This window comes from Paroedura picta, chromosome 1 (genome assembly GCF_049243985.1).
Source record: "Paroedura picta isolate Pp20150507F chromosome 1, Ppicta_v3.0, whole genome shotgun sequence".
In the NCBI taxonomy this organism is placed as follows: domain Eukaryota; kingdom Metazoa; phylum Chordata; class Lepidosauria; order Squamata; family Gekkonidae; genus Paroedura; species Paroedura picta.
The window spans coordinates 108,681,804-108,753,892 of NC_135369.1; the positions used below are offsets into that span (position 1 = coordinate 108,681,804).

Sequence of the window (72,089 nt, forward strand, 5' to 3'; positions counted from 1 at the left end):
GGCTAGCGTTCAAAAAGTGCTATGCATCTATGATTAGATGCATATGATTATCTATGATTAGATGCATAGGCATAGCAACGGAGAAGTATGCATTTAAAAAAAAATTAGCGTGTGTCATGGGACCTTTAAAGAATGAAGAAAGGAGATTGATTGCCTGGCTTGATTGACAGGTGGAAGAGAGTTGTGTATAAACTGCGTTGCTCTGTTCTGCCATTTCAAGCAGGCGATGTGGAGGGTAAGAAGCGAGAAAAGGCAGCAGAGAAGAGCGAGACAGTAAAAAGGTGAGGAGGGGCTGGGAGACACGATTATTTTTAGCATTAGGCAATTCAGCTGGCATAACACTATTTTTAAAGATGTGCGGAAATCCCCTTAGTGACAAAGCTAAGAAATAGCCACAAGATTGGTTTGGGAGCGAGGTCTTTTTCAAGATGCAAAAGAATTAAAAATTAATTAAAGGGTACAATGTCTCAAGGGAGGTTGTTCATACTGAGTATTCTGTATATTAAAGTGACAAACTTAGACAAATTTTGATGAACTTTTAAAAGATTTTGCTATGAGGAAGGCTAAAAAAGCTTTTAGTTTTAGTTTATTGGATTATTGTAGTTTATTTCTCCCCCTTCAAGGATCGCTGCCTTGTTGTGGCAAGGGGGCTTGCGTAGTTCAGTGAAGCTATGAGCTATGCCGTGCAGGGCCACCCAAGACGGACAGGTCATAGCTGAGAGCTCTGACAAAAGGTGATCCACTGGAGAAGGAAATGGCAAACCACTCCAGTATCTTTGCCATGAAAACTCTATGGACAGTTCCAATAGGCATAACGATATGACGCTGGAAGATGAGCCCCTCAGGTCGGAAGGTGTCCAATATGCTACTGGGGATGAGCAGACGGCTAGTACGAGTAGCGCCAGAATGAATGAAGCGACTGGGCCAAAGCCGAAAGGACGCTCAGTTGTGGAAGTAACTGGTGGCGAAAAGACAGTCCGATGCTGTAAAGATTTTTATTCCATAGGAACCTGGAACGTCAGATCCATGAATCAAGGCAAGCTGGACGTGGTCAAACAAGAAATGACAAGACTGAACATCGACATTTTAGGAATCAGTGAACTAAAATGGACAGGAATGGGTGAATTTAATTCAGATGACCATCGGGTATACTACTGTGGACAAGAATCTCGCAGAAGAAATGGAGTAGCCTTCATAATCAATAAGAGAGTAGGAAAAGCAGTCTTGGGATACAATCCCCAAAATGACAGAATGATCTCAGTTCGAATCCAAGGCAAACCATTCAACATCACAGTGATCCAGGTCTATGCCCCAACCACTGCTGCTGAAGAGGATAAAGTTGATCAGTTCTATGAAGCCCTACAACACCTTCTAGAAGCAACGCCAAAAAATGATGTGCTTATCATCATGGGGGATTGGAATGCTAAAGTAGGAAGCCAAAAGATAACTGGGATAACAGGCAAGTTTGGCCTTGGAGTACAAAATGAAGCAGGGCACAGGCTGGTAGAATTTTGTCAAGAGAATACAATGGTCATAGCAAACACTCTTTTCCAACAACCCAAGAGACGACTCTACACATGGACATCACCAGACGGTCAACACAGAAATCAGATTGACTATGTGCTCTGCAGCCAAAGATGGAAAAGTTCTATCCAGTCAATAAAAACAAGACCAGGAGCTGATTGTGGTTCAGATCATGAGCTTCTTGTTGCAAAATTTAGGCTTAAATTGAAGAAAGTAGGGAAAAGCACTAGGCCACTCAGGTATGAACTAAATCATATCCCCGACGAATACACAGTAGAGGTGACAAATAGATTTAAGGAATTAGATCTGATAGACAGAGTGCCTGAAGAACTATGGACGGAGGTTCGCAACATTGTACAAGAGGTAGCAACTAAAACCATCCCAAAGAAAAAGAAATGCAAGAAATCAAAATGGCTGTCTGAGGAAGCTTTACAAATAGCTAAGGAGAGAAGGGAAGTGAAAGGCAAGGGAGAAAGAGAAAGATACACCCAATTGAATGCAGAATTCCAGAGAAAAGCTAGAAGAGATAAGAATGCCTTCTTAAATGAACAGTGCAAACAAATAGAAGAAAACAATAGAATGGGGAGGACCAGAGATCTTTTCAAGAAAATTGGAGATATGAAGAGAACGTTTCATGCAAAGTTGGGTATGATAAGGGACCAAAATGGTAGGGACCTCACAGAAGCAGAAGAGATTAAACAAAGGTGGCAGAATTATACAGAACAACTATACAAGAGCGAGCTTAACATCCCTGATGACCACAGTGGGGTAGTTACTGACCTGGAGCCAGACATCCTGGAATGTGAAGTCAAATGGGCCTTAGGAAGTCTGAGCAACAATAAAGCTAGTGGTGGTGACAGCATTCCAGTTGAACTATTCAAAATCTTAAAGGACGATGCAGTAAAAGTGCTACACTCAATATGCCAGCAAATTTGGAAAACTCAACAATGGCCACAGGATTGGAAAAGGTCAGTTTACATTCCAATCCCAAAGAAGGGCAATGCCAAAGAATGTTCAAACTACCGCACCATTGCACTAATTTCTCATGCTAGCAAAGTTATGCTCAAAATCCTACAAGCTAGGCTCCAGCAATATGTGGACCGAGAACTTCCAGAAGTACAGGCAGGATTTCGAAGAAGCAGAGGAACTAGAGATCAAATTGCCAACATACGCTGGATCATGGAGAAAGCTAGGGAGTACCAGAAGAACGTCTACTTCTGCTTCATTGACTATGCTAAAGCCTTTGATTGTGTGGAGCACAACAAACTGTGGCAAGTTCTTAAAGAGATGGGAATACCAGAGCATCTTATTTGTCTTTTGAGAAATTTATATGCAGGTCAAGAAGCAACAGTGAGAACTGAACATGGAATCACTGATTGGTTCAAAATTGAGAAAGGAGTTCGGCAAGGCTGTATACTGTCGCCTTGCCTATTTAACTTGTATGCAGAGCACATCATGAGAAATGCGGGATTAGAGGAGTCACAAATTGGGATCAAGATTGCAGGGAGAAATATCAACAACCTCAGATATGCAGATGATACCACTCTAATGGCAGAAAGTGAAGAGGAACTAAAGAGCCTGTTGATGCGGGTGAAGGAGGAGAGTGCAAAGGTTGGCTTGAAACTCAACATCAAGAAAACAAAGATCATGGCATCCGGCCCTCTCAATTTCTGGCAAATAGATGGGGAAGAAATGGAGATAGTGACAGATTTTATTTTCCTGGGCTCCAAGATCACTGCAGATGGGGACTGCAGCAAAGAAATTAAAAGACGCTTGCTCTTGGGGAGGAAAGCTATGGCAAATCTAGACAGCATCCTAAAAAGCAGAGACATCACCCTGCCAACAAAAGTGCGTTTAGTCAAGGCTATGGTCTTCCCAGTTGCAATGTATGGCTGCGAAAGTTGGACCATAAGGAAGGCCGAGCGTCAAAGAATTGAGGCTTTTGAACTCTGGTGCTGGAGAAGACTCTTGCGAGTCCCTTGGACTGCAAGGCGAACAAACCGGTCAGTCCTAGAGGAGATCAACCCTGACTGCTCTTTAGAAGGCCAGATCCTGAAGATGAAACTCAAATACTTTGGCCACCTCATGAGAAGGAAGGACTCCCTGGAGAAGAGCCTAATGCTGGGAGCGATCGAGGGCAAAAGAAGAAGGGGACGACAGAGAATGAGGTGGCTGGATGGAGTCACTGAAGCAGTAGGTGCAAACTTAAAAGGACTCCAGGGAATGGTAGAGGACAGGAAGGCCTGGAGGATCATTGTCCATGGGGTCGCGATGGGTCGGACACGACTTCGCACATAACAACAACAAGTTTATTTCTTAATGTGTATTTTAAAACCAACTGTTTAATGACAACATAAAGTAGGATCTATGTCACACTGTTACTATCATGTTGTTACGGTCATCTTGCTAACACTTCACAGCTATACAATTTGTAAGTTAAAGATTTGTTTTTTTAAGAAAATAGCAGTAAACATACAATTTCATTCCCCCAAAAATTCCTGCTTATTCCACAAAATGTTCACAAAGTTTGGTTATTACAAAAGAGTTAAATTTTAACATTTATGCTCCCCCCCCAAGCTCAGTGTTTAATTACAAAATCTTATGTATTTTAGAGGAGGAATTGTGAACTTCAGAATTTTACAAACCTGTCATCATCCATCATGGTGTAGTGGTTAGGAGCGGTGACTTCTAAACTGGTGAGGAGGATTTGATTCCCCACTCCTCCCCCACATGCAGCCAGCTGGGTGACCTTGGGCTTGCCACAACACTGATAAATCTGTTCTGACTGAGCAGTAATATCAGGGCTCTCTCAGCCTCACCCACCTCACAGGGTGTCTGTTGTGGGGAGAGGAAAGGGAAGGCGACTTTAAGCCGCTTTGAGACTCCTGAGAGAGAAAAGCAATGTATAAAAACCAACTCTTCTTTTTTGCATCTTTACTCAGTTTTGTTTAACACACTCTGGACACTTCCATCTTCTTTTAGTTGTGTGGGCAGGCAGGAGATGGGGGCCCCTCACAAGTGAAATAGCCTAGGGCCTCTCTTCATCTGTATCCAGCAATGACCACTGGTCATTACTAAATTCCTGATGTGTTCCTTTAAAGGAGTTTTTAGGGCAGTGACAGTAATCTTCCTATCATTCAGTGCAGATGCAGGGGGAAAAAACGATAATGTAATAACACTACCTGACATTGCTGTCTACCAGCCACCATGTTCTGGATAAGAAGCTGAACTGCTGCAGTTTATAATAGATTAAGTTTTGTATTAGCTGAATTGTCTTCAAGGGCAGGTCCAAATTAAGAGTCTTACAGCAATCCAGAAAGGTTACTGGAATTTTAACCTGGTTTCTAACTAGATTTCAAAATAGCATGCAGAAAACAAAATGAGGATCTTATTTATTGACTTTTGTTTCTTAAAATATTTACAAGCTGCCTTTCTTCCTGTCCTCAGCAACTCAAGGCAGCTATCAAACTGAACTGGAGGGAGTGTATAATCACTAAAAATAATAAAGCTCAAGTTGACAACTCACTCCCTACCTGGTTGGCTTCTCTGGGGATGTGACACCAATAGGGAGAGAGCACTGCCCAATGAGGGCAAAGCAGTCCAAACTGCATGCATATGGGGAGAGAGCACTATCCCAAAGAAGGCCAGTTAGTTAAAAATGCATGCAGATCAGGAGAGGGCACTATCCCAGTGAAGGGCAATCAGTTCAAATTGCATGCAGATTAGGAGAGAGCAATTTGAACTGATTAGCCATCATTGCGACAGAGCAGTTTGGACTGATTGGCCCTCATTGGGACAGTGCTCTCTCCCTATTGGTGTTACACCCCAGGGAGGCCAATCAGGTAGGGAGTGAGTTGTCAACTTGAGCTTTATTATGTTTAGTGATAACAGAGGCACATAACAAGACCAATCTTAAGCAGGTCTACTCAGGTAGTTCAATTCTATCCAGTGGAGCTTGTTGTAAGCAAAGTGTTCTTAGGCCAGCGGCCAAAGAGTCATAGACATGGATAGAAGCAGTCATATACTCTGGATGCTCCAGATTTTATACTACACATGTACATGGCTTCGTGGTGGTGATAATAAGACAGCTCTGCCATTATTACCAGCTAGCAAAGCTCAGATCCATATAAAACATTCACAAAAGTATTACAGATGTATGTATTGCCAGTGCCCTCAAGCCGCTGCACTTATCCAGTACAAATCCCTCCACTAGCCACTCTGCACAGTTTTTATTTTCATGGGTAGATCACTCTGAGGGATACATTAATGCTCGGGCATTTCTATAGTAGCCCTGCATATCCTTTATTATCAAAAAGACACTGGAGTGTAGCTAGAAAGTAAAAAAAAAATCCCAGTATTAAAATACAAAATAAATGCATTTCAGACTTCCCTATTTCCGTCCCTTCCCCCGTTGAATAAATGAAAGTGCCTGAAGAGGGCTGAGGCTTTTTGGTTAGATGGAGTGTCAGAGAGGGATCAGACATTGCGTTAATCAGCAGGAAGATGTCACATTCTAGCTTAATTAGGAGAAGATGACTTCACAATCATCTGTTTAATCTAAGCAAAGAGAGATGTAAATCGCAATGGAACACTTGTAGATTTACAAAGAAAGATTGGGATAAAATTAAGCAAAGAATTAAATTAGCACCAGGCTGCCTTCTGGAAGCAAAGTATAGTAAGGGGAGCCCTCCTTGATACTGGAGGACTGACAGGAAGAAAATTAGCATTAGTCCAGGAAAAAAAGCCTTGATAGCCTTGGAGGGGACAAACCTTATATTGCAGAAGGTAGCAGTAAGATGGGAAGTTGGGAGGATAATCTATAATTTATATCAAATGCAGGAAGCCATAATTAGAGGAAATTATCTTGAGCAAAGAGCCAAAATTAGTAAAAAGCTCCATCAAAAGTACTCAACTGACCCCTGTGATATTTAACGTATTTTTGGAAGATGCAGTGACTGATATCAACTGAGTAGTAGATTGGGGCATTAAAGTGAACAGGAGGGAAAGAAATAGAGTGTGCTTTGCTGATGACACACCTGTGAAGAAAAGTAAGTAAAGAATCTACAAATTGCCTCAAACAGAATTAATTTTGGTTAATCAGAATTCTTTCTTCAAAATAAATGAGAACAGAGTCATGTCTATGGCAACTGGTGTGTGTGTTTTCTGTTTGAGCAAGGATCTTACTTGTCAAACTCAGCAACAATTAAGTGCATTTTTCCGGTTTAAATTCACCAGTCTATATCACTTGAGAAATAAGGTAATGGCGAAGTTTTAGAGAATAACTATTGAAAAAAATGACTTTTACAAGAAGAAATACTTATAGACAGGAAGAATCAAAGCATTCATCTCTATATGGCTGTGAGGCCTCTTTCATGCCAATGGAACATCTGCACAGAGATCACCCAGACAGACCGAGAGATGTCAGTCTGAATGGCAACCATATAATCAGCAGATCTCCCAATATCTTTGACTTCATGTTAAAGCAGTAACCCACCGATCTTTACAAGTTGTATTGCTCCAAGTGATTAGCCCTGCTAGGGAAAAAAGAAAAGGTGACTTTTCATTCACATGTTTTAGAACACTCACACAGAGGAGGAGACTATGCTTTTTAAACAATATGTATGGAGTGCACAGGTGAATTCTACACCGTTACTGTGGTGTGCGAAGCTTTTAGCTCCTTGCTGAGCTCATCTCTGTTACTGGAGCCTAGCTGGGCAGAGAGAATCCTTCAAGCACCAGTACGCAGTGGGGAAAAATTCAACAGAGATCACAGTATTCACCCATCTGTACTTGATGTGTTTGTTTCAATACTGCCCCTTCCCCAATTCTTTGATTGAAGATCCTTGGAAAGAAAGGGGTAAGTTTACCCACACACCAGTTCACTTCCAGAGCCTGCTGCACAAGTCAGATTTTTAGTAGCCTGTATAATGGGATGCTTGCATGGCCATGGTGCCTGAAATCTCACAGCAATTATGCCCGGATTAGGTCTGGTATCAGCATACCCTGAGGTGGGAACCACTGCCACTGACCCCTACCCATGCACCTCCCTTTCCACCTGTCTGTACCATTCTCTGAACTGTCCAATATCTCTGAAGAATGGCATTTATTTATTACTATTACTATTAGCCCAGGTCCCCCCATCCCAGGGACACACCTGGGACTAGCCATTCCTTGGATTATATGTGTATATCTTTAATATTTCATTCAAATTCAGTCAAAAGTAAAGTTATAGGCAGAAATATGTTTTCTCTTACAATGCAAAACAAGGGTATGAAGGTAAGTAATAATATGTGATGTAATATTAGGAAAAAAATTCTTCACCTGTCCAGAAGTGTCAGTAATATTTATCAACACATGATTCCAGCTGTCGGGAGAGGAAGGTACCAATAATATCTGGAATTTTATTTTCTAGAACAATGGCTTGTACTCCTCTAGCACTATTATCACAGTATTGACTAAAAATATTAGACACCCAAATTCCATACTTTTGTTGGCAGAGTAATTAATGCAGCAAAGATGTATAACCTGATTAAAGTGTAGATAAAGGTTTATTCAGGAAGTATTATGCTTGATGGTAAAGAGGAAACGGAAATAGCGTTAACTACATAACTAGCAGAGACAGAGAAAGACAGAGAGACTAAGTGGAACTTTTAAGAATAAACAGGATATTGTTCTAAGGTCCTTTCTACATGTGTACAGTTAATTTTTATTATCACTGAAATGAATCCAATATATCTTTATTTCACCTAGAGCTAACATCCTATTCTTGCACCCTGCACGTATCTTTTTTTCTTGGATTTTTCTCCTTCAAATCACAGGGCCTAACTCTGCAGACTGCAGGTCATGTAAGAAGATCATAGTCTGACAAAGAGTGCTTGCACTAGAAAGCTCAGACCCTGAACAAATCTTTGTTGGTCCTAAGGGTGCTACTGGACTCTGATTTTATTCTGCAGACTGAGAGAAACTGGATCACCAAGATTTTTTCTTCCTTTTTCTGTGTTGCTGGTTGGTCTCTGCTCATTGGTAAGTTTCAGGCAGGGGGTGCCTTTTGAAATTGTAGGGAAAGATTCTAAAGCTTCTTTCACTTCTGGGTTATCATTTTAGTGGAAGGTTTTTTTCACCTTCATTTTGTCTAAGCTTCTATACTGCATTAGCAGTTATATATCATATAAGCCCCCTTAAGTCTTGTAAAAAGGGTTTTGTCATTAGCATCAGAACTAAAGATGACGCAGCATGGCCGAGTTTTTGTCTAGGCGGCCTGCAGTTTCTGGCCCTTTGTTAATACATGGGGATGGGTCTTGCCTGTCTAGATACCAGTTTTCTACGATTCTTAGGATGTGCTTAACAAAAATTGGCGTTCAGGAGCATCTTTATAGCTCCCATTCCTTTCGTATCGGAGCAGCCACTCAAGCCTTTCAAAGTGATGCTTCCAACGAGCAGATTATGGCCCTCGGCCGTTGGAGAACGTCTGCTTTCAAGACATATATTCGCCCCGAGGCTGGTTACTAATTGCCTTTTTTCTTCAGTTTACTTTGTAAGGTCTCGGTCTGTGCTTATAGTTGGGCACAGCATCGTTTATTGGGCCGGTCGGTATGCCGCCAGATCAGGATGGGAAAAGGACCTCGGCCTCAGTGATCACATCGATATTACCTGGTCCGGGCATCGGGGGATGAAGTGGTCATCCTTAGTGCCTGTCGTCGTCGATGAAGTCTTCAAAGCCGGGCTCCCGTCAGCCGTCATCATACAACTGGGCAAAAATGACTTGGCAGAGACTTTTAGAATTAATTCGTAAAATTTACGATGATTTGAACCAGTTAAGTTTTAAAATCCCAGGGACCCAGATCATTTGGTCCGAGCTGTTAGAGCGTCGTGTTTGGAGGGGGGCTTTAGATCCATCTAAAGTAGATCTGGCCAGGCGCCGAGTTCAGAAGACTGTAGCCAAATTCCTGCAGGCTTGGGGCATGCTAGTCATTCCCCACCCTGACATTTCTCATCGGCTAGAAGCACTGTACCGCAGGGACGGCGTGCATTTGTCCGATTGGGGCTGCGATGTGTGGCTACATGGAATAAGAGCCGCCTTGTGCGATTGGCTGCAGCTGTAGGAGTGTTGGCGGGAACCAGGTTTAGCCTGGTTCTGTGGCGGGTGGCATGGGAGGATTCCTTTTGGGGGAGACAGGTCTGTGAACCAGTTCTCTCCCGTCATTGGGGTCTCCATAAGAGATGGCGCGTATGTGAGCGGGCGTGCCACCCGGCTGGGATGGCATGTTCACATTGCCGGATGGTTTGGGGACTCAGACAGAGGCTTACGCCCGATGGGCCCCACTAAAACCATCTTCCCACGGTGTTCCCAGCTGGCAAGGGGTATTCCTGCTTCAGGCTGATGCCATGGCAGGGACTCCAGGGCGCCATCTGGGATCGTTAAAAAAGCACGGTCTGCTGACCGTGTTTTGAGGTTTCCTCCTCATGCCAGGCCAACGCTCCTGCTGGAGTTGTGTTAATAAAAGCTGTGGCCTTTATTCATTCCAAAAGAGTTTGGTGTCGAGTCTTTCTTGCTGCCTATACTGCCATCCTGCCAGGCAACTGGATCGCCAAGATTTTTTCTTCCTTTTTCTGTGTTGCTGGTTGGTCTCTGCTCATTGGTACGTTTCAGGCAGGGGGTGCCTTTTGAAGTTGTAGGGAAAGATTCTAAAGCTTCTTTCACTTCTGGGTTATCATTTAGTGGAAGGTTCTTTTCACCTTCATTTTGTCTAAGCTTCTGTATTGCATTAGCAGTTATATATCATATAAGCCCCCTTAAGTCTTGTAAAAAGGGTTTCTCATTAGCATCAGAACTAAAGATGAGCTTTTGTAGCCATTCCCTTTCCCCTGGCGTAGTGGTTAGGAGTGCGGACTTCTAATCTGGTGAGCTGGGTTTGTTTCCATGCTCCCCCACATGCAGCCAGCTGGGTGACCTTGGGCTCGCCACAGCACTAAGAAAGCTGTTCTAACTGAGCAGTGATATCAGGGCTCTCTCAGCCTCCCCCACCTCACATGGTGTCTGTTGTGGGGAGGGGAAAGGGAAGGCGACTGTAAGCTGCTTTGAGCCTCCTTCTGGTAGTGAAAAGCAACATATAAGCACCAATTCTTCTTCTGTCCATTGTATGATGCACATGCTGGGAGGAAGAGGGAAGGGGGCAGCTGCTACAAAGACTCATGTTTAGTTCTGACATTAATGTTGAACGCTGATTCTCATTAGACTTTAGGGAGGCTTATACAAAATATAACTGCTCATTCATTTCAGAAGCTTAGAAAAAAGGAAGGTGGGAAAACTTTCTGCAAAAATGGAAGCTCAGAAGTGGAAAAAAACTTTAAGACTCTCTCCTTACAATTTCAAAAGTTGCTCCCTGCTTGAAACTGACCAATGAGCAGAGACTGCCATACAATGCTGGTGGGGGAGGTGTGGCCTGGGGGAGGGGGAGAAAATTTGATGGTTCTGCACATTTATTCCCTTCACCTTGGGAGCCAAGAAAGGGGAGAAAATGAGGGCCATTCCGCACAGTGCTAATGTTGCTGAAGTCTAACTGTTGTGTAACGCTATTTTTTTAAATATAGCATACAGCAATAGGAAACCAACAGAGCCCTGAATGGAGCTAAAGCCACGCAGAAACAAAACGAAAGCCCCACCCACTTGCAAAGTGAAAGTGAGTTGGAATGCAGAAAAGAAAAAGGCACTGAAGAGAATGCAGAGCAAAAGCGAAGGGAAAGACTAGTACATAAATGCCCTAAGAGTAGGAATTTGAAGATAAACAAGGGATGACACTTAACAGAAGAGAAGATGCTAACCTCACTATCCTTTCTAATCTTCTTGCTACCCCCCTCAGGGTCTTCTTCTCTTCTCTGGACACTAGAAATTGCCTATTCCGACAACTCTTGAACTCCTCTGCACATAAAGCTGCCTTCTACTGAATCAGACCCCTAGTCCATCAAGGTCAGTATTGTTTCCCCACACTGGCGGCAGCTCTCCAGGGGCTTCATGCGGGGGTCTTGCATAAGAACTGCTCCCTGATCCTCTCAACTGGAGATGCCAGGGGTTGGACTTGGCACCAAGCAGAGGTTCTCCCACTGAGCTACAGCTTCTCCACACAACACAGTTTTCCGTCACTCTTCCCAGTACAGTGCTTACAGGACCTTTTCCCTGTTGTTATCTGGCAAGTGTTCAAAAGAAATCATCCTTGATATCCCCTGATCTGCTGCTAGCAAAGAGTGGGCAATTTGTTCTTTGGTACCTTGGAGAGAGTTTAGTCTCCATCACCATAAAGTCGCCTTTTTCTACATTACTACAGTGTGAAGTTTGCAAAGTGAGAAAAACATACAATTATTTCACAGCAGTGGCTCTCATTATTTTCCACTAGCAGCTCTCATTGGTTGGCAAATAATTGGCTAGCCCCAGTTTTGATGCTGGGCCCGTATTAAGCTACAGAGCAGCTACACAATGCCGATCATGCTCTTAAGAGAGAGTAAGAGCTGCAGGAAATAAATCCATCCCCCCCCGAAAATACCAATCCAGATTTATGTGAGACCAGGAGCATGTCATGAAAGTAGAAAGCAACAGTATTTACATATTGTATAGGCTTGCCTACTAGTTCTGAAAGGGAAGATCACAAACTGTATGGGAACATTGTTTGGATTAATAAGAAACTACAGTGGAATGTCAAATATCACGTGAGGGTTGGTTTGGGTAGTTCTGGTTCCTTCTGGATAACTTCAGAGCTGCCAGGTTTCCTTATCTTCCTTGTTGATTAAGTAAAGTCTACACAGATACCAGGACTGCAGTTGCAGGAAGTAGCTGACTGATAGGTACATCTTCAACAGGAGAACATAACCTCCACAGCACTTATTTAAATACCATTAATGCTGAGCATAAGGAGTTTGTCAGAAGACTTAGTTTGTCATGATTAGTAGGATTAGTTGAAACTGTTTATTCCCATGAGACAGAATGTTCACTGGATCTCTGGAACTGATGTAATCAGCAGCCAAGTGTTTATAGTTGCTAAGCAGCCAAGATTCCCAGGAGCTGCCTGAGGTACTCAGCATCCAATACTTGTGTGCAAGAATAATAAGAATATAGGTAACTAGATATTAAGCCCGCTGTGGGCAAAATACAGCGGGCCCTAGCATGATGGATGGGTGGAGGGATGGGGTGAAGGAAGGAGGAAAAGGAGAAAGAGAGACAGAAAGACAGAAAGAAAGGGAGGAAGATAGAGACAGAAGAAGAGGGAGAGAAACAGGTAGCCAGAAAGAGGCAGATGGAAGAGAGGGAGGAAGGGAGAAAGGGGAAAACAAAGGGAATGCTGGGAGGAAGGGAAGGAGAAAGGGAATGCTGGGAGGAAGGGAGGAACAGAGGAAGGTAGGTGGCCTTGGGACCTTATGCTGGGCCCAGGGGCAGGCTTGGCTGCCCCAGGGCCCGGCAGAAGGCTCGGGACGGGGGCGGCGGGCTTTGCGGCCTACTGCCGGGCCCAGGGGCAGGCTCGGCTGCCCCAGGGCCAGGCAGAAGGCTCGGGACGGGGGCGGCGGGCTTTGCGGCCTACTGCCGGGCCCAGGGGCAGGCTCGGCTGCCCCAGGGCCCGGCAGAAGGCTCGGGACGGGGGCGGCGGGCTTTGCGGCCTACTGCCGGGCCCAGGGGCAGGCTCGGCTGCCCCAGGGCCAGGCAGAAGGCTCGGGACGGGGGCGGCGGGCTTTGCGGCCTACTGCCGGGCCCAGGGGCAGGCTTGGCTGCCCCAGGGCCCGGCAGAAGGCTCGGGACGGGGGCGGCGGGCTTTGCGGCCTACTGCCGGGCCCAGGGGCAGGCTTGGCTGCCCCAGGGCCAGGCAGAAGGCTCGGGACGGGGGCGGCGGGCTTTGCGGCCTACTGCCGGGCCCAGGGGCAGGCTGGGCTGCCCCAGGGCCCGGCAGAAGGCTCGGGACTTTGGGAGTGGGCTTTGTGGCCTTCTGGCGGGCCCAAGGGCAGGTGAGCCTGCCCCAGGGCCCGGCAGAAGGCTCCCTGGGCGAGGAGAAGCTGGACGGAGGACTTACCGCTGGGGAAGGCTTCTTCCTCTGAGCGACAACTCCCCGGCCGGCCCAGGCGAGGCTGGGCCAACCAGCCAATGGGGAGCCGCGCTTTGCGCGGCTCCCCATTGGCTGCTTGGCCCTCGAGTGACACTCGGAGGGCCCAATCAGGAGCCGCTTCGCGGCTCCTGATTGGTCCCTCCGAGTTTTTATCCCGGACAGGGCCCGCCCTAACTCCTCCCCACTTGCCCTTACTCCTTTATTCCTCCCGCTCCTCCGGAGCGGGGGGAGGGTTAAAGATTAGCCTTATATATCCTGATTGGGAAATCTGGGTTGCCTGTTTGGAATAAAGTTCATGCCAGCATTCAGTGTCTTTCTGATGGCTTCTTAAAAAGAATGACCTTCTTTTTCTCTGCACATTTTGCTTACAGTAGTCACATCCAGTTCCAGCTGTCTGGAGTGAGATGGAGCTGTGTTATAAACGTAAATAAACAAAATAGTTAAGAATTTGCATTTTGCAATCCAGCCTTTCAATGTGTTATGTCTGAATGATAATCTAATATGTGATGTGGACTTGCCATGGATAAAGTCCCAAGTCTCCTGGAAATAATTTCTGTGACCACTTTTATTCCCTGTTTTCTCTTTCACGTCAGTGCAGAGCTGCCTATTCGATTGAAATGAATGGGGAAGTCATGATTGTTGAAGGACTTCTACCAGGAAGCACTGGAATAGGGTCAATAACTTGACTGTTGCCACATTGGACACTTGACCATCTCATGAAAAACAAGGAATCATTTCTAGGTAACTAGAATGTGCTGACATTGATCTTTCAAGTTTCCATTCTTTTTTGTCAGAATGTCATACTTTTTCCCTTTAGAGATGCCAGTTTCCAGGTGGGACCTGGGAACCCCCTGGAATTATAGCTGCTCTCCAGACTAAAAAGATCAGTTCCCCTGGAGAAAATGGCTGCTTTGGAGTGTGGACTCTAGCATTATACTCCACTGAGGTCCCTCCCCCCAACCCCTCCTCCACTCCCAGTTCCACTCCCAAAGCCTCCAGGTATTTCCCAACGCAGACCTGGCAACCCTATTGCCCTTTGCTAACTATGCTGCTGTTTCACATTGTTATATATAATAACTAGGTGCTATGGGAATGACTGCAGCTCAGTGACAGCACATAAGCTCGGGTAGTAAGTCTGAGATCAACATCTGCCTAAGACTTTGAACAGATTGGTGAATGCCACTCAAGCATAGTCCACAGCTGGCTAAGTGGATCAATGTCTGATTTAGTAGAAGGCCCCTTCATATGCTTTTAAGGTGCCTGCGTAATCAGAGCATGGCATGTGGTACCATTGTGGGATTATGTAATTCTTTCATAACTCTGTTTACAGTAAACCTTCTCCCTCCTTGTTCAGTCTGAGTTTCTCCTGCTGTGGCAATCCCTTGACCTTCTTGTGATCTCTGTGCAACAAAGTACATGTTGAGTACATTTGTTGGCTCCAGCTCTTAGTGACCACAGCTGGGACTCAGTGGGACAAAATGAGCGATGATGAGCTTTCTGTAACTGGCATTTGCATCAGCACAGATCCAATTTCAAAAGTTTTCACTAACCTCATCATAACACTGAAAATATAACGATACATAATCACTAGATAAATGGCCTTTGGGAACGGATTAACATCTAAGGAGCGCTTTATATTTGGTGGCTAGACATGCTAATTTAGGCCTGTTACTTATGCCTCTAAACAATTCCAGCCACCTTTTAATTAAGCTTTGATCCTGCAGTTTACTGAATACGGTGAAGGTACTTAGAGGGCAACCCAGATGAGTAACCCAGTGTGCATCTTGTTCTTCACATGCTGTTATAAATACTGAAATAATGTATGGTATGATCACTTCCACGATGGGGTTTTAAGACCTGCTTCAGACCCTGTATATTATGGTAATACTCCCCATTACTCTTTAATTCATAAGGATCCACTTGTGGTGGTAACCCTTCATTGCCGATATGGACAAACCATGCTCATCACAAGCCTACCCAGTGATGCACAATTTTGTTAGAACTGAGTAAAGATAAATATATTTCTAAAATGATAGCTTAAATAGTTAACAAGCAGTTGCACCTAAGTGACAGAACCCAGAGTTTGCATTATACATGCTCCAAATCTCATTAGCAGTTAAGGATCTTGGGTACTACAGGGTAACAGCTCAAGGTAGGCAGGTTTCTATTTCAGATGCAATTTTTGGTCTGTAACCTTTATGTAAATAATTAATGATTAAATTTATCTATGTTTACCATGTTACAGAAAATGCTGATCGGTTGGTACACAGGGAACCCTATTCTGTTGTAACACATGAAGCTCCTAAAAGAGAAAGATTGGACCACAGGTACAGTTAAAGATACCTATCTCTAGTTACTGCGCAAGGTGAGTCCAGGTTTGGTCTGGTCATGAGTTTGTTAACCTCATTCAGAATTGGTTTAAATAAGACATTGATTAAACCAACACAGAATTCCACTTTCCTATGTGTGATTTTGGACACAGTTTCAATAATGCAATGTGTATGCAGATTCCATTGATTTTCTTGATAACATATAAAGGGGCCTTCATGTAAAACCTGAATTCTTCATGAAATTCCTGTGTCCCTTTCATTGGTAATAAGTGCATATTTGCAGACGAGCTTCCTGTATTTGCTCTTCTTCCCAACAATAAGAAATGCAGGAAAGTCCCTTAAATGCAAAAGAAGGAAACATTTACTGAGAGGGTTTCTCAATCAGGTCCCGCAATGTCCTGTATCTGCCTGGACTTAAGTACCTACTCACTGTCAGGGATTCCCTTGTATAGGTAACATAGGCAGGAAATACAGGGCAACCTATGCCTAGTTGCCATATGGCTCATTGAATGAATGCACCAGGGATGCAAGAACAAAACAAAACACACCTTGGACTATGAGCATGTTTTCTGAGGTGACTATGCTCATAAATCAATTATGCTGCTCACATTTAGGGATTTTGGTTATGACAATCCTATTCATATCGGACATGTCACTAGACAGTAACAGGCACCTTGTACGTTATATGGGGCTGAGAGAGTTTGGAGAGAACTGTGACTAGGTTACCCACATGGAGGAGTGGGGAAGAAAACGCCATTCTGCAGATTAGTGTCCACTTCTCTTAACCTCTATACCACACTGTAGTTTGGGGCTGAACAGTAATGATGAATGTGAGAAATGGTTATGGTAGATGACAGGCTTGCATTTCTATGAGGCTTTAATTTTTTTTTTAGATTTGAGCTGTGCATAGATAAAAAGATTTTCCTCTCATTTTCTATATGCAGAGCTGTGAAAAATCCAAGTTAAAATAACTAAACTGTCCATGAGAACATTGAGTTATGGGTTCCCATTACCATCAGTAGTTGACCTTATACAAGAATGCTCCGAGCAGTACATATTAATGAGTGATTAGGGACGCCTCTGTTAAAACCTCACTTGCACATGCTGTGTCACAGATCACTGTTGATTTTATTGGAAAACCTGGTAGGCAGTAATGAAAGATTTGTATCCGGGTGCAAAAATTCTAGAGGCTGCATTATCCATTTCACATCTCTGTGTGAATTTGATTTATATATGTGCAAATGAATCTGATATTTGTCCGCTGCAGGTACTCTGCATTTCCTGTCTTTTTGAGCATTTCTATTCTGAAACATGATGTTACACCTGTTACATGGAAGATTTTTTATGACTTTGCTGATACCTTTCATAGATTGTAATATTGAGAAAAACAGCTGCGTGCTTATCTACACACAGATGTTAAAGAACCCTGAGACTGTTTTCCTCCTACCGAACAACACCCTCCTTGTTTTTTTTGGTTGTTCTGCTCTGTTTTCTGTCTTGCAAAATTGATTTGTTTTAGGTGTGAATTGTAGCTGGATGAGGGCAATTTAGCTGGTTGAGGAATTCCAGCTCTGTTGTTTTTATCTGTGAGAAAGTGTTATCTTCCTCCTTAGCCTTAGGACAGGAGCACTGATTATGATTTCCTGCATGTGGGGGGGGGGACTCTCCTACCCCCCCCCCATACAACAGTGTCTACACAGGTAATCACTGTTCCCTCCTTCCCATTCAACCCCACATTTTCCAAAGCCTGGGCCAGGCAGGGAAGGCTGCAGGGGGCTACCTTCTTCCCATCCCTTCCTCCTCATCTCCCAAAGGCCAGGCTGTCTCTTTCAAACCCATCCAAAGGACAGGTTGGACAGGTAAGGCTGTGTGTGTGTGTGGGGGGTGGGGGTCTGCCTCCTTCCCATTCCCCCACATCTCCCAAGGGCCAGGCTGGGTGGGAAAGTCTGGTGGATCCCCCCAGTCCCTCTGAGGAGAGTGAGGATGGGTGAAAGCAAAGAGCACTCCAATGGCCAGCTGCAGGGCCATGGAGAGATGTTGTGAGCTCAGGTCCTATTAGGGCCAGCACTCCTTCCATCCAGCAAGCAGCAGGAAGAGTTCTCTATCCCTATTTGCAGCAGACCCCCAGCAATCAGGTGGGGAGTGAATCATCTGCATGCAATTTGAACTGATTGGCCCTTACTGGCAGAGTGTAGTTTGAACTGATTGACCCTTGTTGGCAGTGTGCTCTCTCTGTGTTGGTGGCACACCCCCAGGGAGGGCCAATAAGGTAGGGAATGAGCTGTCTGCACGCAACTTCAACTTTATAATGTTTAGTGATGGTGCACCAACTGTTTGGCCCTCATTGGCAGAGTGCTCTCTTCTTATCAGTAGTACACCCCCAGGAAGGGCCAATCAGCTAGGGAGTGAGTTGTCTGCACGCAACTTCAACTTTATAATGTTTAGTGATGGTGACTGTAAAAGAACTGAATTTATTTAGTTTCACAGCCAGTTATCAGGTTAAAAAGTTACTTGGCAGCTGAAAATGTAGTGTGAAATTCTGGAATGCTTAGCCTTGCTTTAACAAAAACAACAATGTATTCTGGGGCACCTTAAAACATTCATTGACCATGCACCTATTTATCTTTTCACTGTATAGTGTAACTGTAGACTCATAAAAATGTCATGGTTTTCGTTATCATTTTGTATGTATTTTGACAGTCTGATGGAAAACCTTTTGAGATTCAATTGATATTGTTTGACTACAAACACTGACATGCAGTGTTTGTTAGGAAAGAAAAAAAAGAATGCTTAGATTTTTAGGGCCATTCCGCACCAGGATCTATGTTGAAAATTGGTTGTGGAACGAAAAAACGCCATTTTAAATAGTGGAATTCGCCGTTATGCATACCTGCCTTTGTAGTGGAATCCAGTTGCATTTCTATCATTTCTCACAGGTTTCCGGTCTCGGCAAAAATCGGTAGCCAGGAAGCGATATTGCCAAGCTTTGTCCCGCCCCTGGCCGTCAATCAAATGAGCAGCCAATGGGCGGCCATTATCATGCTCCCGAAGAGCCCCTTTCCCTTTAAGGCAGGTTAAAAAAAAAAACATGTTGCAACGAATCTGCGTTGATTCGTTGCAATGGAGAGACCAATCTAGCTAGCAGGTGGTGTTTGAGCTGCCGTTTCATCGTTGCCACGCTCCCCCCGAGTGGGATGTCTTTTCAGCTTCTGTTCTTCTTTCTGGCCTACATAAGACAGGGCAAGGGGAGGGAGCAAAAAGAGGGATAAGGATGTGGGTAGCGATGTTACATTTGGGGATGTGGCGGGGGCATGATCAGCTGACATCACTTCTGGGGTCCCTCAAACTCTGAAAAATTATTTCAGGGGTTCCTCCATGGTCAAATGGTTGAAATAGATCGTGTTAAAGCATCACCAGCCATGCAGTGGCATCATTTCCATTTGAAAAGTCTTGTGCTGTCTCATGCTCACCACCCAGATCAACTGGAAATCAACTAGCTGACTTCCTGTACGGAAGCTCTCTTCAAACACGACTTGCTGGCTTAAGAGAAAAAGCATCACGAAGAATCAGCATGCTGATCCCCATCTCCTGTCTATATGAGACTGCTAGAATCTGAGCATGGTTTACATGTGTAGGCATTGTGCTCATATTTCAGCAAATGTAGGCAGTTAGTGAGTTCTGGGGACTTGTTCTTGCCCCACCTTGACATGAATTATTTCCACCTGACATGTGTCATCTGAAAAGAGCTACCCTTCTCAAAAGCACTAAGTTGAATGCACCAGGAAGCTCTCTTTCACAAGTCCTATTGAAGAGAATGAGAGTAGTTGTATGGTTTCCATTTGTTTCAAGAGAATATTGGCTAAAGGTCTTGGCCAAAAAAATATATTGGTAGATTGAGCCCACTGTTATTAATATTCTGACTGCTACACAGGATGATATTTCAGCCTTCCATTTTTTTTTGTTTCCCTTCCTTTAGTTCTAGAGGCATCTCATCTTTCATATCTCTGTCTGCAGCCATTTATAGCCCTTAAACAAAAAAAAAAACATGTTTTTCTCTTAATCACAGTTATTTCCTCATAAACATCAATGGTCTCAGCACTGCTTGGTTCCTCAGCTTAGAAAAAGGATGACTAAGCCATACTAATGTCTACAATTTGTCATATTTAGCCCATCATCTCTCTTCATTGTGCGATTTATGAAAGCGATCTTGGGGTTTCAGTAACAAATCGATTCTTTTCTAGCAGTGTGTGGGCAGAGAAGTCAGTCATGCATCTATAACTGTCTCCTCTTGAAATCTAATCCTGTTACTATTAAACTTTCAAACTAAATCATCCAAATTCTTAATATAAATTTCAATGTACAATTTATTTCTTGACAACAAAAATAAAAGGTAGTGGGAAGGAACCATTTTTGTAAGTATTGTCAAGATGATAGGAAAGTAGGTGAAGAAAATGTCCACCTTCCCTTTCCTCTCCCCACAGCAGACATCCTGTAAGGTGGGTAAGGCTGAGAGAGCCCTGATATTAATGCTCGGTCAGAACAGCTCTATCAGTGTTGTGGCAACCCCAAGGTCACCCAGCTGGCTGCATGTGGGGGAGCAGGGAATCAAACCCAGCTCACCAGATTAGAAGTCCGCACTCCTAAACACTACACCAAACGGGGGACTGGCATTCCTACTAAGATGGCTTCTCTCTTGATAGAAGACCGTGGCATTTCCTTGCTGTTGACCTGGCCTGAAGCTGAGGGAATTCAGATGGTTCAGGATTTGCAGTGGTATGCCTTCTTACAAGACTCAGACAGACTGCAGAGGAACTAAGTAATGCCATTGGTCTGTGTAGGCTACAAGGAGCTATAAATCTGCACTATATGATACAAGTCCTTCTACTGTTTGTTCCTTAATAGGATTGCCAAGTTTGGGTTAGGAAGTTCCTGGAGAATTGGTGGTAGGGCCCAGGAAGGAAAGAGTTTTGGGACAAGAGGCTATGAACTTTGCAAAGGTCAATTATGTAGACAGTGTAAACAAATTCCCTCACAAACAGGCAAGCAGAGGGGTACTGAGGGCCAAAGATCTGTCTCCAAGCAGGGACAGCAAGATGGCTGTTCTGAATGGGAAGCAGACAGTATTTTCTGGGCTTTGGAAATGCCAGCCCTGGAAGTTAGATGTGAGCACTGTTCATATAGACACACTCTCAGTTTGATTGGAATGTGCTTTGTAAAGATGCTCAGTGTGAATCTGGAGATATGTGAAATTCACCAAATAATATCAGACTTGAAATATCCTGAATATATATTAATTAGATTTTTATTATTCCAAGGGGGGTGGGAGGATGGTGACAAGGAAAGGGGTGTTCCCAAACAACTAAAAATGCCGGCTGAAGGGAAAAACCTGATTGCGTACATTTCCATGTATGGAAGCCCCAAATGAGACCCCTTTAGTCCCCATTAAAAAAATTGAAAACCAGTTTTCTGGGGATTCCTTTGATGTAGGGCAAGATAGCAGGCAATTTGGGTCTGCACCTGAATAGGCAAATATCTGTGTTTGCAAGGGACAAAAAACTCAACCCTTTAAAAATGCAAATCCGAATGATATCCCTAGTGCGGAAACAGTCCCTGTTTCCTCACGGTTTAGCCAAGGAGGAAGAACTGGGCTGACAGCAAAGCTTATGATTGATGCTTGTCTGCCATTAAGGAATCTCAAAGCAGGCAAGGAAAAGGATAAGCATTTTCACTCTGGTCCTTTCCAGATGAAAGGTGAACACAGCTGCTTTATTGTTCCTCTGGTGTTCTATGAGTATTTGCTTTCAATTGATGCTCTACAGAAAAGGGTCTTGTGCCTTGCCCTGGGCTGCCAAAAGGAGCTACAGCCCTGAGTAGTTGTTGGTTTCCCCCACATCAAAGATTCTGTGCAGTCTACCTATCTCCTTCAAGCACACAAATTTGGAGTTAGAGGTTGGCAGGAAGATAAGGAGGGCAGCCCCGTTGTGGTAGTGGACGGTGTGGTCTTCTTGTGATGGTGACCTGAAGCATATCCTCTTCCTGTCTGGGAAACATCAGGCCTAATTTACAGATTTGGAGAGAACGCCTAATGAAATTCCAAGAAATAGCACACTCTTATCTGTATTCCTTGGGGATTACATGACCTCATCATGCTGGCAAAGCAACAAAGCAAAGGTCGGTGCAGAAAGCTTTGCTTTTCTAAATAGCTGTATGTTGAGAATGTCCACAAATGAACACATGCCAAGTGAACCATCGTAAATAATCAGCTGCATATGAGCTTGATTTTTGAGCAGTATGTGAGATATAACTAGTGGCAGTTTAAAGGAATCCATCATCTGCGGTCCTAGCTTTTTTAATGGATCACAGACTTTGTAACAGCTGCTGAAAGCACTACAGCTGACAGTCATTTTTTATTTGTGACTTTCTGCATGACATTCTAATGAGCCAAGATTCTGTTACTGAAGAATCTGGATTTTAAATTTAGTAGATTCCCCCCATCCAATTTCCTCATTAATTCATTCTTTGTGGCATTTCCCTCTTTCTTAATTTATACTCCAGTGGCAGAATTTCAAAATTATTTCTGAAACTGGTGTGTTCATAGTTTGCCACCACTTTCAGTCACTTCAGTTTATATACAACTTCCCTCTTTGCTGTCTTGCTGATGAGAAAGTGTGCACAGATAAAACAGCAGGTAAAAACAGTCTTCATGTGATCTCTCAGTTTTTTTATGACATCCAACCTACGACATCCTGGAAAGGAAAAAAAATGCCCCAGGTGGCTCCATGGCCCTGTGCAATGCCACACAATAACCTGGGGCTTTTTTTTTCATTTTTAAGAATGGGGTATTGCATTGCAATGCAAACCTCATTCTTAAAAATGAAAATTGGGTGGAACCTTACCACGCCAACTGCCTCATCTGGAGGCACAAATCCAGGGTGGACCAGGTCCAGCAGGGAAAATACTCTACCTTATGGGCTTGGGAAGAAGTGGGGCAATCAACCCCAGTGGAAACACCTGATGGCAGCTTGGTGTGGCACTGCCGATGCAGAAAATATCAGATTGTCTCTGTAATTCGTTTGGGTCTAAAGTTCCTCTGATACCAATTAACAGTGCCAAAGAACTATGAGAGCAGACCCTTTTATGAATAAAGGTGAACTGGGAGTCTGACAAGAATCTCAAGGGAGACAATTTGGAATCCCTATCTCCCCAGATCCCCCTTCTAGGCTTCCATAAGTTCTCAGGTACTTGAGCAAATTGACTCCCCCCCCCTAATTTTTCCTTTAACGATTCTCAATGGCTCCCTACATTTCACCCCATCTGGAACATATTCCATTTCTTACCATTTTGGGTTTTTCCCTCAGACAAATTTGCAAAAGTAATATTTTTCTGCACACCTTCCAAGTCATTATCCACTTAAATGGCAATCAGTTTAGCATTAGATATAGTGAAAACATTTTAGCCTATAAGCTCAAAGTTAATTACCAGAAGACTAACAAATAGATCACCAGCAGTACCTGGGAGGTGCTGTTGTTTAGAACCAGGTTAAAATAGTTACAAAGATTAATTGCTTCTAATTAGGTTTTGTCTTTCACATAGTAGTTATAATAATAGGTAAGGTGACCAGATTGTCCTACTTTTGGAGGGACATCTGGGGGCACCTGGCAAATTGTACTTATATTGAAATTAATATATATATATATATATATTGCTATTTTTGTTGCTCCATATAGACCACATTTTTAATCAAGAACCCCTCCCCCCCCCCCGGTCAATGGTGTCCCGCTTTACCAATGTTAAAATCTGGTCACCTTAATAATAGGCCATATGCAGCAGCTGTGGTTGGGAGAGGAAATGGATGATTTAGAAACAAGCAAACCAAAGGAATTCTAATGCTGTGTGAAGGATCACCACAAGTGATAGATGTTTGGCTCCTAAAAAGGCTGCCTAGGTTAATGTTATGCATCCTGGATGGCCTGCGAGGGCCTGCTTGGTCATGCTGCATGAGTGATAATCTTCAATGACCTATAATAACAGGATGAGGGCACAGCAGCAGTCTAATCAAGGGACATCCAGTGGTGCTGCTTGCCAGGCAGATATGCTTTTAAAAAAACAGGGAGGAAGCTATTCTTATAATTGAAAAACCTGCAGGAACAAATGGTGAACTTAGCTATTAAAAGACTCTTAGGATCTGTGATTTATATACATGTCTTGCATGGGGTAATTCATTTCGCATACTTTCTTAAAACATGTCTAATGTTGCATACATTGACATGGAATTACTATTGTTATTGCAAAGATGATTTGTGTTCTCTCTTTCCATTCAGGCATAGCAAAAGCAGCTTATTGTGCTTTAAAATACAAGATAAAAAAAGAAGAAGAAACTATCAGAAAATCCAATTCACAGTCAAAACATCAAAACTGTTTCAATAAGCTGTTTCATATGTAAAATGAACACCAAGCCAGCAATAATAATAAAACCCATAAATAGCAGCAATGAAGTCTTATGGCAGCAATAAAATCAATTGAGCTAAAACCAAAACAAACTAACAGCAATAACAAGAGATTCAGGTGGGTACCATGATGGTCAAAAGCAGCAGAACCAAGTCTGAGTCCAGTGGCATCTTTAATACCAACAAAATTTTATTCAAGGTCTAAGCTTTCATGTGCAAGCCCATTTCTTCAGATACAATGAAACAGAAGTCACCAACCTTTATATATAGTAACTGAATCTTAGCTATTTTTACTTAGGCATCTTGACTCTAATTGGCCCTCTTGCATCCTATCCTACCTACCTATATATACCTACATCCTCCTCACCCTCTACCTATATACAAAGGCTGCTGATTTCTATTTCGCAGTATCTGAAAAGAGGTGTGTATGTATGTGAAAGCTTAAACCCCGACTAACACCTTGCTGGTCTTAGAAGTGCCACTGAACTCAAACTTTGTTCAGCAATAAAAAGAGTCACACCAAAAATTCCTCCCAAAGGCGTCCCAAAACAAATATTTATGGGTGGTTCCATCCATTACATTTCCTGATCTAATACACTCAATATAATTTTACTTGAGTTTATGCTTCACAAGAAAGAAATGAGTGTGCAAATTATACAATGGCAGAATATCATCACTAGAACAGAACATCCATGCTGAAAACTGTAATGTTTCATGGTCCACAGAAATGGAGCTCTTAGTTTCACCTGGCCATAAGGTTTCTCTTCTTCCTCCACCCATACAACTCAAAAGAAGAATTCTGTAGCAATTTTTTAAAGACAATGTACCAAGAAATATACATTTTTTAACTATGGAGTAAGTAGAGTACCATGAACCCCAATAATTCCATGCCATACTCATAGTCAGAAGTTGGCAGCCCAAACATCTCAACTCAAATCATGCCAACATATCTGTAAACCGCTCCGCAGTTATTAAATAAAAGAGTAAGGGCAAGTTGGGAGGAGTTAGGGCGGGCTCTGTCTGGGATAAAAACTCGGAGGGGTGGCTCCTGATTCGCCCCTCTGAGTGTCAATCCTGGACCAAGGAGGCAATGGGGAGGTGCGCAAAGCGCGCCTCCCCATTGCCTCTTTGGCCGCCATACAAAACGCCTCGATGCGGGGAAAGCAGCGGGGAAAGGCCCTGCTCCTTTCCAGCCGCACTACCTCCCAACTTCCCCGGAATGGACCTGCGATACCATGCCGTCCCTGTTCCTTTCCCCCCCCAACGACCCTCCCAGAAACAGCCGTCGCCGCCACCGCTCGCCGCTGCAGAATGGAGCTTTCCCTCAACACTGCCGCTTCCTGCCCGTCGCCGCTGCCGGCTGCTGCTCCTCCACCATTGCCGCCCTTCCCCCCATGTGGCTGCTACCTCCCAGAGCTCGCCTGCCGCTGCCACCATTAGCCGCAGGTGGCCGCCTCCTCCCGGAGACTCCCGGAGCTCGCCTGCCACCGCCGCCGCCATTAGCCGCACGTGGCCGCCGCCTCCCGGGGACTCCCGGAGCTCACCTGCCGCTGCCGCCATTTACCGCACGTGGCCGCCGCCTCCCGGAGCCTCCCGGAGCTCGCCTGTCTCCGCCGCCGCCATTCGCCGCACGTGGCCGCTGCCACACGCTGCTCCCCCAGCGCCAACGGCCTTCTACACTGCCGCCCATGGATCGCCCATCGCCGCCGACGCCCCGACTTCCTGCTCCGCCGTAAGCCGCATGCCGACGACAACACACACCATGGACGATGCCTCTGAGCTTCCAGAACACCGCCGCACCTACCCAGCGACCTCACACATGACCCCCGCTGCCCTGGCCCAGGTCAGTACCGCCGCGGTAGACTCCCCGAGGCCCGCTGCGCCACCAACATGCCCCATGCTGCCAGAGGCCTTTCAGATCGCCACGCTGTTCCTCTACCCCTTCTAGCACACATTTTATTGTTCTTTAAAATGGGCTTTCAATCTAGTTATTATTATAATTGTATCTCTCTGATTTTAAAGACTGTTCTCTCCTCCCCTTTGCTTTCTGTATTTCATTGGGTTCTGTTGTCTCAGGACTATCACACATCTCTCTGAACTCCGCCTTCTCCATTAATCATCTCTAACCTCAAAAGAAAAGTGACAGCTGTCTTTTTTCCTGTGATACTATGAATGTTATATCTTTATATACAGGACTGAATGCCAACAAATAGCAAGGCAGAAAGTATTTGTGCTGTAGAAACCTGCTGGGTTAGCCTTCACTTCAAGAAGTCAAGACTAAGACCTTGGTACCCTTATTTTACCTCATTCTATGTAGTTATGGCATAATCAAGGACACTTCCAGCTACTATGGCTAGGCATTCTTTCTCATAATTTCCATCATAATGGTCATATTAATTTCTTTCACAGCAGGCTTACAGTGAATCTGTATACTGCACAAGTTCCAAAGGCCATTTTTAATAAGCCTTTGGAAAAAGAGCAATAGGTTGATATAGTTACCTATCTTAAATCACTGTGGGTGCTATCAGGCAATTATAAAGTTTTATTGTTTTATTATTATATACTCTCAGGTGGTAAAACAAATTAAATAGGTGTTATGTTTCAAAAGCAATAACCTGCATTTTAGTATGCAGAATACTTTGTTTCCAGCAATATTTTAACTTTCCAGCAATATTGATTTATGCTATTAACATTTCCATTTTTAAAAGTTGGGGGGGGGGAATTGAAAAGAGGCATCCTCAAAACTTCTCTATGAGGCACATCTTTAACCCACTCCTAGCAGTGCGGATTAAATAATTTGGTAAGGGCCATGAGGGTGGGCCCTGTCTGTGATGAGGAAGGGTGCCAATAGGCCCCTTCCCCGGACTGACAATCGGAGGGCCCTCTAATTGTCAGTCCGGCGGCAATTGGTCCCTTGCCGCCAGACTGACTAATTGGGAGGCGCAAAGCAACTCCCGATCCGCCCCCATTTCACCTTGCCCGAATGCGCCCGGCCGCCGCCATTACCTCCTTTGCCTTCCAGGCGGACGGTTGCTGCGCTGCCGCCCGCCCAGGAAGGCCTGCCCGCCGTCATCCTCACACTGTCTCCTGATTCAAAGACACCAAGGAAGGGCCGGCCGCTGGCCTCATCGTGCTGCCTCCAGCCGCGCCAGCCTCAAAAACGCCTGGCCCCGGCCCACACGGCTGGGACCGGCCTGCGCCGCCCCCATCATGGCTGCACATGCTGCTACTGCAGCCCGCAACCGTGGCGCCACCCCCGCGCGAACACGGCCCGCCCGGCCTTGGGCCGTCGCGACTATGGCGCCTTGCACCATCGGGGCCTACAACGAACTCCACACAACGGGCCCCTCTCCTCCGCCATCGACTCCAACGCCGACGCCCAGATACACCATGCCACACCATGGGGGAGTGCAGGACGAGCCACCTCGCTCTCACATGCCCCCCTCGCCCCCCTCGCCTCCCGGCCCTGTCCCGCCACGCCCCGCAAGACTCCCTCACCCCACTAGCGCCAGCTGCATTCAGCCTGCAGCGGGTTTATTTACTAGTCTACATTAGAAACATGCTGGCTGCAGTCTTAAAAACACTTTCCTGGGGCTAAGCTTAATGTATATAATTTGGTTTACTCCTAAGTAGACCCCTTAGGATTGCTCCTGCTGGCTTAAACTCACTTTCTCAGGGAATCCCAGAATTGCTGTACTGTGAGAGTCTGGGCTAGAAATTTATAACTGACTAGTGCTTGAAAATAGAATCTCCTTAATTCTTTGGGGAAAGCAATATCAAAGTAATATAACAAGGATACCTATTTGTAATGCTGATACCCTGTGAAACATTGGCTTTGGGAACTCTGTCAAAGGCAAATGCTTATGCGATTTGGATTGGGGCCGCATGCAAAAATGGGTTTAACCCTTCAACCCCTCTTCAGTTTTTCTAGCTGAAATCAGGCTTCCTGTGCTGAAAGTGCTGGGAATAGCCAAATCCAGGCAGCTATAGATAAGGGAACATTTTGTAAGCCAAGGGATCTTGGTTTGTATCCTATGATTGGTTTGTAACCACAGAACGGCAATTTCATCATTGGAGGAAGGGGTAATTTTCAGGTATTTACTATACGTTTACACTCAGGATCTCAATAGTGTTTGCATGGTCTTTGGTTGAGGCCAGAGCCAGGAACAACAGGGGACCCTCCTCTGGTTATGCAATAACATCCAGTGTACCCCATCCAGGTGGGTGAACGGCTGCAGGGATTGGGGGAGGAATTATACTGACAATCTTGTTTTATCCTCTTGGCTCAAAGTGGTTGTGTGGTTTGGTCATTTGCTGGCTTAAATCGAAGTAATTTGGCATTGGTTGCTTATACTTCATAGCCAGAGATTCATATAATCTAGTCATTCCCACCCCCTCCAAATTATTGGTCACTTTTCACCATATTAGCCAGTGAGATGGAATATGCTACGTCGGATGGTGGTGGAGTCTCTTTTGTTAGAAGATTTTAGGAGGAGGTCAGATGAGCACCTCTCAGGAGTGTGTGGTTTTTAAGTCCCTGAGAAGGTGGGGGGCTGGATTGGATGGCCCTTTGTGGTTTCTTCCAGCTCTCTGAATCTTTCCTGCCTCTGAAAAAACTGGGAGTGAATTTTACAGCAGTGTGAGCAAATTTTATATCAGCTGGTATGTGCTTATCAGCAAATTTTAAAATAAATCCAACAAAAGGGAGTTCTTTCTGCTTGGAAACAGAACTGCAGAGTCACCCTTCACAATGGTTTTATCTGCAGCAAGCAGAAGTAGTTTGCTTTGGCTGAACTGGAATTGCAGGGAAGAGACTAGCAAGTAAGCACTTATGGCCTGGCAGTGACCTTTGATATATTCCTGCTATGTGGGAAGAAGTGAAAAGCTGCTCAGGAAAATAGATTAGGTAGAAATAGTGCCAGAATCCCTAAATTCTCCAGTATTGTAAATGACAAATAACCAGATCTAAATAGTAGGTGTAGTCTGGTCTCGACCCCCAATTTTATAGAAAATCTCACAGAAGATTTAAAAATATCCCATATCACAGAGTCAATTGAATCAGGAGGAAAATTAAGAATCCTTTTTATAATGGTCCTTTTAATGTGGAAAGAGATTCTGAGAAGGGGCTGATATTAACTGAGTAGTCATCATCAGATTTAAGTTCTGTAAAGTCAATGGGCAGAAAAGGGTGTAACAATTTTTTCAGGATTCCACAGTCATTGTAGCTGTCATTATACATTGGTTCATAGTGTTGTTCACTGTCTTAATGATATCAGTGAATGATCTGTGATACTTTTATTAAGCATTGATTCACAGAAGTCCTTCCTATGTGCTGAAGTCAATACGGTTTGATTTTTCAGTTTAGCATGTTGACTACAAATGAACATCTTGATAGGATTAGTTATATCCATTGAGCCGCGGCGGAACATGAGGAAGCGTCAGGCTCTTGCTGGACTTCATGGCCCAGATCACATGGAGAGGGCCGGGCGCGGGCCTATTTAAGGCCGAGCCTGAGGCATCCCGCGTCACAGCCAGTTGGACAGCTTGCTGTCTGATGAGCTGTTCGGTAGGCTGGAGGTGGGCGGAGAGTGACGGGCTGAGGCGGCGTTTTTTTAGGTGGGATTGCTTTAAGCTGCCAGCCCGCTTGAATAATAATAATAAAAAGCCTTTTGGCTGGTTAGTAGAAGGAAGAGGAGTAGCAGGGGCTGAGGCGGCGGTTTTTTGTGGCACAAGTGTGCTTCACGCAGCCGGCCTGCTTAAAATAAAATTAAAAAATAAGCCTTTATTGAGTGGGAGATTGCTAGTTGGCGCGGAGATGCCTGGCCATCGTCTTTCGGCCAAAAGGGTTGCAGGGACTGGGCATGCTGTGAGGGATGCCCCCACTCATTCTCCTCCCTTATCAGGAAGCCACACGGGCCCTAAAGAGACCAGGGGAAGAAGGGCCAAATCAGCCAATAAAGCGGCGGGGAATAAACGTGCCGAGAGGGGTTCCCCCTCCCATTCTCTCTCTCCATCCGCTAGCTGTGCGGACTCTAAGGGGACCAGGGGAAGGCAGGCCAGTGCATTGTGGGCTCACAACACTTGGGCTGGCACTGTGCCTAATCCTAAAGCAGGGGCTGGAGCCGCCAAGAGGGTTGAACAGGCACAGGGTGAGAATAGTAGGACGCAGGGGGCAACTATGGGAAGGGCAAAAATTGCTGCCCGCAAGGCTAAAAATGCAACCAGGCCTAAGGAGCCTCGAAGACGGCTCAGGCCTCAGGCTCGGGGGGACTCAGCCTCATCTGACAGTCAGGCCAGTGCTTCACAATCAAGTGCTGTGGGTAGTGATTGTGAATTTGGGCATGGTCGGCAGCGGGCTCAGAGGGAAAAGTCACCATCTCTGCTATGCAGGCCACGGACAGGGAGCAAGAGGGCAGCAGCTGGGCCAAGGGAGGCTCGTTGCTGCAGCCATGTGTGGCATCTTGTATAGGGGGAGTCATGGCATGCCGTCCCATAGATTACATACCAGGCTTTCTACACATTCTTCATCTTCCCGGGGGTCCAATTCATCTAAATCCCCTGGATATTGGGAAGGGTACTCCAGGGTGGTGGCCCCATTTGCTAGGAAGGGTACATCTGGCTCAGCATGGTCTGAAGCAAGTACATCGCCATCGACTAGTCAGGCGGGTAGCTCTGACTCAATTGTGGTTCAGGAGGGGTCTTTGCAGAAGGGGACCAGACGCAGGAAGAAGTAGTCTGAAGCATCAAAAAAAGCATAGACGTTCTTCCCGAAAGAGTCCCTCATCTGGTGAGTTGTCCTCCTAGGACGAGGGAGAGAACTCCATTCATGATGGTTGGTTTTGGGTAGAAGGGGCCTTTGTGCCAGACCTTCTACTGTGGATGGCGAATCATAGAAAATGGCTTCTTAATGAAGCAGGGATCAGTAAAGAGAGAGATAAGATGGCGGCGGGGTCAGTTGTTGGAGTTTAATGCTCCACCCGACGCCTAAGGAAAATGGGTTTTAATGAGGCTTCAAGCATCCTTTTTTATCTGTATTTGGGGAGGATTTTAGAAAGAACCACCTGGTCCCCCTCACCCGATGGAACTGACTCGAAAAAGAACTGGAAAAAGAACTGGACAGAGCTGAGAACAGTGAGTGCGGTGAGAGCGACGAGGGAGGGGGATGGGCAGAACAGAAAGAACAGAGAGAACGCAGAGCTAGTAAAGGGAGTGACGACCCTGCGGCTTGATAAAGACACCCGGCTGGATTTATTGCAACTGTGGAATGCAACTCAAGTCAGGGGTGTAGTGGAAACGCTACCGTTCACCCCCCCTCGCCCTCCCCCCTCCTCACCTGCTCCTTATTCCTCACGTCTGCAAGCTCACCCTCCTCCCTCTGGGGAGCTGCCTTTAGGCTTGTTCCCCGATTAAGTCCACAGAGGGAGACAAAAGAAGAAGTCCCTACCAGGGTGGGAATTGTGGGTGAGGCCACAGCAACTGAAACACGCTCCTGCACGGCAAGGGACTGGAGAGAGACCGCGGAGCGGCATTCAGGGTTTGGGCAGCCATTTGCTTGGCAAGTGCGTAGAACCAGCACCCCAAACTTAAGAAATCGAGCTGCGGAGGAAGATCTCCCTGCGTATTCCCTGCTGGCCCTGCCGCTGGGTGGGGCATTCAAGGGCCTTTGTTCTATTGTGAGCTGCCGGCCTGGGAGGCCTTCGGAGCTGTGCTACCACTTTAAGCTATGAACCGGCATTACGAAGATCTACCATCCTGCGCTCTCTAGTGGCTCGACCTGGCAGGGTCGTGAAGATCATCCGGGAAACGCAGCCCTGGACCTCCAGCGTCATCTACTGGCCTCCAGAATAATCATTCAAGATTATCAGGATCATTCTGCTGGACTAGCAAAACAGCTGCCTCCTGGAGTTACCATTGGAAGCAGGCGACCGACTAAAGTGGAAATTGGACTCAGCACCTGCACGAATCAGCTCATTAGGGGGTTGAGGGGAAGGGGCAAGATAAGGATAAGAATACGGGCATACTCAAGGTCATCTACAGGGAATTAGATAAGTTAAGGTGCCCTAGGAGGGATCTATTGGAACCAGTGGGGGGCAAGGTCGTGAGAACCCCCTCAAGGCGGGATCTGACTAGGCCCTAGCCTGCTGGTGAAATAGGACTGCTGGCTTGCAGAGATAAGGTTAGGGAGGGAGGTTAGGGTGGGTTTAGTGGGTGGAATTGGGTTGGGGGGGCTAGGGTGGGATATTCAGTGCAACCTAGGAGTATTAGTGCTAGGGTTCTAGGGCAGCTAGTTAGCTGAGGGTTTGTTCCCCTGGGAGTATGATTGGAGGGGTACCACCACGAGGGGGTCCCAAGTTGGGGCCGGGATCTCGTCCATAATGGGTCAAGGGTGATATGGCTGGGGGAGGAGGTTAGACAAGAGAAGGTCAGAGAGCACTTGTGTTAGTCCTTGGGCCAAGCCGTGGTTACACGGCAGACGCCCGAGGCGTGCTCGCTGCCCTTCTAACCTCCGTCCCATCCCCAGATATACGGGGGAGGAGGCAAGGGTGGACCCGGTCTTGGTCCTGTGCAATGCAAGGTCAATCAACAACAAGGCCTCAACTCTGCAACAATTTTTCGCGGAGTCTGGGGCCGACCTTGCGTGTGTGACTGAGACCTGGGCGAGGGGTGGCGAAACAGTCGCCTTAAAGGAACTTGCCCCCCCAGGGTTTGCGGTCCTGCACCAATCCCGGGTCCATAGGAGGGGAGGGGGGGTGGCAATCTTGGTCCGGGAGTATTTCTCCTACAGGGCTCTCCCGGCCCCAGACATCAGGGGAGTGGAGTGCGTCGGTATTGGGTTGGACTCGGTCGAGAGTTTGGCCATCTGGTTGGTATACCGTCCGCCCAACGCCCAACCAGATGTCCTGCCGAGCCTGCTGGAGGCGGTGGCCGCCTGGGCCTTGCAGTACCCCAGGCTTATAATCTTGGGGGACTTCAATGTCCATGCGGACGCGCTGCCCCCAGGACTTGGCTCGGACCTAGTGTCGGCCATGGCGACGCTGGGGCTCTCGCAATTTGTTGCTGGGCCCACCCATCAGGCCGGCCACACCCTCGACCTGATCTTTGGGGCAGGGATAGAGGTGGTTCTGGATACAGCTTTGGCCGTACCATGGTCAGACCATTATGCCCTGCGGGCTCGGATCAAGACCCCACCCCCTCCCCAGTTGGGCGGCGGGCGCATTTTTGCCCGCCCAAGGAGACTCATGGATCCAATTGGTTTCCAGAATGCTCTGCGGGACCTGAAACCTCCCGGCATCTCGTTAGCGGCCATGGTGGAGGACTGGCAGTCCCGCCTGTCGGCTGCCATAGACGAGATTGCTCCTAGACGTCTTCTCTGCCCTCGACTCAAACGGGCACCCTGGTATACTGGGGAGCTCCGGGAGAAGAAGAGGGAATTGAGACGACTAGAGCGAGTGTGGCGGAAGGCCCGTGACGAGGCTACAAGAACATCTCATCGCACGTTTATGAGGGCGTATGAGATGGCAGTGAAAGCGGCTAAACGTGAATTCTTTGCCGTGGAAATTGCATCCGCTAGCTCTCGCCCAGCTCAACTATTTAGGGTTGTTAGATCTCTTACCGCCCTGGAAGATGGGCGCCAAAATAGTAGGAATTTGACCATCAGCTGTGAGGCATTTGCGAGCCATTTCGCGGATAAAGTCTTGTCGCTCCGCCACTCCCTTCCAGCTACAGTTAATACAGTTAATGAACTAGAGGCCCGTTGGCCGCCTTTGGAGGTAACGTTTGATGGCTTCAGGCGGCTCTCTTTATCCGAAGTGGACGGGTTGCTGGGGAGGATGAGGGCAACCACCTGCCCCCTTGATCCCTGTCCGTCTTGGCTCCTTAAGGGGAGGGATGGACGGATAGGTGAGCAGCTCAGGGATATTGTTAACTGCTCTCTCCAGTTGGGGGAGTTTCCTGAGGTGCTGAAGGAGGCGATGGTGTGCCCTCTCCTCAAGAAGCCATCCCTGGACCCACATGACCCTGCAAGCTACCGCCCAGTAGCGCATCTAGCGTTCCTGGGTAAGGTGGTAGAAAGGGCTGCGGCGGACCAGCTCCTAGCGTTCCTGGAAGATACTTCGGCACTCGATCCATACCAGTCTGGCTTCCGCCCTGGTCATGGGGTGGAGACTGTGTTGGTCTCCTTGTTGGATGACCTTCGTCGCCACTTGACCGAGGTGGCTCTGCTGTGCTAGTTCTTTTAGATCTGTCGGCCGCGTTTGACGTGGTCGATCACGAGCTGCTAGCGAGCCGCCTTGCCGGTACGGGGATAAGGGGTACAGCGTTACGCTGGATACGCTCCTTCCTCCAAAACCGGACACAGAGGGTAGCCGTGGGAGAGGAAGTATCGGGCCCTTACCGGCTCCCTTGTGGGGTCCCACAGGGCTCAGTGCTCTCTCCTACATTATTTAACATCTTTATGCACCCTCTGGCTCAACTGGTACGGAGCTATGGGCTGGGTTGCCACCAGTACGCTGATGACACCCAGCTCTTTCTCCTCATGGATGGCCACCCGGACTCCCCCCCAGATCCATTTGCCAGATGTTTGGAAGCCGTAGCTGGATGGCTCGAGCAGAGTCGCCTGAAACTCAACCCCTCCAAGACGGAGGTTCTGTGGTTGGGCCGTAGGGGGGCAGATCAGGAAGCGCGCTTACCCTTTCTGGCCGGGACGCAACTTAATATCGCATCTCAGGCCAGGAATTTAGGGGTGACCATCGATGCCTCACTAACACTCGAGGCACAGGTTAAACAGGTAGCTAGCCGGGCATTTTTCCATCTTCGCCAGGCTCGGCTACTAGCGCCCTATCTGTCCTTTGAACACCTGGCCACAGTGATCCATGCGACGGTCACCTCTAGACTAGATTTCTGTAACTCGCTCTACACCGGCCTGCCTCTGGGCTTGATCCGGAAACTGCAACTCGTCCAAAATGCGGATGCTAGAGTCCTCACAGCTACACCATGGAGGGCTCACATCCAGCCAGTTCTGAGGCAGCTGCATTGGTTACCGGTCGCCTTCCGGATCAGGTTCAAGGTTTTGGTTTTGACCTTCAAGGCCATCCGTGGTCTAGGCCCAGCATATATGAGGGACCGCCTTTTGTCCTATATCCCCCGCAGGGCTTTACGCTCTGCGGGGGCTAACCTACTGGTCGTTCCCGGCCCCAAGGAAGCCCGCCTGGCCTCGACTAGGGCCAGGGCCTTTTCGGTCCTGGCCCCAACCTGGTGGAATGAGCTCCCGGAAGAGCTGAGGGCCCTGCGGGAATTACCAGCATTCCGCAGGGCCTGTAAGACAGAGCTCTTCCGCCAGGCTTATAACTGAGGCCGGGCGGAAAGAAGATCAGCCCCCCCCTCACAAACTGGTGCTATAGAGCATCACCCCCCACCGTAGATGAGGATGCGGAGAGCAAATGAGTAGGCTACGCCATCGCTGTTACAATTATTGTAAATCATAGGTTTTTATTGTCATTTTATGGTTTTAGGGGACGGGTTTATGTAAGCCGCCTCGAGCCTTCGGGGGGAGGCGGGGTATAAATATAAATATAATAATAATAATAATAATAATAATAATAATAATAATAATAATAATAATAATAATAATAATAATAAAAAGATGGAGGAAACCCCCGACGGGGTTTAAAACTGGAGAGGCACCTCCAGGAGTTCGTCTGCCATCAAGGGTCCTTCATGGATTCTTTTGTGGAACTAGGGTTCCTCTTAACGTCTTGCATGACAAACTTCCCCTCAAATAGGCCAAATAACACAATGCCAGCTCCTTGTCCATAGGACAAGCAGAGTGCAGCCCTCTCGTATGCTCGGCAAGTCGACGGTGCCAGGGATGATAAAACCCCATCAACGATTATTCGATGCCAAGACTCCACAGCTCTTCCAGGCACGCTTCTGGATCCGGATTTGCCGCTGGGGTGAGCTGACGAAACCTCTCTATCTGAAACCGAGAGAGGGCATTGGCTAATTCATTCTGCACGCCCGCTACATGCTGCACTGAAAAAGATATATTAAGCGATAAACAGGCGAAAACCATGCGCCTAACCAGCCACATGATTCTGGGTGACCTGGACGTCTGCCTATTCAAAACCATAACAACTGCCTGGTTGTCTCACCAAAACAACTCCTTCTTGTTAGAAAAAATCTCTCCCCCATAGTAACACAGCTATGGGGCTACCAGGTAGCTATTGCAGCTACTGGTAGCTATTACAGCTACCAGGATAGAGAAAAATTCTAAAAATGTCAAATCCCGATGAATGGCATCCGACCAATTGTCTGGCCACCGCTCAGCACACCACTTATTATTAAAGAACACGCCAAAACTGCTGCTGCGCGCAGTGTCTGAGTGCACTTGCAGCGTGTCCTGAACGGGACTCCTGACTAAAGGGGGTCTCCTTACTGAGGCTGGCCACTCAAAAGGTGCGGCATACCCGGCTGGGAGGTTAGGGGCCTGTGGCCAGGCAGCTGGGGAGGCCAATGGAGGCGGATGCCCGTTGGTCCCCTAAATGTTGCTTCCCTGTGGAAATCTCTTGTGATGTGGCATGACCCACTCTCCCGGCTGGGAGTGAGGCGGGGACCCCAAGCGTCATGGGGGGCATATGATTCGAGCAGCCAGACGGGTGGATGGTATTCAGGTTCCCCTATCGGGTCGTGTGGTGTCAATCCTCTGTTGAGGGGAGGTAGCAATAAAGGCTGCGGCCATTTTACTGCCAGCAGGAGTAGCGTCTTCCTTATTAGTCACCACCTGATAGTCAATATGAATGATAACCATGGGTACTGGCTAAGAATGTGAATCACGAGCAAAGAATTCCCCTGATCAAATCTCATCTCATCCATTAATTCTAGAGGTGACCCTAAGCATGCTGCTATCTCTTATTCTTTGTCTCCATCATCCATCTGGAAATTATATAATAGTCTAACTGACATGCTACTGTGAGGATTACTGAAATGCATGGAAATCTGAATTTCTCTGCCAATATTTTTGTTCAAAATAGAAACATCAGATATTACATCATCTCTTAGCATCACATGTTACCTTCCCCACTGATAGAAGGGAAACGCCAGTAAATGGGGTGGAGAAATGCTGTATGCAGCCACATCACACATCATTATGATCAGACACTACCATGGAAATGATACTCTGGAGGCATCTTGGGTCAGTGTCAGCCATACATCTTCCATTGTATTTATCTGGGCCTTGAAAAAAAAAGGAATTGTATAAAAGTTCCAGTTTATCACTCCAATAATGGTAAATTCTGTCACAGCAATCTATAGTGTGAATTGGGTTTGCTGAAAACATACTTGGAAAATAAAAGGATGATTCCTCAGTTCCTGGGTAATGAAGCTTGTTAGCAAACAAGGTCTGCCTTATAGGATAGTTATAAGGATTGATGAGATCATGTATATTAAGTCTAAGATACTTTGTAAATGTCAACTATAGTTAATCAGCTGAACCTGATGTCATATATCATGTAAACTAGGCCAATGTGGTTGCATCCACACATGCTCTAAATTAGGTGATGGTCTAGCTTGCTGCTTATTTCAGATCTGTTTTATTGCAATAAATAATCCCCCATTGTATTTGAGAAAGTGTGAGTGCACATGAAAGCTAATATCTTGAATAAAATTTTGTTGGTCTAAAAGTGCTACTGGACCCAAAATTTGTTTTGTAGCTTCAGCCCAACATGGCTACCCTCCACTCAAGGGTTTTTGAATCTTGGTGTTCTTATCTTTCCTGTGTTTTTTTTTCTTGACAGTACAGAAGGAGGATGCCTAGTCTTCCTCCTCCTTGACCAGTATATTTATTGTAGTCTTTGATTCCCTATTTAGTTTTAACAAACACTGTGACAGATTGCCTAGATACAGAGACAAGAGGTTCAGACCTGAAAATTGCTGACAATAGAACTTTGAAAACAGTTAAAAAAAAGGAGCTACAAATATTTTTTGAGGGTAGAAGTCCCCAAACTCAGTGACCTTGACGTCCTTGGTTCTATAGAAGACGCTGGCCTCCATGTGATTATGGGAGCTGAAATGCTTATAAAGTGACTCCAAATGTCTCTTGTCAGGAAGCAGATGACATGCTAAATTGCTCTGCAGATTGAATGCATAATTCAAAGATTTCCTGCTACAGGATTTGTCAGTACAGCCATTTTGTCTTTTTTGGCAATTGGTTGCTTTTGGACGACTGTCTCCAGCAGTCTCTCTTTTGCTTCCTGTCATAGGAAGGCCTGTTTCCTGCTGCCGAATTCCTGATTAGCTTCTGCACTATTTTAGTCCACAAAGGGCTATGTAGCAGGTTGTTTCTCTGCTTCTGATATTGATTTGTGGGAAATGAAGCCAAATTACAGCATTACCACAACAGAACATCTGAGCCCTTTGAAAAATATGAAGAGAGATACAAATTAATGCTTGCTTTTCTTATTTTTGATACATTTTCCTATTCCTTTCTTCGAATCCTGATGGGATGCGTAGTGTACATAGGGGCATATACTTAATATTAATAGCAAAAACTTCAAAAATCCAGAGGCAAAATACATTTGGATAACCAAGTGCCAGGGACAAACAAAACTGGATAGCCACCTCTTTCATGTCCTGCTGATGCTCTTCCAAGGCAGCTAGGTGTTGGAAGAGAACTATACTGTCTGATCCAAGAAAGCAATTCTTATATCCTCAACTCCAAACAATAGTTTTCTTGATTAGATTTTTGACACATTTATACTGGGCAACATCCTCTGCTCCCCTTCCCCCAGCATAACCTCTTTTTATACACATTGTGAGCTGTTATTTCCTAACTCTAAGGTTCATCTCATTGCTGTCTGGTGTCTTACATGGACTTCTAGCCTCTCTTATTCTAGCCTAGTAGCACCTTTAAGACCAAAAAAGATTTATTCAAGGCGTGAGCTTTCAAGTGCAAGCACTCTTTGTCAGACTAAGAACTGACCATCATAACAGTAGGAATATATAAGCAAAAGTTAATCCTGTTACATTAGTAAACTGTGTCACAGCATCCACACACAGCCACAAGATAACCATGTGTGAGCCATGGGTCACTGGCTTTGACAGTTTTATTTCTGATATGTCTTTGTGAACTACAAATGGGTTTGAGGGGTCTGATTGGCTGGTTTGGCAGGGAGTTATCATGTGGCTGTGTTTGGATGCTGTGACACAGTTTACTAATGTGACGTGATTAACTTTTGCTTATATATTCCTACTGTTATGATGTTCAGTTCTTAGTCTGACAAAGAGTGCTTGCGCTCGAAAGCTCACGCCTTGAATAAATCTTTTTTGGTCTTAAAGGTGCTACTGGACTCTGATTTTATTGTGCTACTTCAGACCAACACAGCTACTCATTTGAATTTATTCTAGCCTGTTAGCAATACCATTCTGACTGGCTACAGCACTTGTAAGAACATGTGTCAAAGTACAGCAGGGCAAAAGCGAGTGCAGTCAAGTGCCAGTGCAAACAAGTCAAGGATCACTATGTACCTGTACCTGCATACTTCCAGAGGGTGTGAAATTTTCCCAGCAATCTAGCTGCCTCACTGTGACTATTTATGCACTGGAGGTTTCATGCTGGGCTGCAGGCTGGAGTTTTAGTTGTGGCAAGTTGCCCCACCTCTTTCTACACCCACACAGCGGAGCGTTTGGCCCGGTGCGCCTCATCCACCCCCTGCTTTATGCTCCTGCACGGGAGCTGGGGCAGTGAAGTTCCCAGTGTGTAAACGGTCTGTATGAAGCTGCTTGATACTAAATTAGGCCACTGACCCATCAAGGACTAGTGTCTTCATTGAGTCTATAATAGGGGCTCTCTGGAGTTTCAAACCAGAACATACTTTTACTAGCAGAATCTAGGGTTTATCAATGGAGTTGCTAGCCACAGCTGGCAATATTCTGGGAGATATTGTGCTGTAGGAACAGCCATGCCAGCATCACTCTTACGTGCACCATCACTGTTTGTGCAAAATTGGAAGGGACATCATGTTGGGGCGATGCTCTAGGATCCACCCAAAACTCTATGGATAAATCATAAGATTTAGAGTAAATCCTATGTGTTGCCCTGAAGTGCTGCTGTCAGTGATGTTTTTTGCCTTGGAAGTGATTTCATGCCTTGGTATGACACCAACAAGCCCACTCAGTCCCCCCACTATCAGTTTGTGAATTGGAAGTGTAGAATGAGGGTTGATGCTGGGTGGACTGTGAGGCCTGATGAAATGGACAAGTTGTCAGAAGAGTGCAGCCCACATGTACAGACTTGATGCTTGCTCTTTGAAGCTTTTGTTGACAAGCTAGGTTGAGTTAGTCAAGTGGATTCAGGAGATAATAAAAGGTTCTCTGTGGGAATATGTAGTTACAATGAAAAAGGCAGTAATTCAGAAATCATCTTCCTTGGAAAATTTTCTCTTGTCTTTTCTCTCTTTTTTCTACCCCTCACTGGCACAGCCCAGCCACCTCATGTCTACTAATTGGTCCTCTAGTGTTATGTGCATGTATTTGTGGTACACAAACACTACCCCATGAGAGCTTCCTTTCTCACTGTTCTTGGTTGCCCACCTCCTTTTTTGATGAATCAGACTTAGTCTTCTATCTACAGTCCTGGCCTTGAAGTCTGTGATGTCAAAACCTGAGCTCCTACTTCTGCTTTTTTAATATTACAATGCTATGTGATTGTGATATCTTGTGATTTCCTATCACATATTTGGAGCTCAGTGGGCCTCGTGTTACTACCTGGGGGTTAGTATGAGGTCCTAGGTCTAACAAGATTGAAACCTATTGAAGTAGATTACTGGATATATTCTGTTTTACAAGCACCAAATCTGAATGAGGTTATTCTATGTCAATGTTCAATGCCTGTCTGGATTCAAAACACCAGTTATATGTGAGTACTTTTGACTTTCCAGCTTAAAACTGGGTACATATCATAGAATCATAGAGTTGGAAGGGGCCATACAGGCCATCTAGTCCAACCCCCTGCTCAACGCAGGATTAGCCCTAAGCATCCTAAAGCATCCAAGAAAAGTGTGTATCCAACCTTTGCTTGAAGACTGCCAGTGAGGGGGAGCTCACCACCTCCTTAGGCAGCCTATTCCACTGCTGAACTACTCTGACTGTGAAAAACTTTTTCCTGATATCTAGCCTATATCGTTGTACTTGAAGTTTAAACCCATTAATGCGTGTCCTCTCCTCTGCAGCCAACAGAAACAGCATCCTGCCCTCCTCCAAGTGACAACCTTTCAAATACTTAAAGAGGGCTATCATGTCCCCTCTCAACCTCCTTTTCTCCAGGCTGAACATTCCCAAGTCCCTCAACCTATCTTCATAGGGCTTGGTCCCTTGGCCCCAGATCATCTTCGTCGCTCTCCTCTGTACCCTTTCAATTTTATCTACGTCCTTCTTGAAATGAGGCCTCCAGAACTGCACACAGTACTCCAGGTGTGGTCTGACCAGTGCCATATACAATGGGACTATGACATCTTGTGACATACCTGCAGGCAAATACAACATAGTCATCTACTTTGAAAATATCTCAGGCTTGACCCCACAATCTTTGTAGTCAAGTGCCATAAATACATAGTGTGATTACTATGGTGATAAATAACTTCCTGGGTTCAAGTGATGTGTAAGTCCCAATGGTTTGTAACACCATCCTGTAATTATTCATACATTCTGATGACTAAACAAAGAGTTGTGGTCTGATTAAATTCAAGTTTTATACTTTGGCAGGGAAATTGACAAAACATTTGACACCATGAGATGAATATGAATGGTCACTACAAAGATCTGCTTACAAGTAATATAATGGCCATATATTTTAAATAAGACAAACTGCCACTGTGCCTTGAATGAATGACATTCGTTGAATGCATTTAAAGGACAAAGACAAATCTTTATAGAATGAACAATGAAGTCAGAGATGGGTCACCTTACAGAACCAAAACATTTTTTTTTTGCTTGTGCATGAGAAAGATCACACCTTCCCATTAAGTTTGCTATAAGGCTGTCACCACCGAACGGCACTACATGTTCTTCCCCTTTCACCTATAATGGTTTGTATAAAGATGTCATCATTTCCTTGACTGATCTACAGGGCCAGGTGATCTACAAACTTCTGCCTTGATGGAGCAAACTTAACATTCACTATTAATAATTTATACTCAGAGCACATGGATTTAGTTACAAGACTAGTGACCATTAGTTCTCATGCACGTGAGAGGCTGAATGTGAAAAATATTAACCAGTTCTTTGGCCAAAAAATGGTATTTGCATCTAAGATTAAAGAGTTGTTAGATTTTAATCATGTATAAAAGTCATGATCAGTTTGGATATTATTTTGGGTAGTAGAACAATGAACAATACATTTTCAAAAGAACAAAATCTTTGTTTTTAGCAGAAAGAAATGTTAAATGTAGAAGGCAAATTGATAGCAGGTGAAGTTTTTCAAATACCTGGTGGTTTTCCAGTCAACTGGCTCATGGAAAACTTAGACAACCTGTGCTATTGACTGCACAAAGAGACATATCAGCCACTCTGAGTTTCTTTTCATGAAAGGGGGCTAAGATATTCCTTATGTCATCCAAATCTTCCAGGGCAAGTAATTCTCTAACTTATGAATGGGTGACAGATATGTTTATATAACAATTTCCATTACTTGGAAGCAATCAAATCTAATCTTTTTAGGTCCATATTTGGGGGTCTCACACTGTGTTCCCAAAGCCCATCTTGGATTAGAGTCAGGGATTGGTATTGCTCCAAGTGTTAGACTGATACCAAGCAATAAGCTTTGGGCTGAAATTAAAGTTTAACCCATCTAAACTGACTGCATTAACTTCTGCTCACGCTGGGTGAGAGCTGTTTACATTTCTATGGGTTTAGCCCCTGGATCTATGCCATCTTGAATTCATGATATAATTAACCAGCAAATCTGTAGCACAGACCTTCGTGTAGACAGAGTGTGGGAAAAATCCTATCTGGTGGTAGGGAACCATGATAAAAACTTTATTCCAGCAGACTTACATGTTTTAGAAGCCCCTAAATTCTAAAGAGCTTTCATCTTGGCCCAGTTTAATGCTTTACCATCAGCTCTTTTGGAAAGGAGACACAAACCAAACAAGTGACTTTGTGTTATTGTATTGCCCCCTATATAGGGACATATTGTACTTATACATCAATCAGATTCTCCAGGAAGACCTGATTAATGTTATATTTTTCTCCTCCTGTCGGATTGTTCTAACCAGATGATCTTTAAAGGTGGCCAAGTTTTGCACTTCAACATGTTTAGCAAGGAAGCTGCTGGTTAAGTCTTTTTGAAAAACTGTATTGGGAGATCAGGGTACTGTGGCTTTGAAATGTTATTGGACGTGGATTTATTGATGAATCTGTGGGTCAGTCTTGGCTGATCTCTGAACACAACAGACTATTATTATTTACTATTATTGTTTCCCTGTATGTTTAAATGCTAGCAGAAGTGGTCTGTCAGTTGACTGGCAGGATGGCATTCTGTCCCCAATCAGATGCGACGCACCAGTTTTGGCATTAAATGTGGTCACAGCTTTATTATTGTGCCCTCCAGCTGGAGGGTTGGCCTGGCATGCAGGGGAGGGACCCTGACCTCGACAGTCATTTGGCTGCTCCATACCCAGGGTCCATTGGTGCCCTGGGACCCCCTCATTCCCAGCTGGGAAAGTGGGTCCCTTGCCACCTGGTTTCCCTCACCAGGGAAGCAACCTGAATGGGGCCAATGGGCACTCACTTCAGTTGGCTACCCCAGTTGCCTGGCTGCAAGCCCCTGATGCAAACTGGGCTCCCTGCCAACAGGCTCCTCCTCATGTCTCAAACCACAGCTGTGCCAATATACAATTAACAAATATGTCTAACCCAGCCTTAACAATAAAACAAAAACACCAGGCAGGTGGGAGGGACGCCGTTCAGGAGGCAACGTTGGCAGAGAGGATGGTCTACTTACGTGTAGTGCCTTAAGTAGGTACATGTGAGCCCACCTCTGAGCATGCCATGTCTGGCATGCTCCCACTAGGCCATGTAACAGGCCTGTTTTAGAGGGAGACATCCTTTGTGTCGTCAATTGGCGGCCCCAGTATAGTCATGGCTGCTCTTTCTTAGTGTGATACTTGACTATTCAGATATGACTTGCAGCCATTTTTAGTTCTCTACACATACCACAAAGACACAAAGAGAAAACATAACATTATAACCAACAAGTCATCTTTTTCTTCTTCTGGCTGTGCTTTTAGGAATAGTCTTAATCAAGTCTACTTGAAATAAGTACTATTTTATTTAGTGAGACTATTTTCTAGTAAGTGTTCCCAGGATTGTAGACCCCTTCAGTACTCTATTTTGAGTAGTAGTTCCACAAATATCAGTGGACAATTTTAAGCTTGATGGATGAATGATCATCTGACTCATTATAAGGCATGTGAAATGGAATCTACTTTTGAATGCCCATAAAGTTAAATGGTAGAATTTTGAACATGTGCTAAACATGTTAATGGGATTTATATGCTTTACTTTAGTTGGATTATGTTTGAATTTCTACCAAGTATTAACAATAAGAAAAGGTTATTAATAATGAGGAATTTAGCATTATTGGCAAGTACATTTCTGTTACTTATCTGTAAAAATTGGTATTAACCATAGTAAGAAAATTCTATTGATATTGACTTGGAAAAACATTGTTTTATTCCGCATCTGACCACCATTTGCAAGGCCTAAAATTTTCAGTATGTCCTGCTGCTTAGGTAGGTCCAAATTTTTAATATAATGTAATAATAAAATATCTGGCACATCCAGCAGATTATGTCACCTCATAATTCTTACAATTTCTTCCCCAAATGCCTTGATTTTCAGGCAGTGTCACCAAAGCTATATTTTAACTATCGTGTGGTACCAGCATTTATCAGTACATAGGTACATTTTCTTCAGTTTTACTGTCAAGTACTAATGAAAACTCATTTTTTACAATCTTTCCTTTGAGCCAACACATACACATAAGAATGTAAGCAAATGACTTTCATAAAGGTGAAGGTAAAGGTATCCCCTGTGCAAGCACCGAGTCATGTCTGACCCTTGGGGTGATGCCCTCCAGCGTTTTCATGGCAGACTGAATACAGGGTGGTTTGCTATTCCCTTCCCCAGTCATTACCGTTTACCCCCCAGCAAGCCGGGTACTCATTTTACCGACCTTGGAAGGATGGAAGGCTGAGTCAACCTTGAGCCAGCTGCTGGGATTGAACTCCCAGCCTCATGGGCAGAGCTTTCAGACTGCATGTCTGCTGCCTTACCACTCTGCGCCACAAGAAGCTCAAGACTTTCATAAAGATACATAGTTTGGAGAAGACAGAAACTATAAAGTCCTTTCCTAGTTTAGCATAATGTCCTTAGGTCTAGATGGTTAGACTCTCCTTGGTCTTGCTGGTCCTCCTTGGATGATGGCCTTGGCTCCTTGGGCTCTTTTTCTGAGGACTCTGAGTCACTGAACTGGCCAGAAGTTTTTAAAATAATATCTAACTTACATTTGCCCTTCGTGCTATATAAATCTACTGCCATGGTTCAGTTCCCTCCTGTGTGAAGGAGTATCTGTGCTTCAGTAGGTATCAGCCATCCATATCAAGGACAATGTTCAGCTCTCACATTAGTATGCTGTCCTAGGTGACTCTAGTGAAGGAAGTTAAATGCAAGCAGTTTTGAATCCCTGCCTGTAGGAACTTAGAATGAGAAGCATATTCTTTGAAGGGCTGTGATTGCTTCTTGGTCAGACATGAACCAATTTGTTCACTTTGGTCTTCCTAGCACATGGCCCATCATGGCTGGGATAAATGTGGAAGGAAAGTTCAGGTGGGACCTGTTTAGGGGTCACTCTGAATCCCAAACTGAACCGCCTTTAGCTCAGCATAAACTGTTCTGTTACTGTTTTCAACAAGACAACTGCAATGACATTTATCCATTGGTTAATGAGATATTTGCAAAATGGAGATAAGTAAGATCACACTGATCTCCATCTATAGACTGCTAGGTTACCTCAAAATGAGATTCCTAAATTTGTTACTGTTTGTAGAAGAATAGTTTTTGGCAGACAACATACATCATGTATTATATAAATATACTCAGGGTAGTGTGTGCTTCAGACTAAAATATCATACAGATTATGCCTGTGACCAGGAATGATTCCATTTCTTTTTGCTTTTGAATGTTATTATCCATTTTGGTTCACCTCATTCTCATTGCTTTAATTGATTATTCTTTCATTTCACTTTTTCCATTTATGTTAGAAGCTATTTATATGCTACCAATGCAAAAGTTTTGAGGAGGAGAAATTTGATTTGAGAGCAAAGAAATGGGTTTTAAAATGAATATTCATGTCCATGATCCATTATGCACGGGGGGAATAACGCACATTAGGGGTGGAATGACGGCGACTAAAATCACCGATAACGCACGGTGCCGGCTGCAACCGGCCGCAGCTTCGGTGCATGCCGCCGAAAAAGCCGCGTTCACGAAACGTGGAAGAAAGAGCAGCTTCCGGGTGACCGGGACACAACCAGAAGCGGCGCCGGGATCGCCGCATGCATAATCGGTTACTCTGGGTTTTGCCACCATCACGCCTTGCCCCGTGCATAACAAGGGTCTTCCCCCTCCGCGTTTTCCATGTGACCCGAAATCGCTGTTTTGGCGGCCGTGCATAATGGGCCCATATCTCACAAGGGAGAAACTGAATTGAAATGGAGATGTTTGCTTTGAATCAGGTAGCTTTTGAAATACAGCCTCATCCCTACCTGTGCCCTACATAGACTGCACTGCACTGATTAATCAAATTTGCCTGTTAATGCTAGCTATTGGATGGGCAAGTAGCTGTGCTGGGCACTAGGATTGTGACCTCTGAATGCTACAAAACTTACTGAAGGCTGGGAAGGAAGATGGGGGGGCATGTTGGGCTAAGTATGACACGCACACATTTTGGTTGGCTTATAACAAGGCCACAGATTTATAGGCATATCAGAGTGTTGGCCTGGCATGGGAGAGGGAGCCTGCATATGTGATCAAAAGACCACAAGAGCCCTGACCACAGCGGCACCATGGGAGCCACCCAGTTCCACCCCTGGGAACACGGGTCCCCTTGCCACTGGGTCCCATCCAAGGGAGGTGTACCCACCTGGGGTGCCAAAGAGAGGCACAAACCTCCAGTGGACCCACCCCAGGCCACCTGGCCCTGCAAGCCCATTGGCTTTCCCCCGCTAGGTTGGCCCTGCTCGCAGCCAGCCACCCCTTATGGGGGCCCCTAACCATGGGGAGTTCGATGCCCCGACTGAACTCCCCCCAAAACAGGCTCCATCCCATGCTGAAACCGCCCCCAGCTATGACTAATTCATACAAGAAAGCCCGCCACCCCAGGCCAATGTAACTTTATCTGAAATAACTCAACACAACCAGTATATAACAGGGTGGGTGGGAAGCTGCTCCGCTCAGCTACCGCGGGGGAAGAAAGAGCTGGGCTCCTGCATGTGGCGCCCTTATAAGGGCACCAGGAGCCTGCCCCCTCCCCTCTGCATGTTGCTTTGCACGCCACGCTTGCCTGGCAAGCTGCTGGAGCAGCACCGGAAGCACGTCTCCCTTGCGCCCACTCCTCCACAGCGTCAATGGGCAGGCTCCAGGTAAGTCTGTGCCGCATTTCTGTCCTCCCTCTATTGCAGGTATGCAGTTTGGGCATGGCCAGAGGCATGGACCTTTGGCACAGGCTGAAGGACAAAGCCAAAGCACTGTTAGCCCTTGGCTTTTACCTCGTAGCTCACAACCTGTGGCCTCAAGTGAGCCAGCCCAGCAGACCCAGTTGTACTGTATATTTCTTTGATTATATGTCTAAATTACAGTTGTCTGTTCCTTTGTGAGCCAATTTGATTCTTCAAAGGGGATACAAGTTGGATAAAAATAGTTAAAAAAACATATTTTGGCATTGGAAACATCCTCTTTCCCTCCCCCCTCCCCCCTCCCCTTCTTAAGCTTGTCTTCAGAACTGTATATATTAAAGGTTCTGTTATTTTAAAAACTTAACTTAGTAGCATATTGATTTACAAGTTCACTAGCACCTTCTGTGCTTTCTCTGGAGTTATATGGAATTGCAGGGTACTCACAACTCTCTGTGACAGGCAATGAGTGTGGTTTCCTAGCCGTGTTGTATGCAAATCTCTCATTTCTGTTTGCATTTCTTTTCTACCATGTGCCATGGGCTTAAGGCAGGCTATGATATCTCATTTTGCTCTCTTATCCATCCTGGGAAATACGTATGTTTAAGATATGGCAGCTTGACTATGGCCACAGAAAAATGTAATGCCCTAGCAGGCAGAGCAGGGGCTCCTAGGACCAAACCTGTCACTCTTGTATCGCACACGGCTCCTTTATGAGCACACACAGTGTTTTCTATGAACTGGGCATGGAACAAGCAAAGGCGCAGAATGGTCCCAGAATGGTCAGTCAGAAATTCCTGGCAAGTGCAACATTCTGGTGGAAGCCATCCCCTGGTGCTTGTCCCCCACAGCATCTGTTCTCTGGCGTTAATACTTAATTCCCAGCCGTTAAATGGATGTTCTTTTCCCCAGACACCTTCCTCAAATCCCTGTTCCAATCTGAGACCTGAAAGCAGAAAGGCTGGTTATTACAGCTGCTTTGTTTATGCTTGCTCAGTCCAGCTGAAGTCCATAAAACTGAGTGGGGGAGTAAGAGAGGGAAGATGAGCTGCCAATGGATTGTGAGAAGAAAACAGTCAGAAGGCTGGGCAGAGAGTAGTCACTAAAAGGCCCCTGGACTTTTTTCTTTTTGCTTTGGAAGTAAACTTGTTTACATTAAATTCCCTTACAAATCCAGTTTCAGCCTGAAGGGCAGTTTTAGCACTTATTATAACAAGCCACTCACAAGCAGGATTCTTGTAAATTTGTCTTTAAGTGCAGCTAGCATTGCTAGGTTGTGACTGGCAACCTCTGAGAGCTAGGGAGGGCCTAGTGGCACAAGTGACATGATGTCACTATTTGGGGAAAACCGGATGTGATGTAGCTGTAGAAATCATGATGGTAAAATCAGAGAGTGAGGTCAGGCTGTATGCAATGCTGGCATCTTTTAAAGAAATTCTCAGAGCAATGGTGGGCAGTGAGGGCTATCAGATAGACCTGTCCTGCCACAACAGTGCCCTGAGCAATCCTAGTTGCAGCCAGTCAGGAATTTCTCTTGCACAAGCTGTATTGCAATGCAGAAGGTTCGTTCCTGGACTCAGTATTGAGTCCCACTTGTCCCACTTGTATTGCTGAATGAAGCTTGCAGCATTAAACTCTGAGCAATGCATTGCAAAATTATAACAGCACCAAGGTGATCTTTTTTGCTGTTCTCTGCATTAAATAATACACGCAAACACATGAAGTTTCCATATACTGAATCTGCCCATTGGTCTATCAGGGTCAGTACTGTTTACCCTGACAGGCAGTAACTCTCCAGGATTTCATGAGTTAGGGTTCTGAAAAGAGACACACTGGCTACACACTGGCCTCACAGCATGGTTGCTGCTTCGAGTGTTAATGTCTCTCTCAGTGGTGTTAAGTGCCTTCTCTGTTCCTCGCTTGCTACTGAAGTGCAGCACTGACTGTATCCTTCAGTCCTGTGTTGTACATCCTGCCTGGGATTTATGCAGTAATGTGGAAGGGGCTGAGATTCACCTGTACGGCCAGTCCCATTGTATAAATGTCTATGGGGTATGCCATGGTTCCTGATGGTGTAACTGCCAGCCTCTTGCACAAACCCTGCTCACTGTGATGAAGCTCATGCCACAGGAATTCATGATAAATTGTGGCTTGAGAGAAAACCATGAGATGAATTCTGATGATTCCTGTGGTCATACAGAAATGGTTGATCTTCAAAGAATAGTACAAGTAATGTGTATTTTCAGCTTTATTCAATACTTTGGCCCAAAGAGAAAGAAAAAAAGAGAGGGAGGAACAAATTAATATAAATCAGCTCCCAATCACCTGAAATTAATATCCAGACATTTAAACTTGCTAAAACTTCCAGTTTCATCATTGACTGTTTTTAATACATTTCAAGACAAAATTCAGAGTTGCATTTTGAAAGCTAACATTTGGGTTTGGGTAGATTTCAAATATAAGATATAATAAACTCTCAGATAGCTCATTTAGTAATTATTTTTCAAATTCAAAATTGTTGGTTATAATTATTTTATATACAGACGACAAAGATTCATAGATTACTCAGAGACTAGTTAAATACTCAGGAAATTCCTAGAAAATATTTGGCAACAAACTTCTCAGAGGAGGGAACTGGATTTTTAGGAACTAATTTGTTTCAACTATCACTTTTCATTTGCTGAGAGTTAAAAGGCAAGTTAATCACTGATGTACATCATTTCATAAAGACAATAATGTGTATGTTGCTTCCTAGTTTATAATCAGCTCCAGCTTGTGGAACAGAAAATTCTGTTTAATAGTTCTGCTGGCCAAATCTCAGAGGAAAATACAGAAATGCACCAGGAAACATAATGGCAAGAGACAGGAATGGAAAAATACAACAGAAGCTGGACATGACTGCAAGGTTGTGCCAAGTAAATATTAAAAGGGCTAAGCCCTGCCACTCAGCCCTGAAATGAAATGATTACATAATATTTGTTTGCTCATAGAAATGCCCCTGTGTCCTTTAGGCAGCTTGGCATGTTATCATTTGAACTAATTTCTGCTATCATTGAAGAAAAAAATTGCACATAGGGGGGAAAAAACATCCTTCCGGTTTCTACTGGGAGCTTTTTGCTCTCTCTTGCTTTTTGTCTATTGGTGTATTCTTCAGGGATAGAAAGCATGCCGTGAGGCTGAAGTGAATAAAATAGTGCCTTAAACTTGGCATCTACTAAATAGGAAGTGAGATGGCACAGCTTCAAGCACAGGAGTTAGAGCACAAAAGCCTGGCTGATGCATTTGAAGCAAATCACTACTTTTTTCCTCTTCTAAATAACCTAGTCAGAAAAACAGGGATGGCTCTTGTTATGAATTAATTCCTCTTTATACAAGATAGAAGAGGGCACTGCAAGAGCTCTGATAAGTTTATATTTGGACTAGTTAAGTAGCTGTTGATATTGAGACAATTCATTTCAATTTCTTATTCATTTCATCTGAAGGATAATTGACTGGCTGACCTGTGCTAAAAGAGGGTCCACAACCCCTGAGAGGTTCAAGAACCATTAATCCATTTCTTTTTAGTCAGGACAAGAAGTTGTGTGTTCTCTGGAGTTGCACTGTTCTCCAAATAGCAGTCCTTGCAGTATTGTACCACACAGCCTCATTCTAGGATTGATAGCCCAACAACAATGGAACACCCTAAAAGCTTCACATGTATTAGCCCTAGGGGTTTTCAGTAGGTAAGCCTGCCCCCAAGTTGGAACTGAGGGTCCCCAGAAATTGTAGCTCATCTTCAGACTACAAAGATCAGATCACCTGGAGAAAATGGATGCTTTGGAGGGTGGATTCTGGCATTGTACCCCACTGAAGTCTCTATCCCACCCAGGCTCTACCCCCAAATCTCCAGGAGTTTCCCAGCTTGGATCTGGTCACCCTACTCCCTATCCCCTGCTGGTGACCAGTGTCCGGGCAAGACCTGAAATAAGAATACTTACCGGGGGTGGGAAACAGCAGGTGACAGCTCTTCGACATCCTCGAGCCAACACTGTGGAAAAAGAAGAGAAAAACATGAGCAGGAGAAGACAGAGCAGATCGATCAGAGGCGAGACGAATCGAGTGGAACAGGCACCGAGGATTCCTTAGAAGTTGTGCCTGGACTTGTGAAGAGTCAACAATGGATATCAGGGCAAAGAGAAGACAAGACGCCTCATAGGGGACGGACTCTAGTAGTTTGTTACCCAAATCATGGAAGTGGGGAGAGGGGACTACCCCCTAGGGGCAGAGCGCGGCTAAAAATAAGGAAGCCAAGGGGAGGGGCCAGAGGGGAGTTTGCAGCCGTCTGACTTGGAAACAGGAGATGGACGCCCGAAGCCGGAAACAAGGGCTGAGGGCAGTAGGGGCTGTATAGAGGGGGAGGAGACTACACAGGGGGATATAAGGGCGGTGAAGAGGAAGCACGGAGGTGGAGTGAACGGGAGAGGAAAGTATAACAGCAGTTTGGTGTGTGTATTCGGTGATTAAACAACCTACTTACCTGAATTTGGAGTCCAGTGCAGTGGTGGTGTTGGTCGGAGGTGGGCAGAAACCTGCAAGAAGGAAGGAGAAAGAGGTGTACCCCAAGAGCGAAAGGAGGGACACTTCACAGCCAGAGAGAGCCTCGCAGCTCTAGTTACTAGGCCTGGCCTGGCAACCAGTGGGAAACTGGGTGGGACTAATGGGGGTAGGGAGACATGGGGATAATGTCACTTCCAGGAAGACCCCGCAGTGATGTCATGCAGGGTACATCCTGCTCTGTTGCACACATTCATGCATGTGTAAAGGGAGGAAAGGAACCCACACTGGTTAAAGAAGTGGAACAGAGGAAGCCTCTATAAGGACTCAGGTTCTTTCACTTCTATTCTTCATTTATCTGGACAGCAAGGGCTCTGTTGTTGAGACAGAGGCTTTGTGAATTCAATACAAAGAATTTAAGAAAGCAATTATAGATTCCTACAGAGATTTCTAGTTTCTACTGAAGTACAGAAAATTAAGTTATTGACCTAGGCAGCAGGCATGAGGCCAACTGCTTCTTTGGTCTCATAGGAGGGCAACATGGTGGAGGAACTGCCTGGCTTCTCATCACAGTTTGCAAGCTTTCGGCTTTTTTCAGGGCCTGTAAGATGGGAGCTCTTCCACCAGGTCTATGGTTAAGGCCAGGGCAAAGAGAAGATCTGTGAGTCCCCTAGGAGGAGGAGCAAAGGAGGGAAGGTATTCCACTACATTCTAACAGTGGTGGCCAGCAGTTTCCACCCAGTGGGTAGGTGGGTTATTGGTTTGCCATTGTGTTTGTTGCTGGTTTTGTATTTTGTTAATTTTTGTGTTTTAGTGGGATTTTTGTAGGGGATTTGTATTTACTTATTTTATCTTGTAATCTGCCACGAACCATCTTGGCCAAGAGAGGTGGGTAATAAATTCAAATGATAATAATAATAACCGTGAGGTAGCTTAGGCGGAGAGAGTGACTGGCCCAAGGTCACCCAGCAAGTTTCCATGGTACATGTGGAGATTCAAGCCTGGGTCACTGATCCCCATCAGGTGTTCTACTACACCATGCATTAATGCAATCCGTGGGCTCATTACACTTGAAAAGCAAGAATAAAACTATGGCTCATATCCACATGTCCTATCCTCCATGAATATGAACCACATTAAAATATTACAGCTAAGATGGAGATGTTGGATGGTCCTGAGGATAGATAGGAGAAGAATAATCCTCAGCCCTACCCACCTAGTCAAAGTTCAAAGGAATCAAATGGTTTGGGGTTTGTTTTGTTTTGTTTTTACTATGGAGTACCAATCAAGCGGATTCAGTTAAATGAAAATTATATTATGGTTTGGTCAGTGCTCTGAAAAACTTGCCTCCTCTTTCTTTTGTCCCAGGCAGCAAAAATAAATGATGTGTGAGAGAAAGAGAGATAGATGGATGAAGCCCTTGGTGAGCTACATTCAGCTTGGCGGGTCACAAGTTGTAGAGATTTGAATTACTGATGTTCCCATTGGGGATAACGTGTATTACAAGGAGACTGCAATTGCTTGATTTTACACTTGTCTCCCTGGGGTGTGAATAACAAGGCATCAACAGCACTTCACAGCCACATGGTGGGAAACAGAAAGGTCTCATTTCTGTAAAAGTTTTACAGCTTGTACTACGATGATCTTGTGGTATTTCTGCTTCACTGCAAATATCTGTGGCTGCTGGCACAAATGACAGGAACATAAACATTCGGTACAGTCCCACTTTGACAAGGAAAAAAATAAATCCATGCCAGCTTCCTTATGGCCAATATCTTGCAATAAAAGGGGGTAGACAGTAGCTGAAGAATGTTCTCTGAATAGAAGTAAAAGTGTCAACACACACCCTAGCTAGAAGCATATCCTGGACCTTCCTTGGTTTCAGCATAATCACTCCCTTTAAGTGGCTGTGTATGTATGTAAGGCTATGCATGCTTATTCCCTAGGCATGTGCATCTTTGGACAAGAGAATAATAGAGCAGTGAGACCATACAGCTAAAAGAGGGACAGAATATACAAAAGACTGTATATCTCGGCATCTTCCTGCACATATTTTGTGCAGGGGTGTGGGGATTTTCTGAGTTGCTCCTGTGCCACCCTTTTCCCATTCCAGTATGATTTCTTTTTTTACATTAATCAGTTTTCTGTATGATTATAGAAGATAGCTTTAGATGAGTGGTTTAAACTGAACCTGGTTCTAGAGCAAAATCTCAGTACTAGGTGTAATATAGAGTGCTTCTGAATGCATGAAGTGCCCCTATTTATCTCTGATTGAGGACTGTTTGACTGCAGGCTCTCCCGGGGCCATCCTGATCCCCTCTTGGGAGAGATCAGCACTGATTCACTCATTAAGTGGCCAGTGAGGGCAACCACTGGCCCCCTTGATCCCAGTCAGTCTTGGCTGCTTAAGACAAGCGGCCAGTGGATAGGAGGCCCTCTGGGAGAGATTGTTAACCTCTCCCTGGCAATTGATTTGCCCTTTACTGAGGAAACCATCACTAGATCCGTGGGACCTGGTAAACTACTGCCCAGTCTTGCATCTTGCATTTCTGGTTAAGGTGCTGGAAAGGGTCGCTGTCAACCAGCTGCGGATGTTTTTAGAGGAAACTTTGGCATTTGATCCATACCAGTCAGGCCATGGGGTGGAGATGGTGCTGGTCACCTTGACGGTTGATCTCCAGTGCCAGTTGGATAGGGGCAGCTCGGCTATCCTTGTGATGTTAGATCTATCATGTGGTTGACTATGAGCTGTTAGCCTGATGTCTCATTGGGGCCAGGATCCAGGGGACAGCCTTAAAGTGGCTGTGCTCCTTTCTCAGGAACCAAACACTGAGGTGGCAGTGGGGGAAGGGTTGTCACAGCCCTATCAAATCCCTTGTGGAGTTCCTCAGGGAGCAGTCCTCTCTCGCACACTATTTAACAGTTTCATGCACCCTCTGGCTCAGCTGGTCTGGAGCTGTGGGCTGGGATGTCACCAATATGTGGATGACACTCAGCTCTATCTCCTAATGGACACCTGCCCGGACTCCCCCCAGATATATTTGCCAGAGGTTTGGAAGCTGTAGCTGGGTGGCTGGAGTAGAGTTGCCTGAAACTCAACCCCCCCAAGTTGGAAGTCCTGTGGCTGGGCAGGAAGGTGGTGGACCAGGAAGTGCACTTAGCCACCTTGGCTGGGGTACAACTTAACATCTCACTCTCAGCCAGGAATCTGTGGGTGATCCTGGATGCCTCCATCTCTATGAAGGCCCAGGCCACAGGGGTAGCATGCATGATGTTTTTCCATCTGTGACAAGTGAAGCTACTTAGTGCCTATCTGTCATCAGACTGTGTGGCCACAGTCATCCATGCAATGGTCACCTCCAGATTGGACTTCTGTAACTTGCTCCATATAGGCCTCTTGTCCCTGACTGGGAAATTGCACCTGGTATAAAATGCAGCTGCTAGGGTCTTCACAGGAACATCTTGGAGGGCCCACATCCAGCCTGTGCTGAGGCAGCTGCAATGGTTGACAGTTGTGGCCCAGATCAGGTTAAAGGTCCTGGTGTTAACCTTCAAGGCCATCCACAGTCTGGGCTGCTCATACCTGTGGGACTGCCTATCTCCTTATGTTCCCCGCAGGGCATTGTGCTCTGTGGGTATGAACCTGTTGGAGGTCCCTGGACCGAGAGAGGTGTGCCTGGCCCCTACTGGGCGGAATGAGCTCCCGGGAGAGCTGAGGGCCCTGACTGAACTTCCTCATTTCCACAGGGCCTGCAAGACAGAGCTCTTCCTCCAGGTCTTTGGCTGAGGCCAGTGCTATTACATCTGCCCCCCCCCCTACTGGTTAGCCAGTCTATGGCCCCCTTTTGTGGTTCCTGAAGCACTGTTTTACCGAAAGGTCTATTGAGCTGGGGGGAGATGGGAATTTTCGTTGCTAGGGAGAGCTTTTATAAGAGCTTTAATATTGTTTAAGGGGATTTTAATTTGGGGCCAACTATCATTACCTGCCATGAGCCTTGCTTGGGAATGGCGAAATATAAATTGAAATATAAATAAATGAATGAACGAATAAATAAATAAATAAATAAGATGTGCCCCGATGCCAGCTCCACCTCGAATGGCATGCTTGCCCAACCTTGGGGTGGTGCTCAGCTCCCAGACAGCCAATGCAGCTGCCCAATCCTTGGCATGGGCCCAGGACGAGCCAAGCATCAGGCTCAGAGATGCTGAATGTCAACCACACCCCACTTGGGTGGGGCTGGCAAGGGACAGGGGTGGAAGAGCCTGCCCTTGCTTAAGAGGTGACTGGGGAGTGAGGGCGGAGGAGGCCAATAGGAGCAGGGAAGGGAAAAGAGACAGTGACAGGAACCAACTGGGGAGGGGGAAGCATGGAAGGTGTCTCTGGGATTCACAGGGGAGGATAAAAGGAAGTGCTGGGGAAGGGATGGGGTGGCGGTGATGGTAGAAGAGGAAAAGGGACAGTAGTAGACAGAGTGATAGGAGAATTGATGTGAAAGATAGAAGGATGTTTGAGAAGGGAGTGAGAACAGAAGGGCAGGAGGAGTCGAGACCAGTTGGAGGAGAGGAATGAGGAAGGCGGTAGATGCGAACCAGAACCAAGCGTGGCTGTTGCAGCAGCACTCAGCACTTGTCCCCAGAGACAAGTGACATGGAGGAGGAGGACTCTGGAAAGGAAACACTCTCCCCTCCCCCCATACATAGGCAGCTTAGTGGTGGCTCTGCCCTGGGCCCCAAGAGTGATGACCCAGGCAGTGGAAATCCAACAGGACAGGCCGCTGGGTGTCACAAGGACATGATTCCAAGTTAATGTTTACTTCAGTCTAACTTGCTTCCATGCTTATGATGAAGTGTAGGAAGAAAGCTTCACTGATAAGAGTTGCTTTGCCAAATATTTTTGTTTAAAAGGTATTTTTTATTTTCAAAATTAAGATATGAAAATCATGGGTGTTCAAACTAGATCAGGGTTTGCAGCAGTGGAATAATAAACCTTTTCATTTTTCTTTGGAACTGATTTTGAGCCCATATATCTGAAGCACCTTGAAATCAAAGGCTGAATAGTCATGGGCAAGGCTACCATGGAACAGAAAGAGTGAGAAATGCCATTTATTCAAAATGGAATTTCCATGCCTTCTCCTCGGGAACATGAAGGTTTATTTTAGTTTATCATTTTATTTATGAGAGTTTTGTCCCTGCTTTCTAATAAAATGTCCAAATTCTTAAGAGTAAGCAACCCTTACTCCTTCTGCATCTGAGAAGATATGATCACGTTTGGCTCATGTTTAGGCAGTGCTAATCTTTAAATCTCTGTTATTTAGTAACTACATTTTATGTCACAGTAGTTCAATGTCTTCAAGACATTCCCAAGCAAAAAAAAAAATGAACCCCATGTACTCAGAGCTCTTTTGCATCAGTATGAACCCGCAGGATATTCGAGTATGCAGGACAAAAGGTCAGGACTTTTGATGTTTAAAAAATGTGGAAAACTACAAATGAGTACAGGCACAAAAATGTGACTGAGAACAATGCAGTCATTACAAAAGGCAGGAGGAATGCAGGCGGGAAGAAAAAGGCAATAAGTATTTTTGTAGGGAGCTTGATTTTATAATCTATTGGCAATCTGAGTTCAATTTATATGAGTTACACAAAGGAACTGTATTCTGAAAGAAACGAGAGTGGCGTGATAGCACATCTGTGCTCTTGTACAACTGTCAGATTGTTTTAATGGAGTTTGCACAAGAGAAAGTCCCTGGGGACAGGCTGTAGACTCGGCAGCTGAATCCAATGTACATTTCTTACATGCGTAAGCGATGGGGTGCAGCAGGAGCATTCGGCTGGCTTTGAATTCTTAATCTTGCATTCTTATCAAAGAGTATGATTAATTCTCACCATGCAGTCCTGCCTGGCATATGGCAATGTGTGGACTTTCGAGGGATCCATTCATGCAACCAAGTACCCCCCGGAGCCAAACCGGTACTAATGGAACAAAGCACATTTGGCCTTCTAAGCTTCTTAGACAAGAAACTATCTGGAAACATGTGCAGGCTCTCTGAAAATCTCTGAGCAGGACCTGGATATAAATTTAATACATAATTATTATTATTGTTGTTGTTATTGTTTGATTTATTTCCCACCACTCCCTGGGTAGGCTCGTGGCGGGTAACAGTTGTCTTAAAAACCCCAATTAAAACCCCATTAAAAGACATTAAAAATCATAACATAACATGGTGGCAGCCAATCACAATCTACTCCCACCTACTAAGGCGATAGAGAATGGGGGGGAGATGATGTATACTTCAGACTCCCCGGGGGGCAACGCTCTACCTCACAGACCCCAGCCTCAACCATAAACCTGGCGGAAGAGCTCTGTTTTACAGGCCTTGTGGAAAGCTGACAAATCCCTCAGGGACTGTAGCTCACCCGGGAGCTCATTCCACCAGGTGGGGGCCAGGACCAAAAAAGCCCTGGCCCTGGCTGAGTCTAGGCGCGCTTCTCTAGGGCCGGGAATGACCAATAGATTTCCCCCCACAGAGCATAGCGCCCTGCAGGGGACATAGGGCGATAGGCGGTCCCTCAAATATGTGGGTCCCAACTCGTGTAAAGCCTTAAAGGTTAATACCAAAACCTTGAACCGGATCCGGGCAGCAATTGGCAACCAGTGCATCTGCCTCAGCACAGGCTGGATGTGGGCCCTCCAAGATGTGCCAGTGAGGAACCTAGCAGCTGCATTTTGCACTAGCTGAAGTTTCCGGATCAAGGTCAAGGGCAGGCCCTCGTAGAGCAAGTTACAGTAATCTAGTCTGGAGGTGACTGTCGCATGGATCACTGTGGCTAAGTGATCAGAGGACAGGTAGGGCGCTAGTAGCCGGGCTTGGCGAAGGTGGAAAAATGACTGGCCCGCTACTCTCTTTACCTGCTCCTCCATAGTCATTGACCTGTGCCTCCAATTTGTTGCATATATATGGTATAAATCCCTAAACTCCATGTTGTTGGGCAGAGATGAGCCATTTCCATGGGATACTGATATGTTGTCACTTGGTGGGATTGTGTACCATTGGTAGTACAGCTGCTCTGAAACATGGCCATATACGTAAGACTACAAAGAGATAAGGGGGAATAATTTCAATACATGTAAATCCTATTGTTTAGGCAGTCAGAGTACAGTTCTGAATTTGCACTCATTTCAGTGGGGCTGGGTTCAGGTTCACATGAAGGGCTGGCCATGTGGAGACAGTTGGAAAAGTAAGGCTGTAGCCAGTCTTCCTTACTGGGTATGTTTATTTATTTTTTATCGTATGGCAGAGTTACATTTAGGAGGCATATATAGTAATATAAAATATGTGAAGCAAGTTGATACAATGGGGATGCAGACTGATGAAGCAATCCATTAGCTATATTTTCACTCAACGCAATCGCAGGTGGGGAGAATCCAATAGCTCCATCATATCTCCCTGGAAAGCACGACACATTCCTGTGACAGATGGGAAATTGTTTGGTGGAGTGCCCCACAATCACATTTGGGTCCTAGTAATTTGCTCCATTTAAACAAGAAGTCTGCACAATTGCCCAAACCTGTTTCTGTTCTATTAGCCATCTTCTACCCTTACTGCCCAGACCTGCAGAGAAGGGTGGTATAAAAATCTGAATGAATGAATGAATGAATGAATGAATGAATGAATGAATGAATGAATGTGGCAAGTCAAATCCTGTGGGCCTGTGGGTTTATTGGGTTATGGTTACTGAGCAGAACTGATTTCATCCATGTTTGCAACCATTCATTCCCTAGATTGAAATTGTGTGGTTGCAGGATTTGTGCAGATCTATTGCCAGGGGTCGAAAAGCCTCTTGTGGCGCAGAGTGGTAAGGCAGCAGACATGCAGTCTGAAAGCTCTACCCATGAGGCTGGGAGTTCAATCCCAGCAGCCGGCTCAAGGTCGACTCAGCCTTCCATCCTTCCAAGGTCGGTAAAATGAGTACCCAGTTTGCTGGGGGGGTAAACGGTAATGACTGGGGAAGGCACTGGCAAACCACCCCGTATTCATCTGCCATGAAAACGCTAGAGGGCATCACCCCAAGGGTCAGACATGACCCGGTGCTTGCACAGGGGATACCTTTACCTTTGCCTTACCTTTATTGCCAGGGGTCAGGATCTTAGTATGGATAGACTTGTGTCAGCCACGTCTTTGTCGATGGGCAACCTTACTAGGTTGAAGTCATATTTCACAGAAGTACATCAAAGTACATCAAAGAAATGAACCCCTAAAATGACAATTTTCTCATAACCGACAGGAACTGTTGACAAACCCAAATGTCTGTACAAGTTTAGTGTTAGTATTAGAAATGTTTAAGAAGCTCTTGACTGCTTATTCTGAATGCCTTCCCTATGTAAATAAGAGTTGTTTTTGAAGTACCCTTACTACCTTGAAACACCCTGCTGCTGTATTCAGTCTTGGGTGTTCATGTGGGACCACTCATTCAGAAATTTCCCTAAGCTAAAAATAAGCTCTCATTCTTTAACAGAAACTGGCAAGTCACTCTTCTTAAAATAATACCAGGAGGGGGGGGGGAATCAGTGTTTGAGTTAGGACAGGGAACTCTTTGGCCACATCTGGATCCCTATGCCAAAGGGAAAAATGTACAACAGCCCCGCCAATGGCAGTTGTGTTATGCTAACTGGCACCCCTATTTTCTGAAGTGCACCCGCCTTGCATTCTGTGTAAACCCCTTGACTTTAGTGCAGGTTTCCTTGGAACATCCAATAGGTGGTGCAGTGGGGTTTTGTATAAGCTGTGCAAGGTCATTAGATGGGAGTGCTGTAACTGAAGCTGCATTTCTTCACCTGTTGTGTATTTATGATCTAATGTTGGATGGAAAATGAGCAAATACAGACTGAACCAAATATAAGAACATGTATTGGGGGGCACGTTTGTTGAACGGCAGAGCAATAGTTGGGGGCAAAATTGGTTGGGAAAGTGAGAGCACAGTCATTAAAGAACTTGATTTAAAAATCACATGTTTCAGAATGACAAAGCTTGATACCAGTGATGATGCTGGCACAAACCGATAGCTGACTGTGACCCTCTCTCTCTCTCTCTCTCTCTCTCTCCTGATAATAAAGGATGGATTTGTTGGGGGAGAGGAGTTCTGTATTTTCCAGCAACAATGAAATGAATGTTGTGAATCTGCAGGGAATAGCATTTTGATTCTTCACTGAGTTGCATATACAGGAATGCACATTTCCTGTATAATACACTCTGTGGGTACTAACTTGTTGGTGGTTCTTGGCCCTCTGGAGGTTTGCCTGGCCTTGACCAGGCCAGAGCCTTTTTGGTCCTGGTCCTGACTTGGTTGAATGAGCTCCCAGAAAAGCTGAGGGCCCTGGGGTTATTTCATCATTTTAGTTAACAGGGTCCTCCAAAACCCTTTGTGCTTCTCACTTTTTTCAGTCTATAGCTCCCTTCAAATGTGCCAGGACCCCCCAGAAAATCATATTGCCCCAGTTTAGAATGGCTGCTCTGAACCATGCTAGTTCTCTTCATTGGTCATTGGTAAGTTCCTGGGTTATAGTTGTAATAGAACATGATGCAGTTAGAAAGCACAGACTTTTTGGTGTAAAAAGAGCAAAGAAATGTATGTACAGGAATATACAGATATGCATCTTACTTAAGGTGACCAGATTGTCCCACTTTTGGAGGGACATCAGGGTGTATCTGTCAAATTGTACGTATGTTGAAATTAAAAAAGAATTACAATACTATGTTTGCGTTCTATGCATTCTATGAAACTTTTTGTTGCTCCATATAGACCAAATTTTTAATCAAGACCCCCCACCCCCACACACACACACACACACCGGTCAATGGTGTCCTGCTTTACCAATGTTAACATCTGGGCACCTTAATCTTACTTGATGTTTGCAATTAATTTATAATTATATTATTCATACTTATGTACACAATACAGGAGACATTGTGTGAGGATGATTTCCTTTTAATAAATAGGAACAGATTTTCAAAGCACAGTGTGTGGATAGATAATTTTCCAATGGGACAGGTGAATCAAATGTGGTAAGGGAATCAGTTGTGTACATTAGAGCAGATGATCAAATTCCACCTGTAGGTTGTTAATTATTTAAAGTCTGTTAATATTTCATGGTAGAGTTTAAATTTCTCTGATCACTTTTCTCATCCAGAAATTTCTCTGATCATCTCCCACACCACTAAAATCTTTAACATGTTTAGATATGTAAACTTCACCTTCAGGCAGATTTCTTCGGATATATTTATTTTTATCAATTGCATTTATAAGTTTTAAAGTATTTTCAGCCATTCAAGGGGAGGTGATCCTTGGTGCTAATCAGACAACAGTTAGGAGGGCATAATGCTAGTGACAAAAAACTGAAGCTTTTTTAAAGGTAATCATTGGCTAACATTTGCTCTTGGTCTTTATTTTTCTTGACTAGCATGGTGTAGTGGTTAGGAGTGCAGACTTCTAATCTGGTAAACCAGGTTTGATTCTGCACTCCCCCACATGCAGCCAGCTGGGTAACCTTGGGCTCCCCATGGCACTGATAAAGCTGTTCTGACCAAGCAGTGATATCTCAATGCAGCTTATTTTTAATGTTATATCGTTCAATCTTTCTTCCTTACTTGTTCCACTGAGAAAAATTAGGACCCAGATTTACATGTGAGATGTTCCTGCTACTGTAACCTCCCAAAAATCACCAAAAGGGGGGAGGGCTCTTATGACTAGCCTAGCAAATTCTGTTCAGAGGGGATGAGTGTGAGGAGCCAAGCAGTGACTGGAGAGGACCTGCGGAACCTGCTTAGGATGTACCAGGTTGCTGATAATAAGGCTCCCTGCTGGCCAGCTGAGTGATGCTGGGGAATGGCCCCCGCAGCTGGGGATCTCTCCTCCCCATCAGGTGTCTAGGAACCATTCAAAGATGTACCAGCAGTACCGGAAACCATATTGCCAGGGCCCGCAACTGAAGCCTCACCACTGACCCAGCCTCAAGGTAGGTCATGGGGAGCTCCTAAAATTATAACTGACCTCCAGACAACAGAGGGAAGTTGTACTGAAGAAAATGGCTGCTTGGAGAGTAGACTCTATTCCATTATATTTCATTGAGGTCTGTCCCTTCCCCAGACTCTACACTCTCCAAAGCACCATCCCCTAATCTACAGGAACTTCTACACCTAGGTGTAAACTGCATGGAGCTTTTATTCCAACCCCAGATCGATTCAGTCCCTGCCCTCTACACAGAATGCAATTTCCATTTGGATTTTGAGCGATTGTAATTTTCCTTCTGCCACAAGAAGGATTGATCCGGAGTGACCCTAATTATTGTGCGATATCTCAGACTGCTTTTAAGCCTGAACATCCAGCTTGGGAAAGAAAGCTCCGGATTGGGAAAGAAAGCTCCATGGTAGAGAACCTCTGATAGGCTACACCTGGTCATTTGACATGCTTGCCTTAAAGGAGAAGCCCCTAATTTCTCTCAACTTCTGTTGGTCCTGGATTTTTCCTCCCTCCTCTGCCTTTTTCGATCCTCTCCCCCACCACTCCAAGAAAAGAAAGAGGCTCCCTGCCTGGCTCCTCTACCCCCCCCCTTCAAGAAAAGAAAGAAAGAAGCTTGGCTCCCCCACACACACCTTCTGAGCCTCCCTAACCACGTGCAGAAGAATTTCCTGTTTCAGTGGGGAGGGGTGGGAGAGGAAGACCCGAGTTCAAAGCGATCTGAATTCAACAGGATTGACAATGGAATAAAGAAAGTGCAGACTCTGCCCTAGAATGGGTAGCTTTACTTCTGCTCCCAAATCTGATCCCATTGTACTCCAGGCAGGATAAGCTTGCATCCGGATCTGCCCTCCCCCCCACACACACCTAGTCATGGGACCTCCAACTTCAAAGGGTTTAACTTTAGGTGGCTACTCTTGAGCCATTCCACCACCACCTCAAAAGGGCAGAATACAGGGCTTCTCTGTTCTGTATACTGCCCTTCTAAGGCAACTGACTAGACGCTATGTGAAACAGGATGGACCACTGGTCTGATCCTGCATGTCTCCTCTTCTTATGAACTTCCCATGCCACATCTATTCTCCCAGGAAGTGGGGCAACACTGGCATGGAGAGTAACTATGCTGGCATATTCTTCTGAACTCCCTATTACATTATCAGATCAGGGATAGAAGCTGCACTATGTCAGCTCCTGCTCTGATCAGATAACATAAGAAATGAGCCCTAGGATGGAGAAAAACATCAGGTTTTGTTTCTGTGCCAGAAAGAACAAGAAATGAAAGAATAAAGGAGAACAGGAGAACAGGAGAACAGGAAGGACAATATTTGACTTGTATAAAAGGAGCCTTGTCACTCACACTGTACAATACATATTTGGAATTCCAAGCATACAGTGTGTTTGTTGTTTAGGTTTTCCATTCCTAGGAACTTAGGAAGGGTATGGGTAGATAAATAAGCTAAATAAAACTTTGGGAAGTACTTCAGCACCTCTCTATCCACTGTGTTAGCGATGTATTCTGGACCAGTTGTGGATTGTGATAGGGCAGAAAGGGCCCAGCTATGGCATCATCATGCAGGTGGCTGCAGTCGGGTGTGCAAAGAAGGGAGGAGGAGATTAGATTAGTTCTATTGCCAGAGTACAGGACTGTATATTTTTCTTCTGTTTTGTATGATTTTATCATTTTATTGTCAACCACCATGAGCCAGCATGGCCTGGGAGTGGCGCCCAACAAATACAATAAATACAATAAATAAATAAATAAATAAATAAATCATGTGGAACTTTCTCCTACCTTCGGTCCAAGCCAAGAGCCACCAGTGAGACTCTGAGTTTAAACAGGAATAGCAAGATGATGGGCCACCTACTCCTTTCCACTACAGCCATTTTAAAAATAAAAATTGCCCTATTGGTCATACCAAAAGAGAGTCAGGTTCCCATGTCTTTTTTTTTTTTTTTTGCACAAGTGACAGTCAAAAAACTGCTGGAAGGAGACAATGGCCTCTCCTGGGCCATTCCATTATTTAAGAATGTGGCCTTCTTTGGCTGCTTCCATTCATAATTGTAAAATAACATTGGAAAACAGTTTTATAGCAGGTGCCAACACCTATTGTCATGGGTGAGCAACTAGAGCCTGGTGGTCTCACTTGCTGAATAAGTTTTGAACTATCAGATGTCCAGAGCAGAAGTGAATGTGCACATGTGCATGTGTGGTTGAAACTAGGAAATGCCATAAGTTAAGCCATATACACATTTGACGGTTGAATGTACCTGGTTTGATAGATCCAATCAAGCTGAAACAATCCCCAGATTTGTTTGGAATCAAACAAAGGCCTCACATGACTGTCAACTGTCTGAGCTGGTTCCTATTTAGCTGTTTGAGCAGAAGGAGACAACCCTTTGGAGTAACCTGTGCTCACAATGCAATCGGCTGCCTTGTAGAAACTAGAAAGTGCCTTTCAGTTTGCTGCATCCTTTTATTTTTTTACTTTGTTTTGCATTTCATCAGGCTATGTGTTAAGCCAGTTTGGAGAGAACACAGCAAATATCAGCTCCTTGATCTTAACTAGTGTTCAAGACATAATCCAAACCTGCTGATTGTCAAGCACCCCTAGTTTAAAACAAGACATCTGGTTGATATTCATTTACAGTTGTGACCAGCTGAATTCTGCAGCATACATGGCATTAGAATTGGCTTTGGTAAATCAGATGTAACAGAAATTATACAACTGATTTAACATTCCGTAACCTCTAGTATAAGAATAAATACATTATTCTTATACGTTATTCCGATCTTCAAAAAAGGGAGGAAGGATGACCCGTAAAACTACAGACCAGTGAGTCTGAGCTCTGTTGTGGGGAAGATAATGGAGCAGATATTAAAAGGAAGTCAGCATGGATTTGTCTCCAACAGGTCCTGTCAGACCAACCTGGTTTCCTTTTTTGACCAAGTAACAGGTTTGCTGGATCGTGGAAATTCGGTTAATGTCGTTTACTTGGATTTTAGTAAAGCTTTTGACAAGGTTCCACATGATGTTCTGATGGATAAATTGAACGACTGCAATCTGGATTTTTAGATAGTTAGGTGGATAGGGAATTGGTTAGAGAACCGCACTCAAAGAGTTGTTGTCAATGGTGTTTCATCAGACTGGAGGGAGGCGAGTAGTGGGGTACCTCAGGGCTCGGTGCTCGGTCCAGTACTTTTTAACATATTTATTAATGATCTAGATGAGGAGGTGGAGTTTGCAGATGACACCAAATTGGGAGGACTGGCAAATACTCCAGAAGATAGAGACAGAGTTCAACAAGATCTGAACACAATGGAAAAATGGGCAAATGAGAACAAGATGCAATTTAATAAAGATAAGTGTAAAGTTCTGCATCTGGGTCAGAAAACTGAAAAGCATGCCTACTGGATGGGGGATACGCTTCTAGGTAACACTGTGTGCGAACGAGACCTTGGGGTACTTGTGGATTGTAAACTAAACATGAGCAGGCAGTGTGATGCAGTGGTAAAAAAGGCAAATGCCATTTTGGGCTATATCAACAGGGGCATCACATCAAAAACACAAGATGTCATAGTCCCATTGTATGGCACTGGTCAGACCACACCTGGAGTACTGTGTGCAGTTCTGGAGGCCTCACTTCAAGAAGGACTTAGATAAAATTGAAAAGGTACAGAGGAGAGCGACGAGGATGATCTGGGGCCAAGGGACCAAGCTCTACGAAGATAGGTTGAGGGACTTGGGAATGTTCAGTCTGGAGAAAAGGAGGTTGAGAGGGGACATGAAAGCCTTCTTTAAGTATTTGAAAGGTTGTCACTTGGAGGAGGGCAGGATGCTGTTTCCGTTGGCTACAGAGGAAAGGACACACAGTAATGGGTTTAAACTACAAGTACAACGATATAGGCTAGATATCAGGAAAAATGTTTTCACAGTCAGAGTAGTTCAGCAGTGGAATAGGCTGCCTAAGGAGGTGGTGAACTCCCCCCTCACTGGCAGTCTTCAAGCAAAGGTTGGATACACACTTTTCTTGGATGCTTTAGGATGCTTAGGGATGATCCTGCGTTGGACTTGGTGGCCTGTATGGCCCCTTCCAACTCTATGATTCTATGATTCTAATAAGTTACAATAACAGTTACAATAACAGAGTAGTCCTAAAGAGATCTACTCAGGATCCTACTCAGGTCTGTTAAGCGGGTTTTACTCCCATAAAAGAACTTTCTCATCTGGCAGAATTTTAGGAGGAGGATTTAATTTAATATTAAAGCAAGTAGGTAAATTTATTTTGAACTGCAATGCTGCAGAATGCTACAGAACCAAAGTGTTTTAATAGACTTCTAGGTTTAAGACATTCCTTTAAAACCATAGATTTAATCCCTTTCTAGGGGCCAGCAAGAAGGCTTACTCTGGTGCTGATGCTGGGTTATGAAACTCTATCAATGTTCATTCATGGATCAACTGCATTAAAAATATATACATGGTCCAACTTTATGCATGGTTATTTAGAAATATATCCTACTGTGTCTATTAATGCTTATTTTTGTGCATACAATTGTAGACTTATACTACCAATCTGACAAGGTGGTGGGAAATGATAGGGCAGAATCCTGACCAAAAACTCTGCATGACTGATCCCATAATCTGTATCGCATTGTGCATGGGGCCACATCATGCTTTGATTGGATTGCCATCTTTATCCCAGGATGAAAATCAGAGATAGCAATGGTAAAAAATGGTTCAACTCTAGCCTTCTTAGCCTTTAATCTAATGTTCATGTCCGTCTATTTTGATTCTTATTAAGCACACAGTCTTCTTCTGAAACAACATCTCGCTATGAATTTCAGTCAACAAGATGAATTTAATATATGGGTTGGAAGCCAAGCAGAAGCACTCATAAGTGGACATGGGAAGTCTAAGTGTCATAAAGGGATTGATTTGCAATTTGTACAATGCAAATGGTACTTTAGAAACCAAGTTGTGTATTTCTACCATCGCTTCACATGCTGTGACCCTTTCATAAAATGACAAATGGTTTCATTCAAGTTCTTGGTGTCTCCCTCTCTGCTTTCTCTCCCCCTCCCAGCCAGGAGTGATTCAAATAATTTCCACGTCAACCCTGTTATGTGTGAAGTGCCTGAGACAGAAGTTGTTGCTGGGGACCAGGACTTCCTCCTGTGCTCAGTCATCCTTCAGCAGAGTCCAAGTGGTAGATAAGCTGCTCTTTGACAATGTAAGAAGGAGAGAAAGGACCTGAGCAGTTCCTGTTAGGGAGGTGATATTCTCAGAACGCATGTGCTACCTTCGAAGATCAGAATTGTCTGAACAGTGCAAAAACTAGGGACAATTGATGCACTGACAACAGCCTTTAATTAAACTACTACCACATTGGTAAAGGTCTTTGTCTCACTAGTGTGCATTGTATGAGGCCTTGGCAGAAGGGCTTCATTTGGCCGCTAACATAAATATTAGAAATAATCTTTTGATGGGAAATAAAGATTGGCATTTGAATGTATAACAAACAGGCACACAGATGCAGTTTCCACACCAGAGGCTCCACACCCCAACTCTTCCTGCTCCTTCATGGGAGAGCATTAGGCCTGGTGCACTTTGTCCACCCCAGATTTGTACTCCCACATGAGAGTTATGGCAGCAGAGTTCCCAGTGCGGAAATGGTCAGAGAGACACACAAAATACAGTCTGCAAATAGGAAGAAACATATCAAATGTTGAATAACAGTGGCAGTGTTTAACATCGAAATCGTATGTAATGCACACTTCCTGTTTGATGCATCATCTAACAGGATGCTGGCATGTCTCATATCTGAAAATATGAAGGAGAAGAAAAGTTGGTTCTTATATGCTGCTTTCTCTACCAGAAGTAGTTTCAAAGTGGCTTACAATCGCCTTCCCTTTCCTCTCCCCACAACAGGCACCCTGCAAGGTATTTGAGGCTGAAAGAGCCCTATCAAATGTGACTTGATTCATGCAACAAATGAGGACTCAAATGGAGTACCTTGATATTCCTTGGTTGAGTTTTCTCTTCTGAAAACATTTTAAAAATTCATCTGGCCAGCTTTGGTGCAGTATATAGCTTTCCACAGATACAACCCTACTGCTGATACTTGAGAATATTTTGATTTGTGATCTTCTCCAAAGACCATTACTTGCAAATAACTTAAAATCCAGTTTACTGAAGGAGCCAGTAGACCTTTTCTGATAACCTACCATTAGTCATCAAGGAAAATTCACTGTGCTCATGTGTGTGTGTGTGTGTGTTATCTGGACACTCCTCTGCTTAACTGAGCCAACAAAACATCAGTGGAATTACATTCAATGTATTATTTAATTTTCTTTTATTTGATTAGCTCTATTCTCAGTATCTTTTCAGCCATTTTATTTTTTCCTTCTTTAGTTTGCTTTGAAGGAGAAAAGGAAAAAGTGGATGGATAGGTTGCTGTTACATATTTGCAATTTTTTCTTAGCAGAAAAGAAAATGCTATAATACAGGGCTTGAAAATAATATTTTATTGATTAAGCACAGCATTTGCCTGCCCCAGCCTATTATGTAACAAGGCTGCGTGTAGCTAGATGGTGGCAAGCCTTTTTTATTTGTTGGTTTCTTTTGGTGAGAACATCAAGTACTGTTCTGTGTAGCATACTTTCCTTGTGCAGGACCATTCCAAAGGCAGCCAGGTAGAGAAAAAGGTGAGAAAGCAAATAACATGCTAGAAAACAATGGCCTTTGCATCAGCATGAGGACTGAATAGGAAATGGAAAATTATCCCAATGACAGTTTTGCAACACTCTATTCAAGTCAACCATTCCTTAAACACACAGGTTCATTTGCTGACATCTGTTCTATCCTACAAAGCAAGGAGAAATGCCCCTGTTCCTTTATTGCTGTGAAAACTGCCTGTGCTGATAAATGAGTTTACCACTTTCAGGCAAGTTATCTAGTTGAATAGCTTGTTTATTACTCAAAGAAGCATAGAAGGCAAACAAGTTCTCTAGTTGAACCCTTGATGTTCTCTGTCTAGATTAGCATCTATCTGATGAAGGGAGCTTAGACTCTTTGAAGCTTGTATCCCCACCAACTTGATGGTCCCTAAGGCACTACTAGACTCAAACCTGGCTGTTCTAGATGAGCATGTGATTTAGATCTGGGTTTCACGAGCAGCCTTGATGCAAACCCATGTGACTGAAGACCTGTGGCGAATCATGCAACTGTATGGGGCAGGGTATAATAGGTTGGTTTCCTCTATGCCTTTGGCAGCCTCTTTGGCAGCCAGCTTGGCATAGTGGATTAAGCAGTGGCCTCTAATCTGGAGAACTGGGCTTGATTCCCCTCTCCTCCACACACAGCTAGGTACATGACTTTGGGGTAGTCACAGTTCTCAGAACTTTCTTGGCCTCACCTACCTCATGGGGTGTCTGTTGTGGAGAGAGGAAGTGCAGGCAATTTTAAGCCACGTTGGGACAATTTGGATAGTAAAAAGCAGAGTAGAAAAAACCCAGCTCTTCTTCTTTTCCTGCCTGCTGTCATTGCATGCATCTTCCAAATGTGTGGGATTTAAGTCTTTGAAAAGATGGTTTCATAGCTGAATGTGCATTTGTGGGGAGCCCTTCATTTGTGCTATACCTTGTGTCAATGCCCTTTTCCCCCACACAGAAAGGAAGCATATACATTAAAAAAAACCACCTGAATTTAATACAGCAATATTTAAAGTTTTTATCTCTCGAATCCTTCCAAAGGGATACACTTGCAAAGTACGCCACTTCTTGTGTAAGTGGCATCTTTCCTTGGTTAAATGATTTGGAAACCACCTCATTTGGTACAATTTGAGAGGGGGTGGAGGTATTCCTCAGCATTAAAGTAGGACTTCTTCTGATTTGTAACAGGTTTATTTTTCCATTCTACTAGATTTCTGAAAGATGAAACTAGAGCTGCTTCACACAATATTTAAAACAGATTTAGGAAATTCATTGCCTCTACTTAGATGGCTTTAATAAGTTGCTAGCTCAGATCCATCATTGTGATTGCCAATTATATGGGGGGAAAGTCCATCCTGTTAATAAAGGATGTTATTTAGCATGAGATGTTATTTATCTCCATGCCTTTAAAAACTTCATCTACCTATTTCTATATATTAGGCTTGTAGTAAAGGAGAAGGACAGTTTTCTTCAAGCTGTTGGCAATAGGGTTGCCAGGTCCCTCCAGGCTACTAGTGTGGGGAGACTTGCCAGGATTGGGAAGGAGGACCAGGTGGCATCTCTGGCAATATACCTATGCCACTTCTGTTATGTCTTGGTAGTGACATCACCATTTCACAATGTTGTGTCAATGCCAATCTTGCTATAGGGCATGTGAAGGCCTGCATAACACCAGGCCTGGGATCTCCCCAGGCTGGCGCTGATGTCATCTGGAAGTGGAAATT

The 72,089-nt window shown here is 44.9% G+C and overlaps 1 long non-coding RNA gene across 1 annotated transcript; it reads left to right on the plus strand.

The window, feature by feature from the left end:
* The first annotated feature begins 14,212 nt into the window (after positions 1–14,212).
* LOC143841168 (uncharacterized) lies at positions 14,213–25,731 on the plus strand. Its single transcript, XR_013232605.1, has 3 exons — positions 14,213–14,348; positions 15,853–15,934; positions 25,661–25,731. It is a non-coding gene; the product is annotated as an uncharacterized LOC143841168 (long non-coding RNA).
* The last annotated feature ends 46,358 nt before the right edge of the window (positions 25,732–72,089 follow it).